At 36.8% G+C, this 72089-nt stretch overlaps 3 protein-coding genes and 1 long non-coding RNA gene across 6 annotated transcripts; 1 reads left to right on the top strand and 3 right to left on the bottom strand.

The window, feature by feature from the left end:
• Window positions 1–1984: 1984 nt before the first annotated feature.
• Window positions 1985–15010, bottom strand: UBP8 (ubiquitin-specific protease 8). Of its 3 annotated transcripts, none has more exons than XM_086240553.1 (13): window positions 14500–15003; window positions 14019–14273; window positions 12243–12384; window positions 11340–11399; window positions 11175–11267; window positions 8910–9251; window positions 8637–8777; window positions 8367–8537; window positions 7689–7946; window positions 7405–7553; window positions 4963–5508; window positions 3969–4242; window positions 1985–2824 (listed from the first exon to the last, which is right to left on the bottom strand). In XM_086240553.1, the coding sequence occupies exons 1-13, from the start codon at window positions 14589–14591 to the stop codon at window positions 2708–2710; spliced, it is 2640 nt and encodes an 879-aa protein (XP_086096679.1). In that variant the 5' UTR covers window positions 14592–15003; the 3' UTR covers window positions 1985–2707. The 3 variants fall into 3 exon arrangements, with proteins under 3 accessions (XP_086096679.1, XP_086096694.1, XP_086096686.1); XM_086240568.1 differs by lacking the exon at window positions 14500–15003 and adding an exon at window positions 12694–12790 and having other exon boundaries at window positions 2045–2824; window positions 14019–14156; XM_086240560.1 differs by lacking the exon at window positions 1985–2824 and having other exon boundaries at window positions 4017–4242; window positions 4955–5508; window positions 14500–15010.
• Window positions 15011–20053: 5043 nt separating this feature from the next.
• Window positions 20054–30024, bottom strand: LOC147299195 (ubiquitin carboxyl-terminal hydrolase). Its single transcript, XM_086227971.1, has 4 exons — window positions 29868–30024; window positions 29398–29682; window positions 25568–25815; window positions 20054–20534 (listed from the first exon to the last, which is right to left on the bottom strand). Exons 2-4 carry the CDS (start codon window positions 29642–29644, stop codon window positions 20178–20180), a joined length of 852 nt encoding a protein of 283 aa, XP_086084097.1. The 5' UTR covers window positions 29645–29682; window positions 29868–30024; the 3' UTR covers window positions 20054–20177.
• Window positions 30025–55028: 25004 nt separating this feature from the next.
• LOC147299194 (uncharacterized) lies at window positions 55029–60927 on the bottom strand. The gene is made up of 4 exons (XM_086254145.1): window positions 60669–60927; window positions 60131–60232; window positions 56677–56837; window positions 55029–55352 (listed from the first exon to the last, which is right to left on the bottom strand). Exons 1-4 carry the CDS (start codon window positions 60766–60768, stop codon window positions 55245–55247), a joined length of 471 nt encoding a protein of 156 aa, XP_086110271.1. The 5' UTR covers window positions 60769–60927; the 3' UTR covers window positions 55029–55244.
• Window positions 60928–66964: 6037 nt separating this feature from the next.
• LOC147299193 (uncharacterized) lies at window positions 66965–68789 on the top strand. The gene is made up of 4 exons (XR_015120055.1): window positions 66965–67084; window positions 67172–67217; window positions 67666–67749; window positions 68343–68789. It is a non-coding gene; the product is annotated as an uncharacterized LOC147299193 (long non-coding RNA).
• Window positions 68790–72089: the final 3300 nt, after the last annotated feature.

The raw sequence follows: 72089 nt of genomic DNA, 5'->3' as shown, positions 1-72089 counted from the left end.
TTTATAAGTACTAGTGTCTGGCCACACAAATTATATTCAATCTCATATCACATTAAACCCACTATGTAATGAAACTTCATTTTTTTCTTCTTCAAAGTAGTAGATAATTGATCGATTAAATAAACATCTTTTAAAGTTTCATTTAAAATTTTCTTATTTTTCTCACAATTTTTATCGTTTTTATCTAATTTTTACTGATAATATGATTGCAAGACTTCCGACCTTCTGTAACTTGATAATTAATTCCCTTTCCCTAAACTATCAGAGTGTCGAGCGTAGTTAGAGTGCTCATCCAAAATTAGGTGTAGTTGTACTACAATTACGTCCCACTACAGTTGCAGTTCTGCACTACAATTACACATACATAGCCCAACCTTCTTTCATAAACTCATTAATCTTCTAAGTCATATTACAATTACACCATACTCTCACACCACCCAATTAACTACTAATAATTCAAAAACATACCATTGTAATCCACTTTTTAGCCACTACAACTGCATTAATTGTAGTTAAAAAAAAAAAAAGAATAGTCTAACACTCTCAAGAGCGTTGAACGCTCAATGGAAATATGTTGAACAGTACTCAATGAAAGTGTGTTGAATGCTGAATGCAAACTTGAAAAAATGGTGTCATTTTGTCCTTAAAAGTTTAGTTTACTTTTTAACCCAATTTACTTTAAGAGGGTTTATCTTTTTCTTTTCGGGAGAAATTATTTTACTAAACTATATAATAAATAAGATAACATTTTTCGACATAAAAATATAATGAAAAAAAAAAAAAAAACTTCCACATGGTTGAAAGCATTAGTTATATGATGTGTACCGACATTAAGTGAAGCAATGAAGTTAAATTATGTGGAAATATATATGGATGGCTACTTATATTTCACGTGAAGATCGAATTGAGAACCACAAAGTTTAGATTGGAATGCGAACCCAGTCATCACAGTGGTCCTGGCCTGAACTGGAATGCAGCAACATGGTACTAGAGCAATCAACAGGTGGGTCTGGTCCCATCTTACACAAATATAGTAAAGATAAGTAATGTGGTCCAACCCTTCTTTAACTATAAACACTGCGAATGGATGCATGCAACAAAATCAACGCAAGAAGATGGAAGTGTACTGAAGCTATCCACCAATTTTATTTATTGCAGTACCATCCTTTTTCACGTTTGGCCAATATTTGATACAATGTAGATTATATATTGCAACTAATTAAGCTACATAAGCATTAAATTAACCTACTTTTATCTAAAGTTCCAAACCCACTATCATACTTCACTTGGGTAAAAATCAAATGTCTCACTTTTTCTCACGTTTGGCAAGATGATCTGCATGGGAGAAGCTTCTTGAGTTTTAGTTACATAATATCGGCATTCTTACAAGTAAATTACAAATGTTATTTTTCTATTTACTCGTGACTAATTTTTCTTTGTAAGTCAACACATGGAAAATTGTGATTAGTTTGTGAGGAAGAAGTCAAGTCTACTCATAGTCTGAATGGTTTTTTCATGTAAGAAGTCAAGCATTCCTCTACTCATAGTATGAAAGGATTTTTTTTTTTTTTTTTTTTTTTTTAATACAAAAAGGCATCAAACATCAATTTCCTAGGATATCATTGAGTGAAGACCACCTAGCCTGTTGACTTGCTATTGCAAAGGAGAAACCTTAGTTCAAGTGGTGCTGTCATCCAATCCTAGAAGTAAGCATAGCATGCTTGCTTGTGTCTTGATTAGTAGGGTTACTGTTCAGGATCAAAAGTCTTGGCATCATAACATCCTCTGCCAGTTTATGGCTTTATATAATAATGTAAATCAGATAAGATGCAGCTTTCTAGTAAAAGATTAGTTTCTTTAATTAATGACTAAACAAAAACAACCAAATCTCACTACAAGAACTTCTGCTTCTTCATGGTATCAGGGTTTAGAGAGTTGTCTAAACTCTAAACCCTCTTTCATCACCTAGTACTTAAAAAGCAAATATACCTGTTTTTTTTTTCCTGTTTCGGGCAAGTTTACATGCGCACTGATGCACCCCCAAACTAGGGAAGAAGTATCTACAAGACAACTGAGAATGTGGCCAAGCTTGAAAGGAAAAAATATATTACTCAGCGTTGAAAAATGAAGGTTTCCAAATTGCTAATACAAATTAATGAATTGCCTATCAAATAATCCAATAATAGCAGTCATCAGCTATTCAAAAGCAAAAATTACACTTTCATAGAGCATATCCCTCCAGAAAGCTCTCTAATCCAGCTAGTACAATTCTCTTGGCGGATGCTTATAAACTGCATATAAAATGCTAATACAAATTAATGAATTGCCTATCAAATAATCTAATAATAGCAGTCATCAGCTATTTAAAAGCAAAATTATACTTTCATTGAGCAGATCCCTTCAGAAAGCTCTCTAATCCAGCTAATAAAATTCTCTTTGTGGATTGCTATAACTGCATATAGTATCCTCAGTACCGTCATCTTCTCTTCATTTGTTACTATGTTACAATCATCTACAGCACCTCCTCTAAGGCTTACTATCTTCTCCCAATTTCAACCATGCTGGAAACTCTCAATCCACTAAGCAATGCCAAAGACAAAAGACTTGACAGTTTTTGTGGTTATAGTCCTAGGACTGATGTGAAAAAAATATTCACCAAGATATTGGACTTCAAAAGGGCTTTCAAAGATGCATCTCTACTCTGATGTCACACTTCTACAACTCTTCTGTAGAAAAGAACATAAGCACCTGAAGACTTTATCTTGTCCTGGTTGATAGGGTTTACTTGGCTATCATCAAAGTCGTACCAGCGATCACCCCCATGCTACATCAGAACAAAGACAGTTGAAAATGCTCAGTTTGAACCAACATAAGTTAATGTATACCCAATCATAAAAAATTACAAGGCAAAATAAACCTCCAGTTCAACAGTGAATAGATTAATCAGATCGCATTCTCTTGTATGATTGCAGTTTGACTGTGACTTGCAGAACTGCCAGTTTTGAGAGAAAAAAATGAAGCCCACGAGGAAACTTTGTAACAAAATGCATAGCTACGCAACAGGCTAGTAGGCATGGGAAAAAAAAAATGAAAAAAGTAACCAAGTAATCAAAATTTATTAAAATCGTTCATGGACCCAGTCAAAACCCGATGCTGATTAAATCCTTGGCAATGCCTTCAGATTAAGTGGCCAAATTATATGAATCTTAGCCTCAACTCTAATACCAAGTTACCGAGTGATATAGCAGGGGTAAAAAAAACTACCAGCATGCTTTCAAATGGTTTATATAGCATGATGACATTCCAACACAATAACATTCGAGAATAGGGAGATGAGAGAACGGATTACGAAGGTTTGAATCCAAAGTGTAACAACCATCACTCCAAGCGGCACCTAGAGACCTTGTAAACCCAAACTCCTAAGACTTGAGGAAACGGGCACACATCCTTTATTAAGATTTATTTTGCTGGTAATTGAAATTCAACAACAGGTGGAGGAGAGTGCAGGTTACAAAGGATCTTCACAGATAATAATATGACTATAAATTCACTTTGACCCTAAACAAACAGCAGCACCACATTCAGATGATGTCATAAGCTGAACGGGCGCATATAGCGCAAGTCAAAAAAAGAACTTTTCTGATAGTGAAAAGAATGCAGATGCTCAGAGGACTGAAAGGACTTTGAGTCGTATAATTTGTGCCTAAATAAGTGCAATTAGATCACCCTAAGGTTACCCCTCATATAAGAGAGGTTTGAAATATCCTTGATAATCAGAAATGAGTCACAACTGCAAGAATTACATATCCATGGGTGCATTACCATACCAGTTCACAAAGCAGCAAGGTAAACTCATGAAGCATTTGAAACAAAATTTGTTTTATTGTTGGAAAGTTCATTGAAATAAATACTGGGAAAAAAAGGCAAAAAGTAACTGAAAGAAACATGGAGCAAGAAACACCACTTACATGGACAAATGCAGTATAATGACCACCTCCCATGCTTCCATAGTGATTACTAACTGCATAGAGCATGTAACGATTACATAACTGGCCATTCTTGTGGGCAATGTATGTTGACAAATCAAGATTATCAACAGGGAAGTCAACATATGTCTCTAGCTTGTTCTTAAAAAATCGGCTATAAGAGAACCGCTTCAAATGAATGACCAAGATCTCCGGCAGTCTCCAAAGATCCAACTTTTTACTGGCCTGACAATGCTTTTTGCATCCAGGACAATACCTAAAATAGCAATAACAGAACCTGACATTAGATACACCATGACAACAAGTTCGCACAAGGTAACAAAAGGTTGAGAGGGTGTATAAAACTCTAAACACACTACCCTAAATTATACCACAAGAACATATCATTATCACTGTATGTGTGTGTTAGTCCAAAGTGTTCGGAAAACTAAGCAATAAAAACAAGTAATGCTTGATAGACCAATATTTTGAGCATTATAAGATCATTTACCAATAGTGGATGTGGATGTAGTTTAGATGACAGTGTTGTGATAAATTAGTTATACAGTGAAGATGTAAATTGACATAAGAAATTAAGAAAAAAATGATTTAACAAATATAAGGAAGAAATTATCTATCATCTAATTTGTTAATGCAAAAGTGAAGCAGCACAAGTGAAGAGATTGAGGCTAATGACAATGGCCTACTAAAAAAAAAAAGCTGCAATTATGTATTTTCAAAAGCAAAGACTCAAATCAAATAGGAGAGGTTTTATGTCCTAATCCAAAGAGAGAAAGATGTCAAAAGTACTGCAATGAGTAAATGAAAAAACACTTCCACAGGACATACCTGAATGCCCTTGATTCTACAGAAAGCACGTTAATATACCATTACATTCATTTTACAAGATATTTTAGCTCTTCCAACTCCTAAGTATATATACAACACATAATACTTTTACGAATAAAGTTAAAAGGCTCAAGATGTACCGACTGACCACATGTCTTCTGGTCCAAGAGGCTCCTCCTTCAAGAATGCTTCAAGGCACTTATACAGAGAAGCAGACTCTTGAGGTTTCTTCCCAAAAAGGCCAGGCTTGAAAACCTCTGGCAATGAGCTAAGAAGGCGAGTATCATACTGTTCAATGTATTTTTCTGGCCAACATACAAGCACATTTAACGGCTTGGACACTTCCTTCTCTACTATCTCGTCCATTCCTATCTTTTTTTCCTTGGAAAATCCCTTTTCATCTGTCATGTAAAACTGAAACTCCAAATCCAAGGGTGATTCAGCCCCATTTTCAGAACAGGGGTTCACACTCCCACCTAAAACAGGAGGTGGGGTATCCTCTGTTCCAGTGACTTCTTCAAGAATGGTACCCTCTGAACCATCAAAACGTGCTTGGGAATCTTTTGCAGGTGTTTGAAATGGCTTCAGTAATTTTAAGTATAGATTGCAGATATCAGATCCACTAGCAGAATTGCAAAGTCTTGATACAAGAGGAATTCCAAAGCTTGAAGTCAGTTTCCCATGCATGTACTGCCTGACAATATAGAATAAATAAGAGTCGGGGTTGAGGGTGGGCATGGTTACAAACAAAATTAATATTCTTATTAAAACATGAAATAAAAAAAAAATTAGCAGCCAAAAAACTGAAAGAAAAAGATCATATCTTTGTTTGTGGGATTAGGAGTGAGAAGGTGCTGGTATAGAATTAACAACTACAATCAAAGAGATCATGAATGATCTGAGGAAAGAACAAATATTTTTCAGAATCAGCAATTGTACACAGGACCGCCAGCATGTCAATGAAAAACTAAACTTATCAGAGAACATATTTCTTTTCCTTAAAACTTACAACTTATAGGAGGTCAAATTGCTGGGTGTGTAACTAAGAGATGAACCTACCATATTGCTTAAAAGTTAAAATTAAACTTGTTTCAATCACTTCCTTCAGATAAAAATTATAATCAACCAGTCACTTCATTCAGATAAGTCTCTTGTCTGTTATTTTCTTTTTCATCGGATAATGACTGTTATTTTCAACTATAAAAAGCCTGCTGATTACCAACCAAAACAGGAACAGAAAAAAGAAAAAAGCTAGGCCAGCTCTAATCTCTCCAGTAGCCTCTTTCAGAGATCATCTCCTTAAACCTATCTGCCACCTCATTTCTCTTGCATTGCCACTTTCAACAACCAAAGCAACATCACCCACCCTCATGGCATGGCCTCGCATCCCCCTCTAGATTTTTAACCTCCGTTTTACTTCCTCTTTCATCAGCCCTAATCCCCCAACTCAAAAACAGCCTTTCTGATAAGTCACCACCCTACAGATCTCAGAATAGGTGGGCTTGGTTTTCATGTGTGCAAGGTTGGCATCGGGTCACAGTCCTCCGTAACCTGAAGAGATTGGTCCAGGTTGAGTTCTATCCAAATAAAACAAACTGATTCAGCCCATGAACAGCCCTACTGGTTACATGCAAACAAGGCCCAGATTTGACTCTCCTAAGGAGCTTGGATTTCAGATTGTATCTGCACAGCTCCCCAAGTCAATAAGAAAATCAGGTCACAACAAAACATCTGAGGCCTCAAGATGTCATAGCACATCAATGGATGTCAATAACATTGCATATGCCAAGAACACTCTGTTGTTTTTATAACATTATCTAAAAGAAAAAAATATTAAACCTTAAAAGTTAAATCACTTTATGAAAACAACAATTCTAGCCACACTTTATGTAAACTGCCATGTATATCATCTCAAGAAGAGTCTTTCATAGAATAAAAATGTTTCAAGTTAAAAAAATATCTTATAAAGAAGACAGCACCCTTTTATTTCACAATAACAATAAAGGGTACCCACTATAACAAGGACAGAGATATACAAATCACATCCATGCAATGAATGTAGCATGGCTAAAAGATACCTTGGAACTAACCAAAAATATCAAAAATTGTGATTCTACAAGAAATCAATTGTGTGCGCATGTGAGTGTGCACATGTGTTGTGTGCAATGATCGGACTGCAAATGTGTATGGCGTGGAAATCTTATGCAAAGTTTGTGATCCTACAACTTAGCATCAATTGAAACAAAAAAGGGAAAAAAATGCAGTTCCTGTCCTCATCAATGGTTTACTTAATAGACAACTAATATTCACTTCTTTTCTTTTTTTGTCTGAACTAATATTCACTTCATAAACATGTTCAGAATAAATAAAATTGGATCATATAAAACAGCTTTGTTTCTGCATTGTTAAATTTACATTTATTTATCCAGATTTTCACCTGTTCCGATTAAGCTATAGTATTATTCTATATAATTAAAAAAACTCCAGCATAGCACCCATTACTTTACACCCTAACTCTATGCAACTTGCACCCATAAAGAATGGAAATTTCCCACTATAAACAAGAATCGAAAAGGAAGATAATACTTACTCTTCCATCAGCTGATGCATGAACACAACCAAAGGGACTTGCTCAACATCTTTCATAAACCGATAAGCAACCAGCTGGTCTTGATCTCTAATTAAAGATAATGAATCAGTCGGTTCCTCGAGAAAACGTATAATGCGATTGTTGTATATCTACACAAGGCTATATAGCTTCAGTGATCAAACAAATGTGGGAAGAAAAAACACATACATGTATAAAAACACATATCATACAATACCACCGGCATGCAAGGAACTGATCTCAGATATACTAACACTGCTACATACCTCAGCCACCAAAAAAGTTTCATCAACCCTCAATGAGCATGCAACACTTAAACCCTGGATGAGATCTTGAAATTTTCCATGCTTGGGCACAGTAATGGTATATTGAGATGGCGGAGAATTTCCATCAGTATTAACAACTGTTAAAGTCATTGTCCGCATCATTGTTGAAGGTAATGGTAGTGACAGGTACATAAATGGATCAAATGTAACAGAGACCTTTTTGCAAACAGGACAAACTAATGTTGATTTGTATTGACCCTGCATTTTATTAAAATAAAAAGGGTAATGCATGCGGCCAATATAGCAGATAAAGTAATCTTTTAAAATAACCAAAAGCCAACAAATATCAACTCTCCAACAGAAAAAGAGGGTAAGTATTCCATCTGGAGCTTCCAAGGGATTGGAAAAATATCTGTCAAGCATATAAATCCATTCTAATGAGCTATTTTCTGATTGAAATTAGAGGCATTCATCATTTCCTTCAGTTAAAAGTTCTAAAAAGTATAAAATCCTCAAGCACAGGTACGATAGTTTGACAATAAAACCTTGATTAAAACTATATTCTCTGTGGTTCATCAAAATGGGCATCACAAAAAGTAATCAATAAGGTCCCTTGCAGATTTTAGGTCAGCAAGTATAGAAATTGAAGCAAAAGAAGAATCTGAGAAAGATGCTCACTTGGCACACATCAACAATGATAGAGTCATTTCGAGCTAAATGATTTCGCCAATATTCATCAGCTACCTCCTCATCTGGTCGACCATCACCATCCTTGACTTCTACATAAGGCTTGCATTTTACACGATTAAGATCTTCATGAAGTCCATCCAATAGAAAAGCCAGGAGCTCCTATGACAATAATATGGTATGACATGAAAATTCCAACCCCTGTAAACCAAAAACCCAAAACCCAAAAGAGTAATTCAGGAAACAAGAAACATCACTGACTTGGGAATCGTGTTGATTAAAGCCATTAAACTGTGGAGCAAACCGAGAAAGTTTTGACTTAAACGTCCTTGGAGCCACAGGAGTTGCCCCAGGAGCCCATAACTTCCTTAACAGTTCTCCAAATGCTAAAGCAATCTCCCCCTAACAAAGAGTGCATACGATTAATAGATTGAAAAAAGATCAAATGAGGAATATCTCACTAACACATTCTTCACTCAACATCAAGTCATGAATATTAGGAATCAAGTTTACGAAGAGTGCAACAGGGCATACATCCATGCCCAATGGGTTGTCCTGATTTATTTCTCTGCCATAATCTCCAAGAAAATAGTCAACAAGCTTTGGTGTGTGGGCTAAGCACTGGATGGCACTATTCATGAAACAAGTATTTCCAAGGTTTTGTAATCCTGTCAATCCCAAAGAACCAGCTTCGCCCGAGCTTCCCCATAATGAACGAATGAAGTTAGAATTTGTATTGCCAGCAGAGCCATTCATCATAATGGAAGCACAACAGGAATTTGCGATTGTAGAATATTGCATGGACATCTCATCTTTTTTCCCTTCCCTGCACTTAATGGAGTCTGACAACCCATAAACTTGCAACTCCAAGAGGATCTGCACAAAATCATAGAAAACTTGCAACATTTTTAAATAAAACAAAACAAAATGAAATGAAACACTGACATGCAATATCAGTTTTGTGAATGCAACATTTTCAAATAAAAGAAAACAAAATATGATTACTGTGCAGTGCCCTTCCAAAACAACAATACTAAACTGAACCCGAATGCTTCTGACTGATACAAGATAATTTCTCTAAATGCAACATTTTCAAATAAAACTTAACAAAATGGTATTGATGGGCAAGGGTCATTCCAAAAGCAACAATAAGGTTTTGTAACGTATAATAAATCATAAATTTTAACCATATATAATTAAATATACATTAATGTGATTTACTACTATAATAGAATAATAGTTAAGAGTATTTTTTTTTATAAAACAATAGCACCACCATGTGAGCTCTTGGCTAACCCTTGAGGATGGCATACATGATTAATTAAAATCCTTAAATGCCAATGATACCATAATGCATTACTGGCAGGAAAAGAAAGCTGATGATACACTTTGGAAGCTGGGCACTCTCCCATCTGGCCTTTTATCGTTTTATGGTCAGACAAAGCCACTTAATTGTTTTGCACTCTTACTCATGTATACTACCAATCACATTAATGTAAACTCATGTATACATTAATGTATACCAAACACTCTTCCTCATGTATCCTCATGTACATTACCAATCACTTTATTGTCATATGCGGGTTTCCATGAAGGAAAGAGCAGGCTCCACCATTGTACTTTTCACTTTTTTAAACTTATCATGAGAGAGAAAACCACTCACTCTTTTCCTGTGATTGCACCAGCTTCACAACAAAAAAAAAGAAGCAAATTTTGGGTGCATGTGGCACCTGGGGGATTAAAATTGAACAGCAGAAAATTTCTTGGCAGCAGACGTTTTAGTTTCTGCAAAAAGGTGGCATTCCATGTAAATGAGTAGTGTTTTAAGTGTTTCATTTTAGCTTGTTGTTTGACCTTTCAACTTGTGCCCATTTTTTAAGTGCAGAAATGTTTTTTGACCTAATTTCAAAAGTTCTTTTTGACCAGAAGAAGTTTAGCCCAACTTCTTTCAACATTATTCTCCTACTGTTACCAGCAAAGTTTGCAACTTTTCACACTCAACTAAAACCAAAGAGAGTGAAGAACAAAGAACAAAGAAATTTCCTAATTGAACCATGCAAAATCCATAAGTTTGCAACCCTTCAACATCTATAACTCCAATCAACAAGAATTTTCTCTCGTTTAAATCACATTCCACAAGAAATTTCCATAGGACAGTTCCCCCCTCCCTTTTCCAGAAGAAGACAAGAAAAATAATCATGCCATTGAAGGAGCTCGTGTTAAACAATACCCATGAAATAATTTTGCATCAAACTTTTGATTCTAAAGTGCCACCAGCAAAGCTACTTCTCCTTAACCCACTACACCTCTGTCCTTTGCGGATGATCTAAGCAACTAACATAACATCTAACTCCTAGTTCCAAGGCAAAATGTTGGACACTTACGCAAGATTCCTTCAGAACACCCCAGACAATTAACTCCAGTAGTATTGTTATCCTTTGCATATCAGAAAGATACAAAAATTGCATCCTTAAAGGGGCATACTCGGACCACACAGTACCCTTCTACCATCCCCAAACATGAAAAGGCTTGCTTATCCCCATTTAATACCACATCCAAAATATTAAAGAAACTTTACATAAACCAGGAAATAGATTAAAGAAAACAAAAACAAAATGCAACAAAGGGTATTGTGGGATACAGCAGTGGGTAGATCATGAACAAAGCTTACGTAAACTCCGATGGAAGATAGTGAGAATAGAAATCAACTCAGAAGCATGAACACATTCTGGAGTATGCAGAGTAAATGATCGTTCATTATGAATTAATCAGTATATTTCATATCAATCTATTGGTTACCTCATCCGACTGCCGTTGACAATCTCTTGGAGACTTACTTCTGTCATTAGTAAAAAATAGGTTCGTCTGCCCAGAAAAGTCCCAGATGCGTAACTGGTGCAATAGCAGAAGTTAAAAAGCCAACCACTTGATGCAATAACATTTTTAAATAAAGAACTTAATTACCATCTCAGACTCCACACTGAAGATTTTGCAGGCTCTTTTGAAGAACTCAACTGCATTATCCTAAAAGGAAAATAGAAAAATGAAAAAATAGAAGGGCATATTACAATATGGAAGATATAGAAATACCACAATAAGCAGGATTGCCAGACTTTTATTTGTATGGGATTTTGATAAGGTGTAGGCTGTTCATAGAAACAGTAAAAAGAAAAAAAAAAATGGAGCAGCACTAGCTTCCAATGAACTTGTGTAATTTACAACAAATAGTTCTTCCTTTCCAAAAAAATAAAAAAATCTAACAAATATTTACTCTTTCGTCCTTTAATTGTTCATTTGGTGCCATTTTAGGTGTTATGTATATATTACTGAAACCAGGTTCTCAAACTTCTGCTCATCCACTAACATTAGAAATAATATGTGATCAGCAAACTGTAGATGTGAAACCAAATTCCCTACCCATTGAACATCCTTCCACTAAATAAACCAAAGCCCAATCTACAAGGCAACTAAGAGGGTCTACTACCAAGGTGAATAAGAAGGGTGACAAGGGATCACCTTGCCTAAGCCCCCTCGATCCCCCAAATGTCTCCCTTGGCTTTCCATTAATCATAACAAAAAATTCAATGAGGACCAGAATATACTTTAACAGCTAGAAAACTGAAATTCCAAGTTTTCGATGTGAAATGTAGGTTTTTGACAATACATTTCATCCTATGAACTTTTGCATTCGATGGGCAACATGATGCACCATAGTTCACAAAAACCTATCATGCATTAAAAACCCATTGCTTGAAAGTTCAAATCTTAGTCTTTTAAACATTAACAATCCAAGGCCAAAAAAACACTAAAAAAAAAAAATATATATATATATAAACAGAAACACCACATTTAAATACATATACTGACCTTTTTGGTAATCCTTACTCCCAATGAATTTGTTTCTCGCGGAGTAGAAAGCCTGAGTTGTAGAGGATAGACATCAGCCATGTCATCTTCTGTGGCCAAAAAACTCTTACCATCCTTCACTGCAGCTTTAGAATCACTATGCCTACATGGATACAACAATCATACCAGTGCTGAGATACTTCACAAAGATATATGCAACAAATAAAGACAAATAACATTGCATGAGTTGATATCAGAGGCGAATGCATCATCTCTATAGTGAAAACATATGGACTTAAAAGACGTCAACTTTATTAATCAACAACTACCACAGAACTCTGAGTTTCAACAAACTATTCAATTAAGAATTATAATTACAAGCAACATTCTTAATTACTTTGACTGCCAGGACATTTTGAAGCATCAAGGGAGTTTTTTTCCCAAAATAAGCAAAAAAATCCATTATACATACCTCAGGTGGACTCAAAAGGTTTGCTCTTCTGGGTGTTAATGCAAGAACAAGCTTTAATTGTTCTCAAATTATTAACAGATGGGGCAGTATTCTCAAACTGCAGAATTTGAATGAGGATATTGTTAAAGTAATGAAATTATGGCAGTCTAGACAAAGAATTATTAATCTTTTTAAGTTTCCTTCTCTTTTAGAAGCTTAGGAATCTGCAAAGGTGTTTTCAGTATGTAGGACACAATCAAGCATCTCCAAGAAGGCTAATCTGAAATGGTTAAAGCACATCAAACAGCAGAAGTGACTTATGCATGGTAAAAATGAAACTTTGATGTTAGTTATTTACAGGCCTCAAGAAGAATTACGGTATCCCAATCTTAACATGAAAAATAAATTAGTGGCTCAGGCTCAATTTGCTCACAGGCTGCAAGTTTAATTGTTTAAAGTAGAGACATAGGAGCTTCCAAAATTCATTTTGCCTTAGTTTTTTTATAGGAGAAAGAATCGATGTGTTCTAGTTGAATATAAAAAATGGTCCTGTGTTGGAAAAAATCATAGCTCAACCAAAAGGAATATGTAGAGAGAGAAAGTTATCACGAGTAATCACACTTAGTTATTCCATATCTCGTAGTTTTTTTTAGTTATTGTGTATGTGAAAAAAATACTATGACAGGCATAAGAAGCATACAATCTGCATCACAATGTACCTAGCTTGACCAAAACAAGACCAAAGGTGTCAAAGAGGTCATAGAGAAACCCATTCAGATCATTGAGATGTATAAAGCACAAGAAAGATCAAACACACAATATCTCCAGTGCGCATTCACATCAATATACCAATTAAGTCCAAAGAAGCACAATATCTGATGCCAATCAATCAAATATTAGCAATCTAGAAACTTAAAATTCAACAATCATTTAATCAACTAATCAAGAAGTAATGTAACTGCCGAATCTAGAAATTAATGAAGCAAGGGTGAAAAATTAAACGTTAAACACGTGCAAAAGGGTTATAGTGCTAGCAATATACATGAAATATAAAAATCACTAACAATTCACTTCAATCCGCTTCCATAAAAAACAACACAACATCAATTAAATGAAAAAAATGTCAATCATGTACAAAAACAACAGAAGCACTCTAAAGCCAACTATGCAAGTAAGCAAATGACATCTACACCACAAGTGGCAGCATCAAACACAGATTATCCTTGGCACAAAATGATATAATATGCGGATATTTTCACTACCACCTTTCTCTTTTTCATTCCAATCATATTCAGAACACCCCCATCTCATAAAAATTGCCAACAATCTAATAAAAAACCACTCACCATCTGAGTGCCTGAACCCACATTTCTCCGGGGACCAATGCGTAGTCTCGGCCGGAGACATCCACTTCACCATTTTCACCACTATGAACAGCAGCATCCTCCTCTCTCCTGAGGTTAAACACAAGATCTGAGTTGAAAATGTTGTTGATAATCTTCATAGGGCCAGCATACGACGAAGCCTGCGACGCCACATACAAAATCCCTCTCTTCCCATCCGAATCGCCCAAAACTGAGTCTTGCGCATCCCTCCACCAACTGAAAAACAAATCAATCAAAAACATATAATGCAGGCACACCCAAATCTAAAATTTTATAGCTACGCATCCCAAATGCGACATTTCTCTTTTCTCAATTCTAATTCCAGAAAATTCTCAGAAATTAAAGGCATAGAGATATTCATGAAGCTTTTTTCATTTTGGATTGGTGAATGTGGGAAGTGAAAAGCATGAATAAAATTGAGAAGTGAATGAGTGAGAGCGACCTGTAGGGAACGAAGTAAACTCGCTGGTCGCTGTCCGAGTCGGGACGCTGAGTGGAATTGGAGAGATCTTCAGAGAGAGCAACGCCCTCCATTCTCTTCTATTATTGTATATATAGAAAAGGAGAAAGAGCGAGAGAAGAAAGTCTCTGGGATTGGGTTCGCAAAATGCAGATCATCAGAGAGAGAGAGAGAGAGAGAGAGAGAGAGAGAATGGCGGATTTGCAGATAAACAAATGGAGCTTTTTTCTGTGAAGAGGATTCAATAAGGAGGGAAAATATATATTTTTTAATACGAGTTTCTGATATAAATATAAAATATATGCATACACATTATTGTTTTTAAGTGGAAAATGAAATGTGGACTTTCAACAGCTTTTTTTTTTTTTTTTGGTCAGAAGACTCAGAACTCATAAGGAGTCCTTATTAGGACTTTGAGCAGCTGAGAAACATATGCGGAGAACAAAGCTAATGTAAGAAATGGAAGATGAAGACAAGATTTGTTGTGTTTTCTTTTTTTCTTCTTTCTTCCTTTCTTCATTTCTTCCGGAAATAATCGAAAATGTTAAAAACCTCATTCCCAAAAGCTTTTGAGAACTTCTATTCAAACCTCCCAAAATTTCTCTCCAAACCTCCCATTTTGAAAATTCCTAAGTAGACTGTTTTTAAGACCCATTATTAAAAATCAGATCACAATCTAATTCACTTTAATAAAATCACGTGAGAAAATGCATTTGGCACGCAGCCTATCGCGCCGAGCTCTTCTTTTTTTACGTCTAAGAGAATTGCAACTTATAGTTACTGTTGGATAGTGGCAATTTTCATTGTGTAACAATATTTAAAACAAGACAACTTTATATAAATCTTCTGTTTTTTTCTTCCATAAACCTGACAAAAAAAAGTATAAAACCAACACAAAATACAAAATTTCAAGCTTTTGGAGGAAAAAAAATCTTAATTGTGATAGTAACAAATAATTGTCATTGTCCAACAGTAATTATCGTCCTAAATAGTTATTGTTCGACAATAAAAATCAACACAACACTTCCAGATCGCGCCCTAGACAAACTTTGGCCGCCTCTATACTTCTAAATTGGAGGTCGACAAACTCCGATCTAGAGGTAGGTCACTAGCCTCCTTCTACTATGGTAAGATCCATTTTTTGTGACCCAAAACCTATTTTGGGTCACAAATAGTTTTATGACCCATTTCTCACTGCAATGGTGCTGTGACTCATTTTGGGTTACAGTGTTTTATACTTATTTAAAATATGGTTAATATTGATTAAGTGATTTTTAATTTATAATTTAAAACTCAAATAATTATAAAAATTATATCATTGGTCTTATTTTAATGAAATCTTTCAAATAAGGCCAATATTGAATATATTTAAAAGAAGGAAATTTCATAAATTAGACAACATAAGTCGTACAACATCGGGACTTCAACAACCATAAACAACAAGAACAATACGATGATTTGAAAAAACAACAACAACTACATTCGATATGATAGAAAATGAAGTGAACTTCTTATTCGGAGTCTGATGACGAAGAATTGACACCCACGTAATTATACCAATATGAGATCTTTTGTTCAATTTCATACTCGTCGCATGGTTGAACCGAAGGGTTCTTCCCGCAGGTGCATGGCATGGGTGCTTTGGGCTCTAGTAGGTGGTTCAACCATTGGTGACGAAGATTTCGGTGATTGGTCAGATCTTTGAGCTCCAATCTCATGCAAAATTCACGCAAAGGGACCAAAATATCATCTGAACACTTGCAGAACCTCCAAACTGTTTTTTTGCACACTCCATCATTAAACAATAATCGCACAATGGTGCAGCATAGTTAGGGAGGCACTTACACAAGCTTTGATCGCACTGTTGTTTGGAGCTCTCATCGGCGCCTTGCTTGGAGCTCTCATCGACGCCTTTCTTAGAGCTCTCACCGACGCCTTGATTGGAGGATGAAGTCATTTCTAAACGATAGTTATGTGGATGTACTAGCCTATTAGTTAAACCTTGGTATTTATAGGGGAAAAAAGCATGATAACTTGCCCATTGGATTCCTTGATGGATCTACAGATACTCGAATCTCACATGTGAAGCAACAATGTTGTGCATGGGATGGAGTGTAGAGTCAGTGTATGGTCTTATCATTGGTTGAGTGAATTATTTTGCAAGCATGTGATGGTTGTGTCATGTCAAGTCAGCTAAAAGAAATCAATGCATTTATTTCATTTCTCAAACTGCAACTGACAAACACAAACACTCTTAAACAGCAAACACATAAACAAGAAACAAACTTCGAAGATAAACAACAAAATTAACCTAGCATACGATAATGAGAATAACATTGATGGACTATGATTCCAATTTCAATGTGTTGGTGCAAGTGGTGGGTTCCCTTCTCGGATCCAGATGTGCTCAATCAAATTGGCTTTAGGGATTTATTGACATTTCGGGCCCTAAGCAAAGTCCGACAAACATTCATCTCAGATAATGATGATGGAGCAGCACTGGTCAGAAATGGTTCTACACCTTTCTATTCAACTTCTGACCTTCTAGTGCTCACTTCTGGGTCTATTGGGTCATCCGTACAGTCATCCCCTGAGCGCTCATCCTCCACGATCAGTACTAGGATTAATACTAGGATTAAGTGTGACATATCATTGAATAATTTGTGTGAATGTGATAATGTTTGGATACTTCAAGTAAGAGATAAGCCAATCAATATTACTATATAATTGAGATGATTAAGTGCAATTTAATGAGAAAATTACAAGTCAAAATGGAGACTATGAGGGTGTTGTTTGTCAAAAGATTCAGAAAATAAGGTTTTCTACAACAACAAAAGCCAAACCCAAACCCAAAAACACATTTTTGCCATCAAATAGTGTCCAAAATTTGGTTTGGGTATCAGCACCATTGGTGTTGCTATTTAACTTATGTATAAATTTGATTAAGTATCCATTAATTGAAAGTTTATAAACTTTTTTGAAAAATGAATATTATATCATTGTTAATATTTTAATTAGTTTTTCAAAATAATACCAATATTAATATGAATTTTCATTTCATAGATTTTTAAAAAATTTATAGATTTTTTTGAGAATTTTTTGACATTTTGTTTGGATTTTTTTTTGAATTTTGTATGATAGATATTTTTTTTAAAAGATAAGATAAAGTGATCTAGGCCGTTGATTTGCAACAGCCCAAAATTGTGAGCCGCTGGATGCATACGAACAAAACACCCATTGGCCTTTCAAAACATTTTGTATGATATTTTTTATGACATGCCCATGCGGTGAGCCCAAAAAGCATTTTGGGTTTGGGTTTCCTAGTCACCCATATATAGGTTTCTCTTTTGCATTTTGGGTATAAATGGGTTATCTTTTCCGGTCCATTGGTGTTCAAAAAACTCATAATACACCAAAACAATAATGCTAGGGATCCCAAATTCATATTCCAAATTCGGATCCCAAATACACATGTCACTGTTTTATTTGTTCTAAAATTAATAATCATTTGGGGCGACCATGTATGAATCAATAAATTATTGACACATCATTTGAGATCCAAAATTGGGATACAAATTTGGGATCCCTAGTACTGCTCTTATATATATATATATATATCAACATGTTGTTAATTTGTAGACACACTTGTAGTTGCATAAGGTGATATCTCAATGGCATACCATGCATGCGTGCATGCAAATTTTGCTATACTTTGATTGAAGAGTATGTGGATTACCACAAAGAGTCATACATGGGGTTTATAATACATCCAGTGAAGAGGTCTAAAATGTGGCCAAATGTAAACATCACACATGCATGTCCTTCCACCACTTGTGAAGACAGCCCGAGAAGCCAAAGAATAGGAGAATAAGGGATCCTCCTATAATGAAAAATATTCAAGATTTAACAAAGATAACTAAAAAGAGTGGTACTACTAGATTTACCAAATGCTGGAAAATTGGTCACAATAGAAGAAGTTGCAAGAACCAACCTCAAATTAACCCAAGAGACTGCATTTGGACAAAATAAGGGCATATTAGTATGTCGAGAGCAATTTGGTAAGTCAAAATAGGAGAGGACAAAGATAATATTTTCAAGGCCAAATTAAAGGGGACAGCAAGAGTTCGGTGGAAAATATATCAACAAACTCATTATGCAGTCATTACAGAAGTTAAAAAGCTTACAACATGGTGCCCTAATTAGCTCATACTCATTGTTTGTGTATTTGTAGGTGAAGAAAAAGGTTCATGCTAAGAAGTCGACTTCTAGAATATACTTTAACTCTGCCAATGTGAGTTTGTTTCTTTAATCAATGTCAATGTCACTTGCAATTAATATTACAGAAGTTACTTGTAGTTTTTACCACCACCACCCAACTAATGCGTAGAAGACTCCAGTTGCCTATTTAGGGGGATGAGGCCTCCAACACCGCCATCAAATACAACTGCAAATGTTGGGCCTCTAATAGTCTAATGCATGTAGTTGCATCAACTTCAAGTGGGAGTAGACCTAAGATGTGAGCTTCAACTTTTACTCCATGAAAACCACCAAGGCAGCTTATTCCAATACCAATTTGCAGAAAAAGAAAGCGTAGTTGTAGTTGATTTGGAAGGCAGCTCATTACGTATTTTTTTAAATGTCCTATAATTGCTATTAGACTTAAGCATAAGGACAAGATTGGTATTTTTTAAACCACGAGGACGAAATTTGTTTTTGGATCAAAACATTAGGAAAATAAATCTATTTACCATACTTTTTAAAGGCAAAATTAAAATATATGCAGTCCATAAAATAGACCCCCACACTGTGCCCCTTATATTAGCTATATTAAGAGATCTTTTAGTACAAACTCCCTACTTTTTGAAGATTTGAGTCAATACTCTTACAACATACACAAAACACATTACACGTCAATGAAGAAATACAGTCATAACATAATATTTCATCGAATAACAATACGACATTGGCATAATTTTGATTTGAAAACTCTAATTAAATAGTTCAATTTTAGTCAGTTTTTTTCAGACCAAAAGAAAATTTAGTCAGTTTTTGACACCCAAAAACGAAGGATGATCAAAGTAAATTGAATTTTTGAAATTTGCAAACAATCCAATCCAAGTGAGTAGAAAACCAATTGAAATTGGATTGAGTTGAATTGAATTGGTCAAACCCTACTTATTATAAGAAATTTACCAACTACCATTGAGTCATACAATTTCAAAGCATCCAATCAACCTAGTTTGAACAAATTTGAACTATCTATTACTCACCCCAAGAATTTTGTACGAAGCCACGTTTAGAACTATTGTGCTTTGAAAAAGGAAAAATCAAGATCCATGTTTTCAAGAACTTCAATCTTTACTTTCACTTGATAAATCAGTTTAATGCATCAGAAAAACGCCATGGGAGCGCAATTCAGGTGCCAGGTGCATTAGTATACACAAGAGGTGACTCCTAGAATTAGCTTCTCAATGCCGACATTCCTTATGCACTTATAACAATATGTGAGATTTTCTACTTCATTAACCAGAAGCACTACACCAACATAACACTGCATAAACTAAAACAGAAATTACAGTAACATGTTAGTATAAGTATAAGTATAAGCTGCCTAATAAACCTGGGGAAAAAATAATAAGTCATTGATGCAAGCCGCTCAATCAGTAGTAGCGTGAGCCAGTATCATAAACACGGCCTCCAGGAAATGGACCTCTAGGCTCAAATCCATGATCCCGGGAACCCCCAAGAAATCGAGCCCGCTCTCTGTCGGAATCATACTGATCAGTATTATAGCCTCGGTGTGCTTCACTAACAGTAGCTGAGGCTGTAACTCCACTGTACCCATGAAGATCAGAGGGGCCCATGCTGCTGTTAGGGTAACAATCCATCACGGACTGCTGGTATTGATGTTGTCGGGCATTTGATTCCCTCCGAAGTAATTCATCTCTACGACTAGCATGCCGGGCCCGAAGTTCTGCTAGTTGTTCTTCATACTGAGCATTGATTGTACCCATTTTCTGAAAAATACATGATGTGTGTAAGTATTAACAGTGGAAGGCATATAAACATCTTAAATTATCTACATAATTAGAAAGAAGCATGAAACAAATCCTCATCCCCAATTAAACACAGGATGTGAGAAAAAAGAACACAAAGGAAGAAACTCAGAAGTGGGATCAGGGAACTTTTTGTTTAAATTTTATGCAAACTTTAAGAAAAAGAAAAAGAAATTGACAACTATTATTCGTCAACGTAAAAGAAAGTCTCACTGCCAAAACTACATGTTATCCACAGTTTGTTGGAACCTCTGCTAAAGTCTATAAGCAATGGCATCGAGGACAGCTGTGGGCAAAATCAGCTGCCTCAACCATAAGCAGCGGTTTTAAGGGTTCAGTAGACAGCAGCTGTAGCCATATCCATGTGCCAACTTTGTTTTAGTGACATATTAACAAAACTAAAAAAAAGTTGAAATACATCTGGTAAGTAAAACATGTAAATGCTTTCATGAGGAACATACTTTGATATGTAGAATATCCTGAAAATACCTAATTTGGGGTTCAAGGGATTGCGTCCAAATTTTCCATATTTAGAAGAAAGGACAGGCAGAGAACCTAAATAGGAAAAGGTGATTAGAAAGTTTGGACTGAATCCAGCATCCTCTCCTAATATTTTCCATAGAGAATTTCTGCAAAAATCTGAGTTTGAAGGAGGTAGCAAGCACAAGGTCCAAACCCATCCAGAAAGTGTGTGTATATGGAGTAGTTTGCCTATGATGTTTCATATGGATTTGTCCATTCAAAGTGTCCAACATTCCACTGAAGATTCTGTTTCCGCTAATAAACAACCAAAAACAAAAGAAGAAAACAGAGATGTCAAAGAGTATATTAATGTAGAATGATGGAAACCAGGATGCTAAACATCCATAAATATATTTACAAGTACGAAAAAGTGTGCACTGCCTTCTCACTTTCCAAAAGGTAGCCTGAGAACATCTAATCATAAAAACTAGCTTGAAACAAATAATCCTTAAATTCAGAAGTCATCTACGCCCGAATGAATTTTTTGCTATTTTTAATGCCCCAGAAGATCATTTTAAGAATATAGAACTCTCACATTGCCAAGTATCATTTATCACTTTGCAATGCAAATCAATTTATGCTTGGTGTAAACATCTATGTGTCTGGATTCTGGAACATAAACTTAGATGCTTTTTGAATCAATTCAAAATGCATAAACTGCTCTGGCCTGTTTTAACTGGATTAAGACAAACACCTCTTAAGGTGGGAGCTATAGCGATACTTCTGTCATAACTCACCTTGCACAAAGTTGATTTTGAATAGCTCTACCCACCAGCCCCTATTGTGTCTAGGACTTGCAAAATAGATTTCTGTTCTAAAGCAGTGATAACAGCATTATCCTAGAACAAGACAGTCCTTATAGATATCATAGGCTTCCAGTCAGTAACTGATGGAGGACTGCAACTTAACCAAAGATATGATGTTCCTTAAAGTATATATATATATATAACCAAAGATATGATGTTCCTTAAAGTATTATTTATAAATATATATATGGAAATTTTCAAGTAAGGATGTTCTTTTTAAGAAAAGTAAGAACATCATCTTGGACCTACAATTCAATGATTGGAACTGTTCATATTTTAGAACATCATCCAAATATCACCCTTGCAAAAAAATCAGCCAAATCGAAAACTGTTTAGCCAGTTTATTACAGCCAACATCATTTCAATTTTATCCGACGAACTGTATTTTTCTACCTAGTTTAGATGACCAAACAATTACCGATTTGGCTGATTTTTTACAGGGATAGCCTTTGAGGAGGGACCTAAAAATAAACGGTTCCGATAATAGAACTGCACTGCTAGGTGGTACCCAGAGAGGATGTTCTTACTTTTCTTAAAGTAAGGACATCCTTACTTGATTGCTCTAACTCTCTCCCTCTTCATTGCTCTAACTCTCTCCCTCTCCAAACTTAAGCACTATGCAAAAGTTAGAGACACCACTAAAAGGTGGAGATTACTTTTCTTCGAAAAATGTTGTGCATGTGTTAACTTGGATATTATGCATTCCCTAAAGAAAATTTAATTAGTTTTGCTTCCAACTGCAACCTATTGAGTTTCTTCCATGTGATACAAATGATGCTAATGCTGCTGGTGAACAAACCAATTTTTTCTGGTTTAAGTGGGGAAGATGATGAAGTGGCTGGCACTGTACCAATGTCATTTGGGTGATCTAGTGAGAATTATAATTAATTTTTATAATTTATTTCTAAAATTGGAGTTTGTGAGGAAAACACTTAAAGGCCCAAGCTAGGAAGCACGGATACAGGTACACGACAAGATATGACACACCGATACGAAAAAATTCTATGACACGGTACGACTCCAACACGTCAATTAAAATAATATATATATCTATGCTTAAAAAACTCTAAATATCCACAATCCATAACATAAAACATGTAAAAAAAAAAAAAACTTCTTTCTTTCTTCTCCTTCTTTTCCTCTTCTTTCCCGTTTCTCCCCTTTCTCTCTCTCATTCTATTTAGATTTCAGAGTTTCTAATCTGTCGTCATAAGCCCTAGCGGCACCAACCATGTATGTACTAAGTTTTAAAAGTTAATTTTACCAATAAAATGTTCAAAATTTCGATCGTACCCCAGCTTAAAAAATTAAAAAAAACTTGCAAATAAGACCCTGCCATGTCTCCGTGTGTCCCTAGCATGTCGCTGCAGTGTCAGAAAGTCAAAGTTGACAAAAAGTCAACTTACACGCCAAATTGCATGATCAACACGTGTTGGGTCTCAGCACGTCATGTCGGTTTTGGTGTCCGACACGCAACACTCCACTCCCCAGGAGTGTCGGTGCTTCCCAGGGCCCAAGTGAGATTTTAACCCAGAGATCTGATGTCTTGTCTGCAAAGCAAGAGTATCATTTTGCTCTTAGAAAATGTGATGGCAACACAGGTTAAGGAAAAGCAAAAAAGAATAAAAATTGTGATTCTTACAACATTATCAATCCTTAAGGGTAGAGTGAAACAAAATGAAATTTGAAACATTAATTTCAAATCAATTGCAGCACAATGTTTTCACGATTTTGAAGTTGAGTTGGGATGTCAAATTCTTTCAATAAGAATCACCCACAAAGAATGCTTTTCCATGTCCTTTTATTTGCTTCTATTTCTTCAATTCCTTGCGTGTTAATGGCTGCTTGTACTCGCAGAGATCATGCCCAAACAAAATGATGGTAGCAAAAGATCTCAAAAGAAAGAAAATGACGGCACGAGGAAACTCCTTCATGTCATTTTTGAAACTCAACCCCATAATGGCATCTTTGGAATTCAGAGCACTCCATTCATGTCCACAAGCTATTCATTCTTTTTCATTCCAAAATCTGGGTTTTCTGGCTGGTTCTGATGGGGAAGAGAGAAGAGTGATGAGGGGGAGGGTGATTAAGAGAAGAGAGTTGAATGAAAGGAGAGAAAGAGGGAGATGTACAAATAGTGTAGCAAGAGAGGGACCTTTTGTTTAGAATATCCCACATCAAGAATGTGAAGCCTTACTTTCCAATATATAATGTCTTGGGCCTCTTCACCAATTGCCAATTGGTTTTGGGTTGAATGCTCTAATTTGTACACCTTGTACAATATGCTCAGGCAAACAAAATTATTTATTTATTTTTGAATGTCATGTTAGATGGTGAACTATTTAAGGGCTAAAAATGTGTGTAAAGATACGTGTTTTGATATGTGACTCGTGGACAGGGGACCCTTGGGTCTTTTCCTTAAAGTATTATTGCTTTACAGAAATAGCATAGTCTTATCCTGTATTAGTTAAATCTGTTACTTAAGAAAAGTTGTTTCTTAACCAGATAATACCACAAGCTACAGATGTGATAATCCCACAGTAAAACAGTTAATAAAGAAAGAAAACGATTGGATGTGCATGCACTTAAAGAATACATCAAGACATAAGTATGGTCAATCAAAAATATGTTAATCTCATGGCATTCTCATCCAAGCAATCAATCACCACAGATGCAGAAAACAAGAGAAAAAATGAAAATAAAACAAAAACAACAAACCTGAAAGAAGAATATTAAAAAAACAACAGTAATGAAAAAAATATCTTTCACCTAATTTCTATCTTAATTTTAACAAAAAATCGTTTAATAACTGCCTTGATAAAGCAACTCAATTTGCATTTATACCTTATCTCTCCCTACCCCATTTTGGTTCAAAGCAGATCTGGAAAGGAATAACAAGGTATATCTACAAGGCAGGTTCACCATAAAACCCCCTCCCCATGTTGTCAGCCTGATTACTTGTGGCTAACTATGAAGCACTGATGCTCCAAAAATTTTAGATATGGAGTATCAGATATGATACTCCCCCGATACTGGCTAACATGATGCCTATGTTTATATGCACAAATATGAGGCTATTTATCATATTTAGTAGTCTAAATGAACACTTATTCTGATATAAATTATTATTGGCTAGTTAATAATACAAACCGCCATGCCCATGAACACTTCATAGAGACATTAAATTAGCACTTATCCATGACAGTCCAGCTAGGAAGGTATTATTATATAGAAATATGTAAGATTAAAGTGTGAACTGTGAAAAAGTATTATTTCAGTTATTGGGTTCTACCTTGTTAAGTTTATCAAGATTCCGGTATCTTACTGGCCTTGTTTAAAATGAGTTCACAAGTCAAACATAATGACAGGGTGTGAAGAAGAAAATGCACTCTTTCTTTTTAAGAAATTGGAAATATTCTTTGTTTTCGGGGGGGAAAAAAAAAGGTGAGGCACACGGGTAGTTTATAGGACCACCAAAGTCCCAAATAATCCACTTAGCCCAAAGGCTTAAGATTGTCAAGAGATCGTAGAAAGATAATGAAGACACAAAATTGGGCATCCAAGAGAAACCAAGCATCACCTCAAAAAAAAAAAAAAAAAAAAAAAATCACAAAGAGATTAACAAGCATAAATATTTAAGAAACGCTCTTTCAAATATAAACCAACCTCTCTGTGTCTAGCATTTTCTGCATCCTCAGCATCGTTCTGTTCCTTGGCTAGTTTCTTAATGTCATCTAGGAATTTCTGCTCAAGATCTTCATAAGTCTGTGACAAAGGCTTGTCCTCATATCCAAGGTCCATATCTTCATTATGAGGTTGAGATCGGGGATCATTGTTGCTTTGTTTCTCCAGAGCAAGTTTTGCATCAGGCCTCTGACCCTGAAAATAGGATCTTGATGTATCACTCCCTTGACCTACAAAACAAGCATGTGACCCTAAGTATACATATTTCAAAATCTTTACTAGGAAACTATTTAGGAAAAATTAGAGTTTAGTCCTTCTAACATTTCTTATTTGGAAAAAAAAACTTATGGCTTTTTTTTTTTTCCAAATAAAGCCCTTATTTTTTCTAAATAAAGCCCTTTGACCATTGCCTTGTCAAAGAAATATGTCATTATTTTTTTATTTTTTGAGGGTATAGGTTATGGGTTCACCTCATAACTTCCTAGGGTATAGAATGAGGTTTGTGGAGGCTACATGTTAGGTGAGCCCAAAATCTTAGAGTTAAAACCTAATATAAATCCGACAAACCAAGGTTTGAGGAAGAAGTAAAAATGCACTGCCGAACACTCGAAAATGGGCGCCTGGTATGTGTGAAAACAAATAGAAACTAAGGAACCAAAATTATGTAACATAGAATGGTTACAATATTATTGGACTTTAGTTAGAATTTTTAAAGCCATAAGGCTTTAGTCAGTAAATTGTAAAATTAAAGGACCTAAATGGAAGTCTCCCTATTGTGTTAAACAAGATTGGGATCACAGGGGGGGGGGCAGTGTCACATTTTTTTTTTTTTTTAGGAAACGAACTTTTATTAATATGAACAGAATGGTACACTGCAGTGGATAAGTCGATAAGATATCCACTAAGCTTAAGAACTAAAACTTACAGAGTCTTTCTATTCATAGCCCCTTAATTACTCAAAATACCCCCCATCTAATTTTCTTCTCCTTATTTTACCCTTGATGAAATAAAAAATAAAAGGAAAAAATTAGAAAAAAAAAAAAAAAAAACCCACCAGCTACCCAATCCCACCTCACCCGACTGCAACCCCCCTCCCCAGTCCCCACTGGCCACGTCAACAGCAAACCCCACCCCCTGTCCTCTCCCTCTCTTCCCCCTCCTTGCAACCCTCCTCTCTCTCTCATCCTCCTCCCACATAGGACCCCAAGGAAGGCAGGAGCCTTCGCCCTTCGATCTGGGGGCCAGCAAATTCGCTGGCCTTCCTTCAGGTCCAATGTGGGAGGAAGATGAGAGAGAAAGAGAGAAAGAGAGAAAGAGAGAAATAGAGAAATGTTGTTTATTATGTCCCTAAGTGCTTTGATCTTGATTATTGATGGACTTATACTTAGATGATATGCAAATAATAAGAGAAAACAAAGACTGTAAAACACACACAAGATTTGTTATCGAGGTTCGGCTAACTTTGCCTACGTCCCCGTGTGATCTTTAGAGAATCACAACTGCACCATGAAGATTAGAAAGAGATTACAAGAACCTATTGAAAACCCTAACTAATCCCCAAAACCCAAGCTTCCCTTCTCTTTATCACTCTTGGCCCCTTCTGAAGAAATTCGAGCAAGCCTATTTATATATATATATATATATAAGCTGCTGATTACATTCCTTAACTTATTAGGATAGCCTAAACCTTCTAGAATAGGGAAAGGAACTTTCTTTCCTAAATCTAACCTTAAATCAACTAGGAATACTAAAGAGAACTATTTCTTAAAGCTACTAGGAAATACTTGTGCACACTTTTCTCTAGTTTCCTAAACTGATTAGGAATCCTTAAACCAACTAGGACTTCAACGAGCCAAACACAACAAGAAAGAGAGAAAGAAATAGGGAAAGAGAGAGGGTGGGGGCAATTGGGGTGGGATTGCTGAGCCGATGGGGGAGTTGGTGCGGTGGAAGGGGAGTTGCAGGGAGGGAGGAGAAGGATGAGAGAGAGAGAGAGAGAGAGAGAGAGAGAGAGAGAGAGAGAGTCTCTGGCAGCTGCTGTTATTTTTCACTTTAGGTTTATGAAAATTATTTTTTAAGAAAAAAAAGTAAAGGGTATAATGAGAAAATTGAGGGGTATGAATGGACTCACCTTGCAGCAGAAAAATATGCATGCTACATATCAAGTACAACAATTACACAAAGCAGCATTCATCAAAGAAAGTACATAAAATATCAGAAGCCACAATAACAAGACTCTAAAATACTACAGCCCTGTAGTCAGACATAATGACAGAAACAGAGTAATCTCTAAACTCCGAAGAGACGGAAGCCCATAGCCATAGGGATGCCCAAATCCGGACTCTACCCACAAATCATCCACCCCTTCCCCCCTTGACATCATCAAATATCCTTCTATTTCTTTCCATCCGTACTACCCAAAGAACAGCCACCACAGCACACCTTCCAAGGACCACACCCCTCTTCTTCCCTCCAAAAAATTGGTACCTCTTAGACATCAATGCTGCACAAGAAACTGGAATCTCCCAGCTTAAACCAACCCCCTTAAGCAGCCACAAACACAAAGACACAATTGGACCATGGAGAAACAGATGGTCCATCAAACTAAAATGTTTTTCCAGTGGCGACAGTGATTTATCAGCCATACAATTGGAAATACATATTTCAACCTTAAGTATGGTTTTTCCTAGAGATAGGTACTGAAATATATTAACTAAAAAAAAAAGGGAAATAGGGAAATATTATTTACCCGAACCTCCTAAACTTTGGGCCCAGTTCCCATGTATTCCTAAACTTTTAATTTCATCAATTAATACCCTAAACTATGCATCATTTATTAATAAGCATTCTATCAGATTCACGCATTAAAGGGATAGAAAGACATGTAACTATCACATGCAAACAAGCATGTGCCTTTGACATGAGAAAGCCCAGGATTAAGCCACCAATGGTCATAAGCTAACACTGCCGGTAACCCGATGACCGAAGCTTTACACTGTCGCCAATTCAAACCAATTTTTTTTTCATTTACATAAAGCTTCTCTGATATATGACACGGGAATACCAATAGGACCCAATTGCTATAGGAGGCTGATTAGGCAAAAGAGTTTGTTCAAAACCAATAAATCGGCCTTGGGACGCAAAGATCATCCAGTAAAGGTAGGTCAATAAATTTCCCTAAGCAGTTTATGAACTAAGTCCAACAAGGAAACAAGGGCTAAATATGAAGAGATTCCTTTTCCTTATCCATTAACAACTCAAGGTAGGATTCATTACAATATGGAAAGAATTATGATTCCAAGTCCTCTTAGGAGAAAGATCAGACACATATAAATAAGACATGATTTCTTTGTTACAGGTATGGTTGAATTCCTTTACTACCCTGCTAAGATGCTCCTTCTTTCCCAACTTCAGCGTTGAAGTGTCTTTTACAGGTCTTGCTCCATCAGTTTTGTGAGAAGAGTGAGAGTTCCAGCCAGAGGCATTAAATTTTGTGTTCAGGAGATAAAACGATTCTTTCACTAATTGACTAAAAATGCATACAACCAACCTCTTCTGTAGAGACCTGGAGTTCTTCAAGAATCCTGATAATTACATTGGGTGGGGCTTAAATGATTACTGAATTATAAATTGAATTTTACTTAACTCATACCCAAACCAAAATAAAAAGTTCGAAAAGAATTTCAGACTTGGAAATTCATATCACAACAAACTCAGCATGTGTGTAAGAGAGAGAGAGAGAGAGAGAGAGAGAGAGAGAGAGAGAGAGAGAGAGAGAGAGAGAGAGAGAGAGAGTTGACAGCAACACTTGCCTTCGTTGAACATATGAGAAGCCATTGGATTTGACACTTTTGATCCATCTCTTTCCCATCTCCACTGTCCCCCCTCTGATTTCGAAGTTACATAAGGGTTGTTATCCCTCTCCGGAGTGAAGGCTTCCAGTCGTCCTTCGAAATGACTAGACTTGTGCTCCATCCTCTGCCCAGGCATATGATGCATTGGAGCGGCAGCATATGCATTGACACCTGAATCAGCATACTGCCCCTGCCTTCTCATCATGAACTCAACAACCCACCTTCAAAACTTCAAAGGTAGACCTAACAAACACAGAAAAAATTCAATCTTTCCAGTATACTTCCATTATTTACACCCATTCAGACATTCTATCAAACATATAGCATGCAAGCTAACTTGTACATATCCCACAGCAATTGAATTACAATAAGGGAGAAATTGAAAATTTTTAGAAGAACATTGAGAGAAAAGAAGCGATTTTGTTTACCAAAAAGTTTGATTTCTTGATTTCTGTATGTTGTTCAATCTTCACCTGGGAGTTGAGGCGCAAAATCGAAGCTGAGAACCGTTTCGGTCTGAATGCCCAGTAGCTACTCCGGGTTTGTATCCGGTTCAGGGCTTGCTGCAGGTCGTAGACGCGCAGGTGACAGTGTATTTGCTATTAAGGTGCATTTTCCTATTGAGTATTTTTTTTCCATCCAAAAACTAGCAAAAAAAAAAAACAAGCCTACGTGAGCACCCACATAACGTGGCACATTTGTTGAGATATATATATATATTTTTTTAATGAAAAAATTTTAGCTAAAGGATTTCAATTATATCTCATGTCGCTATTCAGAATATGAATTTCACTTTGAGTCAAACTACAACTTTCATTTTGTGTTAAGTAAAAACTTTTTGTCAACGGTGTTACAAATTCTGTTAAAAATTGTCTCTTTATTTAAAAAAAATTAAACAAAATCAAACAAAGAAAACAGAAACTTCCCTACCTTCCTCCCGGCCCCACCTCTCCGACCACCGGGCGACGACCCCTTCCGGCAACCATTCACCCCACCCCACCCCATCTCATCCCATCTATGTCCCATCTATTTCACCATCTTCTCTATTTCGTTTACTATATATATATCTCTCTCTCTCTTTCTCTCGCCTCATACTTTTGAAGCTCTTAGACTCAGTCGTCGACAAAGAGTACTGGCCGGCGACAAACACAACTATTGGGCCCTCCAACTTCTTCGAAGGTGAGGTTCATCAACAAGCCCTACTCGCCGCTGCTAATATTCCAGAGGACGTTGTCATCGTTCGTCACCATCAACAACAAAGAAGAGAGTTGTAGGCCATCGTTCTCGGACTCGGAGTGGGTTCTTCTTTGCGACGTCGACGATGCAGGTGCTGGACTTTGGTTTTGATGGGCTGGACGTGGACTTTGAGAGGTGCATAGTTGCAGAAGAATAGGAGGAGGGGCATAGGTGTGGTGACGGCGCACGTGGATCGAGTGAGGAGGAAGGGGGCACATGGTGGTGGTGATGAGGTGGATTTGGTAGAGGGTTTATGATGAGTTACCCATATTTGTGGGCTTAGTTTATAGGCTTTCTTACAATAAGTTTCGTTTATAGTTTATATATTAACATTATTGGAGGGTATTCTTGTAATAGCAGTGACTTACCATTTAGCATTCTATTTATATTTCCTCTGTGGAAACAATCTGGCATATTGAATAATGAAAGTTTATATTTCTCTTTGAATTTGCTTTACTATTGGTTTGGGCATTCATCATTGATATCAAAGCCCTTGTCGATGGGGCTTGAGGGTTCTACCACCACCCATGACTTTCCTCCTTTGTCGTCTGAGCTTCAACTACACCTCAATCAGATGGCGAAGAAGATGCAGGGATTGCGAGAGGAATTACATGAAATTTCCGCTGGATTTACTTCAAAACACAACGACATTTGAAAAGAATTTGTGGAGAAGCTTCACCAGCTCTGCAGTAGCCCAAATCCAATCGTCCTTGCTAATGTAAGTGCTTAATTACCCACTTTCGGTTCTTATTCGGCATCACCTAGCCACTATGGCTTTCCATCCCAGCCTCCCTCTTCCCCTTTGTTGCATCACGATGTGATTTTGGGATTCAACACTACCCAACCCAATTCGGCTACCTTTCCTAGCTCCCCTAGTTCCCAACTTCGCCCAACCACCAACCACCTCGCTTATACCCCAAACCAGCCCTTGATTTCTACCACCCAACTTCCCATTCAAATTCCCCAACCCTTAACCCCAAATCAACACCACACCCAACTTCCCACTCAAATTCCCTAACCCTTCACCCTAAATCAAGACCACACCTGTATTCCCCACCACACCTGTATTCCCCAGCAGCCCTAATACTTTCTTCCACCCCCACACACAACCTTACCTACTTACCAATACACTAACCCTTATCAACCTACCATGCGCCACATGAAATTGGATTTGGATCGTTTTGCAGTGATGATCCTGTTGATTGGCTTACCCGTACGTGCTGAGCATTATTTTGAGCATTACCAGGTCCCTAACGATCAGAATGTGAGTATCATTATCATGCACCTCATTGGTGATGCGATGGCTTGGTGGCAGTGGATGAGTTACCCATATTTGTGGGCTTAGTTTATAGGCTTTCTTACAATAAGTTTCGTTTATAGTTTATATATTAACATTACTGGTAGGTATTCTTGTAATAGCAATGACATACCATTTAGCATTTAGCATTTCTTTTATATTTTCTTTGTGCGGACAGTCTGGCATATTGGATAATGAAAGTTTATATTTATCTCTGAATTTTCTTTAGTATTGGTTTGAGTATTCATCAGTTTAGGATTTAGGAAGAAAGTGAGAGTGAGAGAAAGATGAGAGAGAGAGAATTGGCAGAAAGAAAGCGGCCGAAGAGGGGAACCGAGGTGAAGTGATGGTGGGGAGGGTTAGGGATGGGAGGGTTTCTGCACCTTCCTTTTTTTTTTTTCAAGTTTTATTTTTTTGTTTGATTTTTAATTTTAATTTTTTACTTTTTGTAATTAAGTTTTTTTTTTTATAATTTTTTTAGTTTAATTTTATAACTCTTTTAATTTAATTTTAAAATTTTCTAAAATTATTTTTTAGGCGAAGAGACATTTTTGCCCTTGAAAATTAATCATGTGCTTAACAGATGTTATAACAGAGTTAACGGAATGTCCTTACACAAAATAAAAGTATTAGTTCTCAGTTGACACAAAGTGAAATTCATATCCTCAGTTGCGACATGGGGTATAATTTGAGTCTTTTACCTAAAATTTTTTTTTTTTTGGGTAAGAGCATTTGCATAAAGTGTCACGTGGTGTTATCAATCCACTTAAATTATAGCAAAGGTCATGTGAGTGATATAATACATAAGAAAAGAAGTGGGCCTCACAAGCATCATCATTGCATCTTATGTAGATGATGAGAAAAACAGTAATGCTACACTTATTACAATTTTATACAATCTTATATGACACTCATACATTGAACACTAAAAGTAAAACAAAAAACAAAAAAAAAACAAAAAACTCTGTCCAGTAAAGTAATAACACTTAAAGTGGGATACAAATGTGGGACAATTAGCATTATTGCGAGAAAAATTTCGATGGGGACTAAACGTGTCATCTCATCTTGCTGACTGACATAGCCACTCACTTAGGCCTTCTACAACCATGATCCCCAATACCCAAAATCAATTTTGGGTATCAAATAGTGTCTAATTTCAAATTTCGGGTATCACCAACATAATAGTGTTGATACCCAAATATGGGGATTAATACTTTTCACCTATTTAATTAATCTTAAAATTGATTAAGTGCCCATTAATTAAATATTTATAATATTTTATGATTAAGAATATTATATCATTGTTAATAATTTAATTATCTCTTCAAAATGACACCAATATTAATATTAAAAACATTAAACACAATACAATTTATTTCATTTCACAATACAAATATATAAACTAAACCACAAACACATAAACTAAACAACATTGGCCCCTCAACCAAACACTGATCATTCATGATTACAAGCTCAAGCATGTGGTGTGCCTCCCACTTGGATCCATACGTGCTAAATCAAATTTTTCCTTCAACCATGCATTTTCACGCATGTTCCTAAACAAATTGCAACGGGCATTCTCCTTAGGTAAAGATGATAGGCCCACCTTGTATGCTTGGTTCCATACCGTCATACTCTGCTTCTGCCCTCCTGACCATCTCTTGCGCGTTAAACTCCTACCAGGCTGGATCATCTTCCGGTCGCTCATCATCGACAATCATATTGTGCAATATTATGCACTCCTTCATGATATAACCCAAATCATTGGGTCTCCAATAATGAGCTGGCCGTTTGATAATCTGCCATTGGGCTTTTAAAATCCCAAAAGCCCTCTCCACATCCTTACGGAAGCTCTCTTGTCTCGTCGTAAACAACTTGTAAGGATCCGAAATCAGGTTGCGTATTGAAGAAATCAAAGTTGCCCACCTGGGGTAGATCCCGTCAGCAAGATAGTATGAGATTTTGTATTCCACATCATTGACCCTGTATTTCACCCTGTGGGTTCTTCCAGATATCTCTGTATCAAAGAGGTGTGAGCAGTCCAGCACGGTAATATTATTGTTAACACCTGAAAATCTGAAGTTTGCATGCCAAATCCACTTGTGGTATGAGACAACTGCTTTCAAAATAACGGTTGGTGTATGGTAGTGCCCACGATAGTGAGCTTGCTTAGCCATGGGGCAATTTTGCCACACCCAGTGCATGCAGTCTAAGCTTTCAATCATTCCTGGAAATCCTCTTTGGCGTCCCTTTCGCATAAGTCTTCTCATGTCCTCCAGATTAGGTATGCGAAGATACCGCTCCTCATAGACCTCAGTGATGGCTCGGCATAACTTATATAATGCATCTTTTATGGTGCCATGGCTACTGGTTAGTAGCTCCGCAACCACATCGAAGGGTTAGCCATACGACATCACTTTCAATGCCGCAGTCACCTTCTGATGGGGTGTGCAACCAAGTCTATCGATTGTATCTGGTCTGGATTGGAACCAATCATTATGGAGGCACACATTGTTCATAATCTTATTGAATAGAGGTTAATGCATACGGAAACATCTCCGAAACATCACATTGTCTTTTATCAGTACAAGGATGAAGTAATTCTACATCAGCCGCCTATGAGCGCCATCCCTATCTCGATGTGTGTAAAGCCAACGGAAAGACGTACCACCGTGACGTGGACGTGGAGCGAAGACTAATTGTCCCATGGACATAATTAAATGCCCCACCAATATTTTGTCTTCCTTTACCCTCTCGTAACTAGTGTCAGAATCGTCAGACTCGATCTCAGGAGGACTCGAAGATGAAGATAAAAATGATGAGTAGTTGAAAGGATTCATTGAAGTATTGATCGGATGTGAAGTTATCCTGAATAGATAAAAACTATGTTAAATTCAATGGATGAAGTTATCACAATTTATAGAGAATTCTACATAATATAGTACGTGAGTAGTCCTTTTTTGTATCCGGTACGTGAATAGTTATTTCATGCAGGGTACGTGAATAGTCATTTTATGCAAGGTATGTGAATAGTCACTTCATGCAGGGTTAAGGAATAGTCACTTCATGCAGGGTGACGGGAATAGTCATTTCATAATAGGGAATAGTCATTCAAATCCACTACATAATTCAAATCATAAACATAATTCAACTCTCAAACATAACCCAAACATAATTCAAATCCTAAACATAATTTAACTCTCAAATATAATAAAAACATAATCCATTAATAGTTTGGAGGGTACTCCGGGTATGACTGGTTGAGGTCGGAGATATTCGGATAATATCCGGATGAAGTGTACCCCGAGCTCGAGATAGCACGTGCACGTCTTCTTGCAATTATTTCAGCTTGTTTTGATCCCCAATACTCTTTTTGCCGTGATTCATGTTCGTCAAGTCTTTGTCCATAATCTGCCCTTCCTCTCACTCTATCGCCCTCTCAAGCCTCGCCTGTTCTTTTGCTTCCTTCGCCCTTTCTCTTGCTTGCCATGTCATGTCTCTTGCCGCTTCTCTTTCTTGCCTCACCTTTTCTTTGTCAAGTCTCATTTCCTCAGCGACACGCGACCTATTATTTTATTCGTCAATTGCCTCCAACATATGAATTTACTGGGGTTCAGCTGCCTTGGCCCGCTTTGCTTTATTTCTTCCTAGTGGCCTTGAGCGTGATGGGTCTATCGGTTGCCACGATAGTGGGTCATCATTTGTATCAAGGTCAACCTCATCTTGATCATCTGGTGTGTCATCGATTGGTGGTTCCTGATCACTGACCCGCACGGTTGAATTTGCAGCTGAGTACTTAGAGCATTCTTTTAAATCCTTCCAAACGTGGAGCAGGCTAAACTTTTTCCCATTAGACTTGCCTTTATATATTTCAAGTGCGCTCGCAAACTACAAAAATTATGACACATGAATAAATTATCAAGTATTAACAATGGCATAAACATACATCATTCAATTAAATATATACATTCATAAAATAAAACTTACTACATCGTCTAAATTCGCACCGCTTTGATGTCTTCTTTCGGCATCCAATAACGAGCCATAAAAGTTGTTACAAAATCCGGCAATGTTCTTCCACCGTGATCTAATTGCGCCCATCGTTCTACCCATTAATGTGCCCAAATTACGCTGAAAAAAAATGTAAACTTCGGCCTAGAATACGTCATTTTTTTGTTGTGCACCAAGTTCTGAATTAGGAGACTTCTCGAGCCAAGCTTGAACTAAAGCAATATCTTCATCATTGGACCAACCAAGACCCTCTAACCATATTGAATTCACTAAATTTGATGAAAATGTTGTGTAAAAGAGAGAAGGATGTGAAGAAAAAACTAAGAAGAATGAGGTATATATATAATTTTTAGGGTACTAGCCGTTATAAAATTAAGGGGAATTTTTAAAAAAAGTTTAGATTTTTTTGGCATTTTTTCATATTTTTAAAAACATTTAAATAAAAAAAAAAACTATGGAGAGCAATCACAGCCCTTGATCTTTCAATAAGCCTTGGATTTGGGCCATTCATTAAAAAAAAAAAAAAAACAGGTACATTGGTGACTGTTGGCAGCAGGTGTCATCAGAAGGTGGGGCCCATAGCATGGGAACACTTCCCCCATTCTCTCTTATCTGCTTTTTCAACAAATGTGGGCCAAACTTCCTTTTGGGTTTGGGGATCATTGATACCCAAAACTAGGGATTGGGTTTGGAGATCAAATTTTTTTGGGGTTCGGATTTCGGCTCATTGTAGATGGGTTATACCATGTTATACCCAAAAAATGGGTTTGGGGATTAGATCCCGGCGACGTTGTGGAAGGCCTTAAAACTTGTCACATGATTAGCTTTTATTTTGTATTATGGTGTAGTTAAAACTAAACACATAACAAGTTTTAAATGGATCTTTGTTCCACTCAACAAAATGAGATGGCAGAAAACTTCTCATTCAAGTTTTTCTCTGTGGGTGACGCAAAAGAAAATAAGGGGGCCTCACCAGCGTCATCAATAGTTCAATTAATATGGAGATATAACATTACAATTAATTGTTAACTTTAAGAATATCATTATATGTTGTACCACATTAAAATTTAGTGCAAATTTAATGGTGTAAAATGTCTTAATCCAATTGAAAAATACTAAAAAAATTATTGTTAGAGCTTCTTTGACAAAAAAAAGTCGAGCTTGTTAAATTATTTTTTCTTCACCTACATGGAACAAAATATTGTTAATTTTCAAACTTAAAATAAAACTAAAATGATTATTTTACCATTTTTATCAATTAAGACATCATTTTGTCGTTTTATATAATTGACACTTAAAAAAAGAGTAAAATTGGCAAGCACTTAATCTCTCCTTCTAAGAATATTATATTTTATAGATATAGTAATAAAAAATAGAATGTGTAGAACTTTCGGTTTTGCAACTATTGCGTGTATGGTGGGCAGATCGACACACCATATTTTTTGAAAGAGTCGCGATTTTCAAACTCTTATTTCGTACACTTGCACTCATTTTCCCTGATTTTTTTTTCATTTATATATATTTTATTCTTGAAAAAAATGAGATAATTTAATATTAGGATACATGTTTTTAGACTAAAAAAATACTACAATGGATTGAAGTTAAGTTAGAATGAAAAGTTGTAAAAGTCAACTTTTCAACCTTACCACCTGGACAACCCTTATATATTATCTCGATGCTTATTGACCATCATCCACATACACTTAATAGATACTGTCATGATGCTGCTCTTCTCTAAAGATGGAAGACTTTCAAACCCAGAACGACATGTGGGTGCCTCTTCGGAAGTTCAAAACTAAACCCATTTACCCAAATCTAGCTAACAATTAGGCCAATTTGGTTTAAATGAAATGTCCATTTTTATGAGTTAGTAAGGCCTTTTTGGCCTTTTGGATCTAACTAAAAATTAAAGTAGGTTGATTGTAACAACCCAACCCAAATTTCATTAAAAATTTAAATTTTTATTTGTTATGGACTTAACATGTCTAAAGAAAAGTTGAGTTGTGAGACTCTAGAGAAATTTTTCTGAATTAATTTGGAGACAATATAAATTTTGGAGATTTATTGGAAATTTATTTAAGGTTATGAGGATTCTTGGTGAATTAATTTAAATTATTAAGTATTCATTGGAATTATGTTGAATTAGAAGTGTTGTTGGAATGTCTTATAGGTGAGGTTGTTCAATCTACAAGAATTGCCCATGTAGATTGACTTCCCTATAATGATCACAACAGTAATTAAGGCAAGCGGGCCTGACACCCTATCAGTGTTGGACCCCACATGATCACCTTGGGTTCCAGGGTGGGGTCCATGGGCGGTTTTGTCAACTTGGTATTAGAGCATTATGTTTTAATTATTGTAGATTTTGCACCTAGTGTGCATCCTTCAGTATTCAAAAATGTTTTTCCTCAACTTGTATGGATATGTCTCCTCGACGTGGCCGACCTCATCCAAGTTTATGGTGAGTTTTGGGGGTATAGTTTTTTTTATTTACGTTAAGTCGATACGATTAATGGCATGCCTGTATTTTCAATTTGACTCTTGCTCTCGAGGAATTACCACGTAACCTTTGCATAAGGAAATGGAATCATAGAAAATACCTTGACGTTTGAGCTTAGATTTGTTTTTATTGCGGATTGTTAAAAGTTTCAGTATGACGACATGAACTCAATTCAAGCAATCAAGCTTGAACCCTATGGATAGCAACATCATTGGATTGTTGTAGATTCTTCCTAGTGAGACTAAATACTTTGGGAGTAACACATTCGCACTCAGTTGAAATTTGATGGAATATAAATCTTCCCTTGATTGTGAGTGGTGGTGATAGTGTTAAGATTAACATATATTATAGGATGTTAGGAATACATTAATAAGAATTTTCTTTGGTGATTAAAATGATGTACATGTTTTGGAAAAAATTAATTCAAGCAAGTGAGGAGTAAATTTGAGAGAATTATTGGAAGCTTGATGTGAATGAAAAAAAAAAAAAAAAAAAAGCCTAATTAATTAAAACCAATTAAAGTGTTAAATTTCATAAGATAAATGAAAAAAAAAAAAAGTAAACAATATTGTAAATGGATCTTAGATGGAAATGCATGAAACTTAAATCTTAGAATAAAAAATCGTAAATAAGGAATTTCAAGAATTTGTATAATGACTATTGTGAGAAGGAGAAGAATGGGGAATGAATTGAAGAGAGAACTTACATTGTGCTTCAGGAGACTTCCTTCCCTACTACATTGTCGTATTTGAATTACTCTTGTGAAAGAGAGTGTGATGTCTAGGGGAGTACAAGGGTAGGAAGAAGTAGAGTGCGTATATGAGGAAAATGGTGAAAGAGAAGCTCATATTAAGGAATGTGAAAAAGGGAGGAGAGGGAGAAAATGAGAAGATTCTAGAAAAAAGAAGGGGGGAAGATAATGAATTAGGCATGAAAAAATAATAAAGGGAGGAGACAGAGCGTAAAATAATAAATAGAAGATATAGAGCGTGTCATTTTAATGTGAAAGGAGAAATAGCGTGTTTTTTTTTAATTAACCCACAAAATTGTATTAACTAAAACCTCTGTTTCTTATAAAATAAGATAAACCAATAATAATGCAGGAGCATAGGGGCCTCCATCTAGAGGAAAGCCCAAAGAAAAACCAAGGCCCCAAGTCATATTCGAATTATTATTGTCAAAATTCGGCATATCTTTTAATTTTAATTATTATTTTCTTAATTTGGATTGCTTATAATCTTTTCCATTATTGTTTTCTTGCACTGCAAGACTTTAGGCTATTTAACTCAAGCCTTGCAACTATTATGAGAGTTTTATGTTGAATTTTAATAAATCTGAGAAAACGCGGCATGCATTTGCTGCACCAAACTGTGAGTTTGTTTGTTCCTTTTTTATGATCGATTTTGATTGTGTTGTTGAAGGCCAGTGTTCAATGTTATTCCCCACCAATATGGTATTAGAGCATTGTTGGATGTATGGTGGTGTTCAATAAATGAACTTTATGGCTTACAACGGACGTGATCGGGGAGGATTTTGAATGAAGGGTCGTGGCAACCAAAATGACATAAAGGAAATAAAAACGATGATCATGCCACTATCGGTGCTAGCCTCATTGTTATCATCCTCATCGTCGTAAAGACATAATTGAATTCTCTGTTATTGATAATGATTTGCGAGAGAGCCAATTAAGATTCAGATTCAGATTGAGGACTAGTCTCATAAGTAGTAGTATTGCAAGCATTTTCAGCAGACTTGACCTCACTCTTGTCTTTGTCACCGCCTCGCTTTTGACCACATAATAGGTTAAACTCCGAATAGTAATAGAATTCATAAGGGTTCGAGGACCACGTACCCTTATTCATCTTGGCCTAAATGCGGTAGGATCCAATGTGACATCCCAAATAGGGAGCATCATAGCGGCACCCATCATAAGAATCCTTGAAACATAGTACTCATACCTTGAATATTATACCTCCAAGCTTCTTAGAACGAGTTAAGGCATTTGTTACACATTTTTTTTCAAAATTACGAAAAACGTCCAAAGTAGCTTGTTTACCTATATTTCTATTTTCCAAAAATAGAAATTCTTTAATAATCTTCAAAATTCATGGTTTGAAACACGTGTTTCCGCTTGACTAATCCTAATTAGTTCCAAACTCGTGACGTCGAGTACGATCTCACAATGGTTCCCCTGTTAACCATACGAGTTCAACTTTTTGGAAAATTCTTGAAAACCCGATACTAGAAATTATATTTTCAAATAAAATAAATTCTAAAAAATACTAATAAATTAAAATAAATACAAGAAAAATACTATAAGCCCAAAATAAAATACGAAAAAAAATTCTAGAGTGTCACACCCAGCAGCAACGGCGCTAGCAACTACCACTGTCAGGCCTTTTTGGAAGCAACACTATTATTAGTTGCGTTGTTGCGTTATTGCTGTTATGGTTGCTGATGGTGGTGTTGTTGTAAGACCTAAAAAGTGACAAGTGATGTTGGCAAAATAAGTGGCCTTGTTTGGCTTCTTTCTTGCAATGTCAACCCTTGTCATTGTTCTTTTGATAGTACAAAAGAAGCTCGACGCTAAGGTGGTAAGATATATTTCTGATGGGGAGGGAGGCGTTACCCTTTATCATCGACTTATCTCTTATTTTGAAACTCTAAACCAAGACGGTGAAGGTTCCAACATGTAGACCAATCATTCAATAATTACTTGGCTATGTATTGTAAAGAAGAAAGTACGAATGAGTTTAATAATTCAGGTGGATTATTTTCTTCATTTGATTTATTAAACCTTGATTTGCCTTAAATATTTGATTGTTGCTTAATTAAGTAGTCTGACATCATCATTAAAGTACTGCTTCATAGAGGCTCTAATGAAAATTTTAGTGAAGAGAAATGAGAAAATAATGTTCTTGTGAATTTGATCACTTCTGTGCATAACACATTCCACAATTCTATTAAATATGATTTTTGCAAATGGTACTTGGATATCAGGATTTAGTACTGCGACAATGATGACAACAATCTCTAGAGGAAGTTCATGGAGAAAAAGGTTTGAATGCAACCAAGATTTGACTAAAGCATAAACTTCCTTGTCCAAGGGATCGAGATAGATAATGTACAAATAGAGATTCATTGCAGGCTAATGAACATGTTAGATGCATGTAAAGTTTTCTGACCAATTCTTGAGATGAGTGGAGGAAGATGAAGTTCTAATACCCTGAAAGTTTGGATGTTGCAATAACAGGTAACCTTAGAATAGTTTGAACTATAACATAGGAGATGAGAACAGTGACACCATGACATTGATGTATGTGATGTCAGGAGTCATGCTGGAGTAGATTTCTTCAACAAGGGAAAGGTTGGAGTATGACTAGGGTTTAAAGAATGCGTAAGATTGAAGATTTCTTCTTAAGATTTAATATTTGAATGCTTCACTATAATATATGAGAGGAAATTGTCTCTCAAAGCATATAACCCTTATTGACACTACTTGATCATGACGAGGATTGCATGCAATTCCGTTTGTCAGACTTTTTTTATGCTCTATGTTATGCGGAAGCCTAACAAATATAGCAATCACCAATATATTGTCAAAGACAATATCCAATAAACCAGTAGATATGAATCAAAATAACTAAGGAAAAAGATAAATAAAAAATAAAGAATACCAACCAACAAGAGACATCAAGATTTATAGTGGTTCACTTAGTCAGTGTAACTGAGCTACATCCACTTTGGGAGATTACGAAATTCCACTATAATCAATAGAGAGTTTACAAAGAGTGTTTGAATCTCACAAATTATAAATCCCAAATACAACCATTGATCTTATTCACTCACAAAGAACAAGAGAAGGATAAGAGAATAAATCTATTTGCAATAGTTGTAGATAGCACCTTCATAAGCCAATGAAATATGGTTTTTCTTTCTTTTTCTCTTAGTGCGGCTGCAACTCACAAAACCCTCCTCACTTTCTGTTTTTGCTGCTATCATAATAGAAGAACCATAAAACTTCTTTTTGGAAGCCTTGTATTCTTGGGTAAAATAAGCTCAAGGCATGCCCACTTACTCCAAAGAGTGATTTGACATATGGAAAGCCACTCATACAAATGGGCTAAAAGGATGTCGGCCAAACCAAATTAATAGGTCCAATTAGAAGCCAAAACATCAAATCTCCACGTTGGTGATAATTGTACCCGACTCTCTAAAGTAGAATTTTCATCAATCAACTGTCGTCTCCCCAAAACACCGAAGGACAACTCAATTGCAACAAATACCAATCAAGTCTAAGCAATGCTTGAACTTGTGCCTCGAGACAGGCTTGGTCAACATATCAGCAGGATTGTCAGCCATTCCAATCTTTTGAAGAAGTATTTCCCCCTCATCAATGATTTCATGAATGAAATGAAACCTCACATCAATGTGTTTTGTACGTGCATGATGAACTTGATTCTTTGCTAAATAAATCACTCTGACCATCACAATGGACATCCACATGATCTTGTGGAAATCTCAAGTCATCAAGCAAGATTTCAAGCCAAATAGCTTCCTTTATAGCCTCTGTTATAGCCATATGCTCTGCTTCAGTTGTAGACAAAGCAACTATAGACTGCAAAGTTGATCTCCAACTCACCGGTCCACCAGCAAGAATAAGCACAAACCTTGTAGTGGACCTACGCTTATCCAAATCACCTGCGTAATCAGAGTCCACATATCCAACAACACATTGACCAATAGACTTATCTTGATGAAACAAAAAACCAACATCCACAGTACCCAAAATATACCACAGTATCTATTTCACAGCATTCAAATGCCCTTTACCTGGGGTTATGCATATACCTTCTAACAATACTCACAACTTGTGAAATGTCAGGGCTAGTACACACCATTGCATACATCAAATTACCAACAACACTAGCATAAGAAACTTTTCCCATGTAATCATACTCATCATCTGTGCTTGGAGACAAAGAAGCACTAAGTTTGAAATGAGAGGCAAGAAATGTACTTACAGGTTTTGATTCATCTTTCATGCCAAAACGTTGTAGTACCTTCTTCAAATACTGCTTTTGTGAAAGCCAACTCTCGCCTTTACTTCTATCTCTTTCAATTTACATACCTAATATCTTCTTAGCTTCTCCCAAATCCTATATCTCAAATTCTCTACTCAACTGAGTCTTCAATTATTCAATCTCCACTTTGCTCTTAGAAGTTATCAATATGTCATCAACATATAAGAGCAAGTAGATGAAGGTTCCATCTCGTAGCTTGCGAAAATAAACATAATGGTCATAGTGACTTCTTGTGTACTTCTGACCTCTTATACCACTGCCTTGGAGACTGTTTCAAATCATACAATGATTTTCGCAGTTAACATATCCAATTTTCCTTCTTAGCAATTTTAAATCTCTTTGGCTGAGACATATAAATTTCTTCCTCCACATTACCATGTAAGAATGTAGTCTTGACATCAAGTTGAGGCAACTCAAGATCAAATTGCGCAACCAAGGCTAACAAAATATGAATAGAAGAATTTTTCACAACAAGAGAAAATACTTCATAGTAATCAATGCCTTCTTTATGTGCATAGCTCTTAGCTACCAATCTAGCCTTGTATCTCACATTTCCTTTTCCAAAAGATTTTACTTTCTTGACATAAACCCACTTGCACCTAATTGATTTCTTTCCCTTAGGTAATTGAACAAGCTCCCAAGTTTCATTCTTATGAAGAAATTTCATCTCCTCATCCATTGCTTTCTTCTACTTTACACTTTTTTAGTTTCTGATTGCTTCTTTAAAGGTAGAAAGAATGTCATCTTCAATAACTGGAAGTGCATATGTCACTATATCAGTAAACTGATCGAGCAGGCTTAATTTCAAATCTATGTTCTTGGTCTACTAGCTGCAATAGAATCTTGTTCATGTCGAGGCTCTTGGGTTGAAGCCTCTTCGATCTTCATCTATCATGTCCTCATCATCAAAATCAATTGTAGGACTAGTGTCTGCTTCATCAGACTCAACTAGAGTTTCTTCCAACTCCACCTACTGCGAATCACTCATGGTCATCTTCTCTTGAGTATCTCTCTGCTTGTACTGATTAATCATAACAGTCTTATCAAAAGTCACATCCATAATTGTAACAAATTTCTTTGCATCTGGACACCATAGTCTGTATCTATGCATGCTAGTACTGAAACCTAAGAATAAAGCTTTATTGGCTCTCGGATCCAACTTGCTTTCCTTAACATGAAAATAAGCAGGACAACCAAAAATATGTAAGTAACCATAATCAGTAACAGGTTTTCCAAACCATACCTCCATCGGTGTTTTTTCCTCATTCGCAGCAGTAGGTAATCTGTTGATGAGATGGCTTGCACAACTCATTGCCTCAGCCCAAAACGCTTTGCCTAACCCATAATTAGACAACATACATCGAACCTTTTCAAGTAAAGTATAATTCATGAGTTCTGCCACCCCATTCTGTTGTGGTGTCTCCCTATTTGTGAAGTGTCTCACAATGCCCTCATATTTGCATTCTTTCCAGAACGGATTATATTTGTACTCACCGCCATTATCCGATCTTAGGCATTTGATTTTTCTACCATTTTAAGTTTCAATCATTCTTCCACTTCAGAAATATAATCATACTCTTCTAGAGAAGTCATCAACAAATGAGACAAAATAATGGTTACCTCCCAAAGATGCAGTTTTGGAAGGACCCCAAACATTAGTGTGAACATAATCAAGAATACCTTTGGTGCGGTGAACTGCAGTTCCAAATTTCACTCTAGTTTGCTTGCCCTAAATACAATGTTCACACAATTCTAATTTGCAAGCCTTTTCACTTTTCAAAAAATTATTTTTCACCAACAATTACATAGCTTTCTCACCAGCATGGCCAAGACGCATATGTCATAATTTGGTAGTGTCTGCACCCATTAACTCTGTAGAGACAGCTGCTCCACCTGTCACTGTACTCCCCTACAAGAAATATAGATCATTATGTCTTGTACCTTTCATCACCACCAAAGCTCCATAAACAAATTTTAGGGCTCCACCTTTCATGGTAATCTTAGGACCCTTAGATTCCAAAGCACCCATTGAGATGAGATTTTTCTTCATATCCGAAACATACCAAACATCAACCAACTCTCTAACTGTTCCATCAAACATCTTCAAACAGATTTTACCTATACATTTTGTTATGCAAGAATTTTCATTACCCGTCAAAACAACTCTACCATCTAGCTCCTTGAAACTAGAAAACCAGTCCATATTAGGACACATATGATAAACACAACCCGAGTCTAATATCCATTCCTTAGAATGTCTATCGAACAATGAACCAGTCAAAGCAAATTCAAAGTCATCTTCATCTTCCACTTTTGCAACATTTGCTTCAGAATTTTTGTTGTCTTTATTCTTCAATTTTTTTACAATCCTTTTTCCAATGTCCCTTTTGATGACAAAAAGCACATTCATCTTTCGCAAGAACTTTTCCTCTCGACTTAGAACGAGACTTCCCCCTCTTGCCAGATTTTCTATCGTCACTTCTCCCTAGCCTCTTGCTACAAGTGTCTCTTATTGTGAATTATGAACGTTTTGATTTTTCTTTCTACATTATTACTCACCAATGCATTAGAGACATCATCAAACTTCACCTCACTTTTTCCATACAACAAAGTAGTTGCCAAATGATCATAATCATCTAGAAGAGAATTTAGCAAACACAAGGCTTTATCTTCGTTAGATATTTGCACATCCAAATTAGTTAAATTTGCCAAAATTTTATTATAATCATTGAGGTGTTCAGTTCTTCAAATACCTTGTCGATATTGAAATTGGAAGAGCTTATTCTTCAAATTTCTTCCATAACTCCTTGGCTAAGTCTTCAATTGACACAACCGAATGGTACCACAAGCCTACCAGTTAATTTTCTTCCATTCTTTTTCATCCATCATTTCAGGTTTATCCTCAAGAGAAATATCAAATTCTTATTGAAAGAAAACATTCATCACCTCACATTGCTACATACCAAAATTATTGGTACCATCAAACTTTTCAATTTCAAACTTAGCATTTGCAATGGAAGGCCTAGCCGACATCTTACCCTTTCCCTTTTCCATGCCTACTTTGTCACCCATATCAAAATATAACATCGGGATTAAACTGGATCGATCTACCAATTTGTTGTGCGGAAGTCTAACAAATATATCAACCACCAATATATTTTCAAAGACAATATTTAATAAAACCGTAAATATGAATCAAAATAACCAAGGCAAAAGATAGAGAAAGAATACCAACCAACAAAAGACACAAAGATTTATAGTGATTCACTCAGTTAGTGTAACTGAACTACATCCACTTTGGGAGATGACGAAATTCCACTATAATCAATAGAGAGTTTACAAATTAAAAGTGTTTGAACCTCACAAAACCATAAACCCCAAATACACCAAATGATCTCACTCACTCATAAAGAACAAGATAAGGATGAGAGAATAAATCTCTTTGCAATAATTGTAGATAACACTTTCACAAGCCAAGGAAATATAGTTTTTCTTTCTTTTCTCTAAGTGTGGCTGCAACTCACAAAACCCTCTTCACTCTCAGTTTATGCTGCTATCACAATAGAAAAACCATAAAGCTTCTTTTTGGAAGCCTTGTATTCTCGGGTGAAACAAGCTCAAGGCTGCCCACTTACTCTAAAGGGTGATGTGGCATAAGGAAAGCCACTTATACAAATTGGCTAAAATGGATGTGGGCCAGACCAAACTAATGAGTCCAATTAGAAGCCAAAACAACACTCTCTACTGATTCTCCTTATTTTCAAATGACTTGAAAGATAGATGATTTGTTTTCTTGATCATAAAAGTGAAGTTGAATGTTGATCCATTGAATGGTGATTGAGACAAGTGTATTAAATGAGTGAGATTCAATATGAAGATGGAGTATTTTGAGGACTAATTCAGTTGGGAGTGGACCTTTGGAGACAAGAAGCTAGGTGAGAGTTTGCAACCTCTTTTGAAGGAAAGACCTTAGACACTAGTCATTTGAAACAAGGTTTGTTGCATGGGAATCAATGCAACTTCTACCTGTTTTGACTATTGTAACGAGTAACAGTAATTGGCATTATAAACCCACATGACTTCTTGAGAAAAATGAAGGTTCACAATTGACAGAAAGATTTGATAATCGATTGAACATTCCTTAGAAAAAGACATCATTCTATCGATTGACACATCATCGATCCACAAATCAAATATATCCTCATTCAAATCATAAATTAATTAGTCATACACTCATCAAACATACACATGGTTTGTTTTTTCTCACAGAAAATTACAATATAAGAGTTCTATGGTGTGCATATGTACGTCTTTCTTATGGCGATCATGACTAGCATGAGTATTTAACATAAAACCTTATGTTTGTACATGCAAATCAAGTAATCTTACATTACAACATTCAATGAAAACAAGAATATCAGGGTCATTCACATGTGATATTCTCCCTAATATTGCTATATTTGTGAGAGATAAGAAATGTCTATTGTCCAAGAACATAAGTTAGTGAGATAATGGACATGCATCCAAGTGTACTAGATAGAACAATTCTCAAAAACTAAGATGAGTCACTACAAGACCATAGACTTCTTTCAGCTACAAAGGGAACAAAATGATTAAGAACTTTGTTTCATTTTTCCTTTATAAATATTTTATTAAAGTTACAGATTTTGAACAAAATGATTCAGATGATTTGACCCCCCCCCCCCCCCCCCGGCGGAAGATATCCAGTTTAATGTTGTTTTTAAAAAGGTCACAACTTGCTGGTTGTGTGTCAAGCATGTTAAAAGCAATGCAATTGTAATAGCAAATGTTGTCTTTCTTTGTTTTTCCTTTAAACCCTTACTTCATTTTATTATATTACGATATTTATATATATATATGCTACTTTAATTGAGCTGGTTGGTACTTTGGACAAAAATCTAATAATTACTGTTTTTTTTATATTCATCAGTGGAGTGCAAGAGGAAGAGCATGGATTTAATAATCATTAGATTTTAGATCAAGTTATAAAGTTTATTAATCTAAATGGAAATATGCAAAAATACATGCAATTGTGAAGTCCCTTAACCCTGAAATGTTTAGCTTAAGCAATCTCTTATGCTAAGATGGAAATAATTCCAAAGAGCTTGTATATTAATGTAAATGGTGCTTATTTTGCAAACAGCTTGGAAAGATGTAGTGGAAAAAGCATGTGAGAGCGGAGTTAGCGTTATTGCAGAACCTGGTGGGAGCATAAGAGATATGGATGCTATAGATTGCTATAACAAGTATGGAGTTTCTCTTCTTTTCACAAATGTGAGGCACGTAAGGCATTGATAATAATTCTGAGGGAGAAAACTTTAACACATGGTGATGAAGAAAATGATAAACATTAATTGCAAGTTATGAAATTATAATTCTCAATTACTACGGCAGAGGCATGTTGTTTGCTCTTGCCTATTACATGAAATAGCTTAGAGTGCCTTACTCTCATGAAGGTTGCTACTAAGAACAAGGCTTGTGGGATATTTGCAGTTTGGAGGGGAAGAACTACTTTGTGAGTGACTAAGTGGTATCCAAGGGCATAGGCTTTAATTGAGGGTAAAAGAAATCAGTAGGAAAGAAGTTGTACTAAGGCCCAACAATGATTGCTCTACCAATATTGTCACCAAATAGTAAAGGGTTGAAAATTATATTGAATTGATTACCCTACAAATTTCTTTGTTATATCTTTTTATTTATGAGAATGGATGATTGTTATTTAAAAATGGCTTTGGCGGTTATTAGCAGGGACCTAGTTATATATATGTCGTATATAATTTCAAATATTTGAAGGTTATATTTCTAAATTGGCTAAATATCTTTAAAAAAACTCAAATTTTGGCTAATTTTTTAATTTTTCCACCATATTTGTATCTTTGATTTCATTTTTCTTTTTCTCTTTTTTTTTCCCTAGCCACTGCTCCTCAGCATGCTAAGAAGCTTAACTTGTCGTCTGACTAAAGCCTCAGAACTACATAGAGCTCAGATGAATGATCTTCCCAAACAGATGGCAGGCATGGCTGCAAAATTTGGCAAGTTTCAGTGTCGCTTTCATTCATTTTTACATCCGGAGTTGTATCATCTTTGGTCTCCTATCAAAACCATTGGCAAGTTTCAGTGTCGCTTTCATTCATTTTTACATTCGGAGTGGCATCATCTTTGGTCTCCTATCAAAACCACTAAACTGACGATTCTGCTTTGTGGATCTACCGTTCAGAATAATTTTTCTTTCTTATTAGTAACTTCATATCTAAATTGTGAATTATTATGAGACCAGGATCAAATTTAAGTAAAGAATCATGGATAATGTCACAAATTGTCATATCTAGTATTACTTCAATTTTGTGCGAAAAAGAATACTAGCTCAATTTGAAAGCAAAGTGTTAGCGTGAGATTGTGTATAATTATACCTTCCTAATTAGTTATTCCAATTAGAAGAGGAATATTTGTAATTAGATGCTTTAGTTGACTAGAAAATATTTTCCTTTTTTTTTGTACCTTGTAATATGCTATATAAACCTCACAAATAGAAGAATAAATCATTCTGATTCATTCTAAGTTGGTATCAGAGCCTAGAGATCTAAGTTTTTTCCAAAGTATTTTTTTTCGCGCTACAGTACCTGCTACAGTGCCGCAGCTACAGTACCATAAAAAACAAAACAAAACAAAATCTCTTTACTGCAACTTAGCTTTTTTCTTCCCTAGGAGAAGTAAATTCTATTCTTGCAGCAGACTTGCTCTTGAATTTTTTGGATTGTTGCAAATACTCTTTAATCTACATTCTTGTCACAACCACCATGGGTGATGCAACGCCAAAGCATGAAACGTCCAAGCCCGAAATTGCAAAACCTATCCCCGTGACTATTCAACAAGAAGTCTCTACACCAATCAGTGTCAAGCTGGATGGTACCAACTATCGCCTCTGGTCCAAGGTCTTGGAGATGCATATTGCTGCACGTAAGAAGTTCAGATATATTTTCGGATCCAAAGCTGCACCGAACGAATCTGATCCTGGTTATGAAGAGTGGGTGGCCGAGAATGCCTTGGTGAAGTTGTGGCTTATCAATTCCATGACTATCAATCTGATGTCACACTTTATTCAGTGTGATACTGTGAAGGACGCTTGGAATTCTTTGAAGAGAACCTACCATGACGCCTCTGATTCCTCTCAAGTTTATGAACTAATGAATAAAACCTTTCAATTGCGTCAGGATGGTCGGTCTCTTACTGCACACTGCGACGAGTTGAACTCCATCTTTATGGAGTTGGATTATCGCAGACCTATTAATTTGGAGAATCCTTCTAATATTGAGAAGCAGAGGAAGCATATTTCTGAGAAACAGGTATATGTGTATCTTGCAGGACTTGATCATAATTTAGACTAAGTTAGTAGTCGAGTCTTGGCCACTGATCATCTTCCAAGTCTTGAAGAAGCATACTTTATGGTTCGTTGGGAAGCTCAGCGACAAGTTACTATAGCAGCAGAGAACAACATTGAAGCCTCGGCCATAGGTGATCAAGCCACATTCCTCTCGGCCAGTCCCTACTCCCAATCCATCTCAACCTTCCTCTTATCATCCCACCCGGTTTTGTACCCATTACAATAGTCCAAAGCATGTGAAAGAAGTTTGCTGGAAGTTGCATGGATATCCCGAGTGGTTCAAGTTAAAACAAGTTGAACGTAGGAATCGCAGGTCTTCTCACACTCAGTCAACCTCCACTGACAAGCCTTAATCATTTGTTTCTCAATTTTCTTCTCATGGAGGTAAACCTAGTATGGTTTTTATTTCTTCTATTAAACCATGGATTATTGACTCTAGGGCTACTGATCATATGAGTGCTGATTCCTTTAAATTTGGTTATCTAACTTGTCCACCTATTAGTTCTGTTCAAGTTGCAGATGAAAGTCTTATTCTGGTTACAGGGACCCGTTTTATCTGTCTTTCATTTATCTTATCTTTGTCCTCCGTTTTACATGTCCCCAGATTATCTAATAACCTTCTTTCCATTAGTCAGATTACCAAACATCTCAATTCTTCAGTAATATTTTTCTCTACCCATTGTGTGTTACAGGACAACAGTACGAAGATGACAATTGGAACTGATAAGGAGAGAAAAGATCTTTACTACTTGGAGGAGGGGAAGACCGCTACATCCTAGATCTGGCCGTGGCCTTCAAGTAGCAGGGGTATTATCAGAAAGAGAAATGATTCTCCTTTGGCATCATCATTTAGGACATTCGTCTTTTGTTTATCTAAAACGTTTGTTTCCTAAATTATTTTCAAATATTCATGTTACTAGTTTAAGATGTGAACAGTGAATCTATACAAAAAACCATCATGTTTCTTTTAAAGTTAGTTTTAATACAAGTGCCATTCATTTTTCTTGTATTCATACTGATGTGTAGGGTTTTTTTTCTTCTCATGCTGCTTCTGGTGCAAAATATTTTGTGTCTTTTATTGATGATTGTACTTGAGTAAGCTAGGTTTATTTGATGAAGTCAAAGAGTGATGTCATTTATGTTATTCCCCAATTCTATAGGATGATTGTTACACAGTTTCATGCTCATATTCAGATGTTTCATTCTGATAATGGTCGTGAATTTGTCAACAATTCTCTTGCTAAGTTTTTTGAGCAGCATAACATCGTCCACCAGACAACGTGTACTTACACCCCCACAACATAACAGTATAGCAGAGCGTAAGAATCGCCATCTTCTTAAGGTGGCACAAGCCTTATCCTTTACTATGCAGGTTCCTAAATGTTTTTGGGCCGATGCTGTCATGATTGCTGCCTTTCTCATCAACAGAATGTTTGTCCGTATCATTAACTTTCAAACCCCTTTGAGGATGTTGTCTCAATTTCATTCTATTCCTTCGTTTCTTAATATTTGTCCTAAGATCCTTAGTTGTGTCTATTATGTATATGTTCACTCTCTTCACATGGACAAATTAGATCTACGAGCAATTAAGTGCGTTTTTCTGGGCTACTCTAACTCACAAAAATGATATAAATGTTTTCATCCTCTTTCTAGAAAAATGTACGTGTTTATGGATGTTAAGTTTTGTGAACATGAGTCCTATTTTTTTTGGGGAGGTTTCTCTTTCTCCTCTTCAGAAGAAGATTAGGAGTACAAAAGAGGAGAAGTTATGGTTGGAAGAAAAAAAGTTATGGGTTACTAGTCAGGGGGAGAAGTCAGCTGACCCTAGTATTGAATATGAGAGAGAGAAGTCGGCCGAACAACTATGTGTTGAGAGTATCGCCGAAATGAATGATGGATTTAAGCTAGAGTATAAGGAGAAAAGGGATACAAAATTTTTCGAAAAGAAGTATGTAACAAAAGACAAGTCTACGACGGCTCAACCTCTAAGAAAACAATTCTACCATCCAGTCGGCTGACTCTTCTACGATTGATCTTGAGATACAACCTTCAATCCCTTTATTCCCTGATTCGTCTAATTCCTCTGACGTTCCTATTAATTCTAACCATGCAGCTTCTAAGTCTACTTCCTTGATTCCATATGATGAGAATCAAAGCAGAAGATATCCTCTTCGTATTCATGTTGCTCCCATTAAGTTGGGTTTTGAGAAACCACCTGCATCTGGCAATACTGTTTATCCTATTTCTGACTATATTTCTTATCATCGTTTGTCTAAGTCTCACTTAGCATTTGCCTAATAGTTGCCTTTTGTGTTCATTCCTAGTCATTTTCAGGATGCCCTTGGAGATCCTAACTGAAATCCGCTATGGTAGAAGAAATGAAGGCCTTTCAGAAAAAACTTTACTTGGGAGATGGTTGAGTTACCTCAAGATAAGAAGACTGTGGGGTGTAAGTGGGTGTTCACGGTGAAACATAAGCTAAATGGTTCCATTGATAGGTACAAGGCTCGACTGGTTGCAAAAGGGTACACTCAGACATATAGAGTAGATTATCGTGAGACATTTGCCCTTGTTTCCAAGATGAATACCATCAGAGTCATCTTGTCCCTTGCTACAAATTTGGATTGGCCGTTGCATCAATTTGATGTGAAGAATGCATTTCTTCATGGGAACCTGATAGAAGAAGTTTATATGGACCCTCCTCCAGGATTTATACTAAAAGAGGGTAAAGTGTGCAGGCTGAAAAAGGCATTGTATGGGCTAATTAAAACAGTCTCCTCGGGCTTGGTTTGGCAGGTTTGGTTGCTCCATGAAGAAGTATGGGTTCAAGCAGGCTCAAGTATATCACACCTTGTTCTTCAAGCGAGATGGTGATAAAATTACCATGCTCATTGTTTATGTTGATGATATGGTAGTTACAGGGAGTGATACGCATGAGAATGAAAAACTCCAGAGTTATTTGGCCAGGGAATTTGACATGATTTAAGAGCTCTGAAGTACTTCTTGGGGATAAAAGTGTCTTGGTCAAAGCAAGGAATCTTATGTCTCAACGCAAGTACACATTAGATTTTCTAACCGAGACTAGCAAGTCGGCGTGTATGCCTATAGATACTCTTATTGAGGTGAATCATGGATTGACAATATATCCTTATCAAATTCTAACAAACAAGGAAAGATACCAGAGGTTGGTTGGAAAATTAATCTATCTAGCTTATACCAGGCCAGATATATCATATGTTATTAGTGTTGTGAGTCAGTTTATGTACAACCCAAGTGTAAAGCATATGGAAGTCGTGGAGCGTATTCTTGAGTATCTGAAGTCTTCTCCGGGTAAAGGCATCATGTTCTCCAAACATGGACACTTGGATGTAATAGGGCATACTAATTATGACTTTGCTGGATCCAAGCTAGATAAGAAGTCTACTTCTTGTTACATATTATTTGTTGGAGGCAACTTAGTTACATGGAGAAGCAAGAAGCAAAATGTTGTATCATTGTCTAGTGTTGAAGCTGAGTATATGGCTCTTCGTCATGGGACTTAAGAGTTGGCGTGACTAAAGATTCTACTAGATGAACTTGAGTTTGGTCCTCAGAAACCAATGGTCCTATATTGTGATAACACAGCTGCCATTGAGATTGCTAATAACCCGATTTAGCATGACAAAACCAAACACATTGAAATTAACAAAAACTACATCAAGGATAACTTGGATTGTGGAATTATATAAGTTCCATACATCAAGAATGCCGATTAGCTCACTAATGTGATGACTCATGCAGTTCCCCATATATCTTTCTATACGTCAATGTCCAAGTTGGGCATGTGTGACATATATGCACCAACTTAACGAGGAGTGTTGGCGTGAGATTGTGTATACTTGTACCTTCCTAATTAGTTCTAATTAGAATAAGAACACGTGTAATTAGCTGTGCTTAGTTGACTAGGAAATACTCTACTTTTTTTTGTACCTTGTAATATGCTATATATACCTCACAAAGAGAAGAATAAATCATTATGATTCATTCTAAGTCAAAGGAACTTGGTTGGAAATATACATAAAACGATAATTGAAATTTCATTTGAACTTCAGTACATAAGTACATTATCATATAGGACACGGTTTCTAGGATGATCAAGCAGACAATCTCAATTTCATCTTTCTTGCCACAACAAATACTTACAAGAGGCAAAACACTCAGGCACTTGAACTAGAGTTTTCATTCTTATTTGCGTAACATACTCAAGAACAATGCACAAAGCTCGGTAGTGGGTGCTCAACTGTCAGAGACCAAAGATCCAAAGATAATTTTGAAATTGAAACTGATGCAAGACAACTTTTGGTTGTGATCATCCTCCAATGTCATCCTAAGATTGTAAGAGCCCTATAAATATGAAACATTGTCATCTATGTGAAACATCTGAATAAAATGCATAGCTGAAGAACTGGTTTAAAGTGCACAAGAAAAAAAAAGACATGGGAAAATTAAATCCAGTGAAACACATAACAGAGGAATCTATAAAGTCAAAGTAAATAAAAAATAGAGCTTAAAGATATACTAATGAATCTCAAGAGTCAAGAATTGACATAAATGTGATAAGCCAATAAATAAATTTATCACACAAGATATAATAGCTCTAGGAACATAAAAAGTAATCAATTATGAATAACTGCCACAAACTGAGAACAATCAAAATTCCTGCTACTTGAAAATGGTCTTTAATAACAATAAAACATTTAAAGTAGAAAGCAGATCAGAATGTAGGAATTTCTCAATTTCTAATTTAACATAGATTGTAGGAATTTCTCAATTTCTAATTTGACATAAAAAGTCAAGCCAAGTTCTGTGTAAGCTATATATTTATCAGGAAATATCAACACCGCAATGCTAGAGACAGATCTTAAAATGGCATGACACTGAAATAACACGACTCAAATTCTGCAACATGATTGTAAAAGGATCATAACTATCAAATGGTGGGCAAAAGGAAACGACCACAAATATCTTGTGGCAGTGCTGATGTGATACAGAGCCTCAACACACTTATGTATCATATACTTCAACACTAAACTTAGGGAGAGCCCAGAAATTGGTAGAGAAAAACATGGCACAATATTTGGAGATAAAAGATGATGTCAAGGGAAAGAAAAGAACTAGGAAGCATTGGAAAATAAAATTAGAGAGAAAAAAAAAAAACTACATGATATATTTAAAAAGGTTTCTGCCCAACACAGGAATGTACACCAAAAATCTTTTTAAAAAAAGATGGAAAAGTAATTTACTGAAGTTATTGAGGCTTTAAGAAAGTTAAGAGGGCAATGTAAATTATCTCCTATTTGTGAACCAAATGGTAGAAATCCACTCTGTTACATTCCTTCATTTTCACATTTCAGGAACCACTGGCAAATGTCTAAACTTGATAACACAGTAAAGACCAAAGGGAAAAAAATAAAAGTAAAAGACTCAAAAGATGTAGCTGATATAGTAGAAAGGACATGATATTATATAAGGCATTCTCAAATTTTTGGTACTAATAAAAGCAATCACAAAATAAAACAACCACACACCTAAGCTCACAGGTGCCCGTAAATTATAGGTTCATTATAAAATTTAATGCAGCTAGTGTGCCTCAAACATGGGGATGGAATCTTGGAATTGCAACAGTATGGAAGAGGGCAAAGTATAAATCTTATTAACTGAAACTTACAGGTGGAGTGATCCCAGGTAAAACTTGGGTATGAGAGAGCACAAATTTGCCTGCTGAAACAGGGCAGGAACTCTCCTCACAAAGGTCATGCGTTTCTGTATGAACGCGCACCCCAAAATAGTAAACCTCAATCACCACTTTCCCACCAGAGATGGCTTGACCTGTATGAAATATAGCAGGCACAATTAGCTATTTAAAGCCCAAAGATATTCCCGAGGGACGCAACCATAAACTCTAAAGTCCATGCATTAATTTGTGTATTATCTGAAGAACAAGCATTGATTAACAGAAAGGACAAATTGCTCCCAATGCAAGATTAGAATTATATTGGAATTACCAATTACATTTAAAACAATCCATATACATTAAGAACTCATCTTTGTAAATTAAAGCCAAGACAGACGGCTGCAGGAGAGGAAATTCAGTGAACCTTGGTCAAAATCAGCTGTCAAGCAGGAAGCCCGCCTATTGTTTATGCAATTTGAAAATAACAGAAACCTTTGTTTCCTCAAAAATAAAGATGCCAGAAAACCATAAATCCCTAGAACTCACCCAGAGTAGGAAAAAGTCTACATGCAGAGAAGAAAGATTGGGAGATCCATTTGAATAAGCAAAATGTAAGCAAAAGAAGTTCTCTGATTGTAATTTTCCTATTTCCAAATTTATAAGACTTCTGTAAATGTGAAATCATAACCAATATCTATGTGCTGTACTTTAGACACCATCTTGTTTAGCATTCGTTTCCCTTAATTTCAGAAGCTATCCCTTTTAGCACATTACACATTACACATTACAATGACACATCTAACTTTCATACGTATTTTTTAATTTGAGTAAATCATACCACAAATAGTGTACATTTAAGACGTCATTGAATTGAATGGTAAATTCTAGGGGCGTCACACAGTAAGCAACTGTTTGAAATGGATTTTGGAATTATAAAAATTCTCCAAAAAAGGTACTGTTAATAGTCCCGCAGTTATTGAAAACATTACTCTCCACATTGGTGTTTGTAGAGGGGGAGAATGCGGACCAAACTTTTCTGCAATGCAGGTTCACAAGTCAGATTTGGAGTAGGCTGCTGACTGTGTTTGAGGTGTTGTGGGTATGCCCTAGAAACTGTTATGGGCTGCTGCCTGGGTACCTTTTGGGCGTAGGGGCCAAAAAGAATGTGATTACTCTCTGGAGATGTGCTGTTTTGACTCTCTTGTGGTGCATTTGGTTGGAGCGGAATAAGCACCTTTTTGAAGATGAAGATGTGGAGTTAACTTGTGATAGGATTAGATTCTTAGCCTTGACACGGGCAACTCTCCAAGCCTTTAGAGACACCCCTCTCAGAGCATTCCTCCTTGATTGGGGTCGAGTGATGTATTCAGTGAATTTTTGTGAAATTAGTGCTCCTGTTTTGATTGCTATTTTGCTGGTTTCTGCTTGATTATGGTTTTCTTATGTTTGTAGGTTGTATTTCATTACTTGTCAGCTTTTGTTTCCTGTTTTTGTAGGTTGAGTAGTTTCTTTTATGGGCTGCTGGTCCACTATTGATTATACTCTTATTAATATGTTTCTCGTTTCCTATAAATAAAAACTACAAACCATTATAAGAACACCTAATAAATTAATAGGCACTGTACGAAGTATTTGAAAGCAGAAGCCTATGGGGTCGCTTTTGTAACTGGATAACCAGCACTCAAAACCGTCTTTACATTGGATGGTTTAGTGTTTTGATGATCCTTACTTTAATAATAGTTAACTTTTTTATTCCAAAGAAGAAAACCATCTCCTCAATATCATCTTGATTTTTTATTTTTCATTTCTCAAAACGTCATCCAATCTAAACCCTAGACCCAATAATCTCAGTACAGATTTTGTAACCGAAATAACCTTAGCATTCCACATAACTAAAATGCCCCCAAACCTGCCCTCACAATGATCAAAACACAGTCCTCAAATTTGGATCCCTATATTAGTAAAAATAATATATACCTGTTTCATTTCTCCTTAATGAAGAAGTTACAACCAGACCACCAGCAAAGAAAATTCCTAATTTACGGCATATGAGGTGCTTTCTGATGTTGTTGCTAACAAGAAGGTAGTTTATGTGCTGATTAGGAAAGAACAGGTGCTTACTGGTAAGATTCTTGATGAGGTCAAAACCGTCAAATCCTTAAAGAGTACCAAGACGTTTTCCCGATGAGCTGCCAGACAGGTGACTACATGTAGCACCAAATTTGATTTGTTTCTGGGGTTTATTACCTAATATACCTCATTACCGCATGAGTCCAAAGGGGTACGAGGAACTATGTCGAGGATGAGAAACTTTTGGCAAAGGGATTTATCATAGAAAGAGTTGTAGCCCATGTGCCCTACTCATTCCCAAAAAGAAGTGTTCATGGACGATGTATGTTGACAGTATGGTGGTCAACAAGATATTTTCTTGAAGAACAAGATCATCGAAGCTATGGTTTGTAGTTACTTTGTAGGAAAATCAATAGGTTCCAAAAAACATTGTACATTGTTCAATCTTTTCTACTGCATCTTCCATACATCAAGACTAGGACCAGTAACCAAAAATACAGAAAATCGAATAAATTCCAGTTTAACAATGCATGAAGGCATTTATAGAAGAAAAGAAAAAGGCAGGAAAACATTTCTATGGTTCCTAGTTTCAAATAAAATCACACTTGTGTTCAAATATTACTCATTCCATATTGTTAGTGGTAAGAACTCTCTTTTTTTCTTTTTTTATTGTCCAGTTGCTAAGTTATGTAAAACTTGGAAGAAAGATTCAAGTTCATATTAAAAGGTGCATTAAATGCACATATAAAAAAATTTGACCAAAAAATTGTAAAAAGAAACTAATAGATGGTATAGGTGTGTAACATGCACACGCAAAGCAGAAGCGACCCCAATTTGAAGCTTTGCAACAAAAGGGAAGTCTGAGTGGTGTAAAGTCAAGATTGGGGGAAGTAGAGCAAAATTTCCTTCTGGGGTATTTCAAAGGTATTGAGTTCGTCCAGCCTGCAGCCCCTCATCACAGCATGAGGGAAAGGGCTAAAGCTTACTATAAACCAAACAGTACAGTTGCAAAATGAAATCTGGAACATGTCAAGAACATATTTAAGCTTTAATGTGCTTTCTCATGCCTTCCTGTCTAGAGCATTGCTTAAAACATGAATTGCAATATAAAGTACAAAAATTATCATCTCCAAGTTAAATTGTACTTGCAAAACTGAAGGCAAGTATTCTCTTAAAGAAAACACATATGCAAATGCACATGCACGCCCACAAAGTTATGCTGATGAAATTGTTGATAGAAGTAATTTGATGAGAGAAATGATGGCCTTTAATGCACTTGGTTTCTACATGAGCCATCATACTATACTACATTGAGCAGATTCAGCATACAGGTCTCAGAAAATATGACGGGCAAACAATGAAAGCCAAAAAGTCATACCTGAAGAGGCCGAGATGTTAAAGGTAGCTGGCTTGCCTCTCACCACTGGGTTAGGCAATATCTCGACTCCCTGGACCTCCACGGCATAGTCATCTTTGTTCCCTGAAATTTGATAGAAATAAAATTGATATTACTGCCAATGCGACCTACAAAGAACTAAATTAGCATCAAAGTAAAGAAAATTATTTAAGCAAATTAATGCAGAAAATCATCCCCCTCCCCCCAAGTTCCTTTCTCTGAGAATTTCATTGCAATAGTCACTAAAATCCACATTTTTAATTGATTGAAATCATATAGGAAAATATATAGCGCTCAAGTTTGACAATTTAAAGATTCAAAAGCAGAGACATACATGAAGGTGAAATGGGAAACTTTTACTGTTAATCATCTTCTTGTAGCCTAAAAACCAAATTATACAAATGGGATACAGTATCTGGATTTCTTCCACTTTCCCACAATTTCTAAGCAACCAACCAATCCCGGATATGGAGAAGAAAAAAAAAACTTAGAAACCCATTAAAGTGAAACAGAAACTGACCACAATATTTGACGGGCGTAGACTGAATCTTTGGTAGGAGCAGGCACAAGGTGAAGCAAAACACAATGAAGGTTAGCTTCAAGTGAACCAGCACCGCCATGATTGTGCCTCTTGGGTTTCTTCTCCTTTTCCTTCCTTTTTTTCAGACGAAAAGAAAGAAAGAAAGAAAGAAAAAAATGTCGTGGAAACGAAGGATGTGAGTCTGAAATTTCAAGGAGAAGAAGAGAATAGTACAGGAGTTGGGAATTGGGATGAGTTGTCGAGTGGGCGAAGAGTGAGAGGGGGGGTTGCGTGCAATTATTCAGATAGGCATTCATTTGCAACAGACAAAAATTGGAATAAATTAGGTGGTCCCCACTCGTCCTAGGGGATTTATATTGTACAGTGCATAAAACCCTGTATTAATGCTGGGGTAATTATGAGCCATCGATCGAGTCAGTTTTCATCCAACGACAAGGACTACCTGTCTTACAGTAATCCAACGAGAAAAAGACCCACTCTTTTATCGGCCTCTCTCTTTCTGGAGAGAAACTCTCTGGCAGGTCAGATTGCTAACCTGTATCACAAATTCAGAATTCAATAAGTTTGTGCTTTTTCTTTTCTTTTTAGGTATATTAATTATGAACTTAACTCATTATCTCACCACTTTACCACTTAAACTAACTCTACTAAAACCTACTAATAAACTTGTAATGTATGAAAGGGGGATTCATTTTCTCTAATTTACCTTTTTCATCGACTTTTTCTTTTATTAATCTCATTCAGCAGTATTTCTATAATCGAAATCGTTCATTTTTTAAAATCATTCTATGAAGATCATCTCTACAAAAAATCAACCAAATTAAAAATTTGTAACTATAATAAAATAACCAGACGATTATAGTAACAGTTTGATTTATGTTTGTTTATTTGATAACAATTATATAACCAAATAATTTTTGATTTAATTTATTTTTTGCATATGTTTAAAAAAACCTCACTAGCTAGTAGAAGAAAAAGAAAATATTTTATTAGACAACTTATGGAGTCTTAGCACTTCTCGAGAAGTCAAATAAAATCAGCCCAAGAGAAACTAGATAGTTAGGGTCCTTGAACAATACTTGATAAAACTTCTTAATAAACAAATTGCAAAGCCAGCTTTCAACTACAGCAAACTAACTTTTTTGGATTAGACAGTAGTCACAAAGAACTTCTAAGATTAAGGGTGGAATCGGTTCAGTAACCGAACCGATTCACCATGAATGGGCAGATTAGCCACCGCCACCTCCACTGACAAGGTCGACTACCGACTATTTCGATGTTGGTCGATAGCATTCGGTATCGAAGAGAAAGAAAGAAAGAGGCAGAGGAGGTCAGAGCTGCGTGCATGCGTGAGAGGAAAGCTCGACGGTGGCAGCGGAGTTGGTGGTAGGGAAGAATCGGCGAAAGCAAGGACAGTTGGTGGACTTCGAGCTCGCGAAGCTGGTGGACGTCGAGGCCGGTGATGCACGCGAGCTGACAGTTGCGTTTGGCGGCTACGATGTAGGCAGTGAGCTCTGGTAAACGTCGAGGTCGGGCTTGGCTGCTAGTGAGGTGAGCTCAGGTGGCGACGCCGGCGTTGCCTGCACTTCGGGGTGGCGCAACCTACGCGGGAGAAGCCTTTGAGCTTCGCTGGATGTAGGGAAGCTTGACAGCGAGACAGAAAGAGGGAGAGGCTGAAAGAGAGGTACTGACCGGGTAATCTGCAAAACCAGCTAGCTTGAGTTGCTAGTCTCAGGGAAGCTGGTGAGAGAAAGGTGATGTCGGTGTAGTTTTCGATTTCAGCATTCTGACGGTTTGTGATATCTCATGCCGTTTCCGACTCCAAGTGTAGCGTTGCGGTTCCGTAAGCCTACCTATACCGAAAAATCACAAATCACTCTGGTGTCGGTCGATTGGTCAATATTTCGGTTTTGTCGGGCAAAAAACGCACCCCTGTCTAAGATAGTTCTATATACTAAAATTCAAAAAATCAAAAATTTCTTAACTAGAAGAACAACAGCTATTGAGCCACTAATTTCTATTAATGAACTTATTAAAGGCAGTATAGTGCATTCTCAAGATGTTATTAAGCCCACGTAACTAGTTAATCTTCTTAGTTTTGAAGAACTTAGTATTGAAAAGGCTAATGAGCCATCAAATCTTTCCAATGCTTCCATAAACTAATATCTAAGTTGAAAAATTGGCTTATTTTAGATGCAACGTGGTTAATTGCTAGCGTGGCCAATCATGATACAATATGTTTAATGACATACCATTAGTGCTCAAATCCAAGTAGTAACTGTGAGACCCGGAAATTTTCAAATTTATTTTATGATTTTTCCTTATTTTCAAAAAAAATTTTTTTAGAATTTATTTGTCGAAAAATCTAATTTTTCCACCTTGAGCTTTAATTGTTTGACCAACTTTGACTAGAGTTTTAACCCAAGTTAGACCTTTAAAAGGTAGTACTTTTACTCACAAACCCAACGGTGCAAGTCTCGTATTATTCCGAGTCCGGGAGATTATTTTATGAATTTCCTAAATTTTCTTAGTTGTGGAGCTTGAAATTTTCGAAATTTTTTTAAAGGGCAAATTGGTAATTTGACCTCATAGTTAATTAGTACTAGTCGATACGAGTCCGTAGTATTTTTCGGGGTATTTTTCTGAGTCCCGAGCTATTTTTAATTAATTTTTGAAGTTGGAGAATATAGGAAAAAGAAAATAAAATAGGAAATAGCAGATCGCGCCACGTGGCACGATCTGGGCCGTTGGATCTCGCATGGCCCATCTGATCCGACGGCTGCATGTGCAACCAGCTGCATGGCCCGCGACACGTGGCAGCCTCTCCACTTGACACGTGGCGACGGTTCGTGGTGAGTCCACCCACTGAGTCAACGAATTGACCGAGTTGACTCAGTCAAGCCTTCCTATAAATAGCAGCGCACCCCCCAGCTGATCCCTCACATTTCAGCCGCACGCTTCCCAAGAGAGAGCTTCTCTCTCCTCTCTCTCCTCCTTTCTCTCTCTTGTTTTGAGTTTATCTTGAGTTCTGGAGCTCCGATCGACGATCCGATTTCGCCTACGCGATCGTGGCGACGAGCTCTTCAATTCTAGTAGTGTGAAGGCTATGTTTTGGTGAAGTTTTAAAATAATCATTTCTGAGCTCCATAGGTAATTTCTTGATCCCTGTCGAATTTCTGCTAAAATTTTGTTAAATTAACCTCTTGTTAATTAGGCTATTTTAATCTTATTACTTAGCAAGTCTAATAGTACCGAGACTCTGCCCATGGAAAGTCTTCAACAGGTATACCCTCAACCCAGCTTATTTAATCTGCAGTTATTTAAGTTGTGGTTATAAACGGAACGCTGTTTAACTGTTGTTATCAAATGAACTTAATAAATATTGAGACCATATCAGTGGTAACCAAATAACGTGATGACTAAGGTCAGTTCATGAGCATACAGGCGTTGGGTACTGAGCCAGAGCTCCCTCAGTTTCCCCATGCACTGACCTGGTCACGTTGTAGGTTCATATCTGATCAACCTTCTCGACAATAAATTAAAAATAGATATAGAAACCACACGGTCTGACATGACTGTTTGCCTCGGGGTGCAAGGTCATATCGGATTAAGAATTCAGAGAAGCTTAGCAGTTACGCTAGTGCCAAACCTCTGAATTATACATGGTCTTAACAGACAAGGTCATCGATTTACCTGAAGACCGTTTTTAACACCAGTTGTTGTCAAACTAGGAACTCCAGTTACCTAAAAGAGATCGTTGCGACGTGGCAAATTGTGATTTGTACTCGAAAACAGGCAAAAGCTTTGGACGCTAGGTAGGGGGACAATACACTCTGACTAGTGGATTTCCTGCATGTACTATATAATAAATACTGTGTGATAAAGATGCATGTTTTTGATTGGCATATCTGCTTGGTTTTATGATGATGAGAATGATGACTGTTATGCATATTCTCGTGAGATTGTTATTGTGTTTGACTTGAGAGTGAAAGGTCCCTTACGGTAGACCCTGGGTTTCGATCCCCAAAACCTCATGAGGGGTTGTACGGACGGACTGGTCGATTGTCCTTCTTGGGAGGCCAGTCTAGGCGGTACAACCATGAAATGGCCACTTTCGCTACCCTGTCCCGGTCAAATGACTGCAGGACTTTGTTATGCTTTTGTGAGAGGGTAGTTAGCCCTAACAGCTGGTCAACAGGTATGATTCTGAACTTGGGCCCGGAAAACTGTATTTTGAAAATTGTATGAGCATGCTACTCGTTTTACAAAGCTTGACAACTGGTTTGTGTTGTGCATTTGATTTTAAATTACCTCAAACTATTTTTCAAACCTAGCAGGGAGTTCCCTGAGGGGGAGCAATGAACGTATGTGATGCTCACCCCTACATTGTTGTTTTTCTCCCTCTCAGGTGCTGCGCGTGTGGACTTTGACGGCCTCGATTGAGGGGTGGTGGTGCGGTCTCGAGCTTGTCAACTCCTGTGTTCCTGTTTAGTCAGTATATTTTCCTTGGGCAGGTCCTTGGTGTCCTTTTACTATCTTTATATACCCTTGGTCATATCTTGTATATACACTGAGTCCTTGGGTTGTTTACTTTTGAATTATCGAGTCTATATAAACAGTTTCTTTGAAGTTACTCTAAACAATAGTAGCTCCGAGGGTTGGTTTAATTATGAATTAATTATTTCTGAATAAACTTTCCGCTGCAAACTCAAGCACTCTGATCCAACCCATTTTTACTAAACCAAAAGGCTTAACCTATTTTGTGGATATTTGGGATTATAACACTGAGGGATTGGTTGTTGTAGTCTCAAGTATTCTCAAGATAGGTGCCTCTGTTACGTACCTGGATTTCGGGGCGTGACAGTTAAAATGGTATCAGAGCTGTTTTCCTGAAAATGTTTTCAAAATAGAGTCTTCTGAAATTCTTTCTTCTTCCAAGAGTCTTGTTCGAAATTCTCTTGTTTATCATCCTTTTCTTCTATTCTTGAAAGTCATTGTTAAAGTCTGCCCATTTTTTTTTTTTAGTCTGTCAGTTCTGTTGACAAGATGCCGCCCCGACGTCAAAACCGCGCTCAGCCACCAAACCAAATGAACGCACAGCAAAAGGTCAACGGCTAACATTGGGCGAACGACTGTTGTGAGGATAAATTATCTCTAGTATCACTTATAGTCGAGATCAATGGAGGTCTCCGTTTTCGCTTTAGTTTACGGGTTTGGTTATCAGGAGGATCCTCGACATTACGGTATCGTCAGATCAACGGAAGTGTCTTTGGGGACTGATATCAACCGTAGCTTGTTTTTATCTTTTCAAAAATGAGTCTCCAGTATTTCGACTTGATCAATAGAGGTATTTTCTCGAGAGTTGTTGTTATACATGCTTTATCACTCAAGTAAAGTTGGATTATGATTGATTGAGAACGTAAAGGAGACAACGTTGTACAGGAACTAGAGTCCACGTACCCACTTTTGGTTCGAGCACCCTTGGTAATCTCGAGGACGAGATTTTTTCTAAGTAGGGGAGGATGTGAGACCCGGAAATTTTCAAATTTATTTTGTGATTTTTCCTTATTTTCAAAAAAATTTTTTTTAGAATTTATTTGTCGAAAAATCTAATTTTTCCACCTTGAGTTTTAATTGTTTGACCAACTTTGACTAGGGTTTTAACCCAAGTTACACCTTTAAAAGCTAGTACTTTTACTCACAAACCCAACGGTGCAAGTCTCGTATTATTCCGAGTCTGGGAGATTATTTTATGAATTTCCTAAATTTTCTTAGTTGTGGAGCTTGAAATTTTCGAAATTTTTTCTAAAGAGCAAATTGGTAATTTGACCTCATAGTTAATTAGTACTAGTCGATACGAGTCCGTAGTATTTTTCGGGGTATTTTTCTGAGTCCCGAGCTATTTTTAATTAATTTTTGAAGTTGGGGAATATAGGAAAAAGAAAATAAAATAGGAAATACCAGATCGCGCCACGTGGCACGATCTGGGCCGTTGGATCTCGCATGGCCCATCTGATCCGACGGCTGCATGTGCAACCAGCTGCATGGCCCGCGACACGTGGCAGCCTCTCCACTTGACACGTGGCGACGGTTCGTGGTGAGTCCACCCACTGAGTCAACGAGTTGACCGAGTTGACTCAGTCAAGCCTTCCTATAAATAGCAGCGCACCCCCCAGCTGATCCCTCACATTTCAGCCGCACGCTTCCCAAGAGAGAGCTTCTCTCTCCTCTCTCTCCTCCTTTCTCTCTCTTGTTTTGAGTTTATCTTGAGTTCTGGAGCTCCGATCGACGATCCGATTTCGCCTACGCGATCGTGGCGACGAGCTCTTCAATTCTAGTAGTGTGAAGGCTATGTTTTGGTGAAGTTTTAAAAAAATCATTTCTGAGCTCCATAGGTAATTTCTTGATCCCTGTCGAATTTCTGCTAAAATTTTGTTAAATTAACCTCTTGTTAATTAGGCTATTTTAATCTTATTACTTAGCAAGTCTAGTAGTACCGAGACTCTGCCCGTGGAAAGTCTTCAACAGGTATACCCTCAACCCAGCTTATTTAATCTGCAGTTATTTAAGTTGTGGTTATAGACGGAACGTTGTTTAACTGTTGTTATCAAATGAACTTAATAAATATTGAGGCCATATCAGTGGTAACCAAATAACGTGATGACTAAGGTCAGTTCATGAGCATACAGGCGTTGGGTACTGAGCCAGAGCTCCCTCAGTTTCCCCATGCACTGACCTGGTCACGTTGTAGGTTCATATCTGATCAACCTTCTCGACAATAAATTAAAAATAGATATAGAAACCACACGGTCTGACATGACTGTTTGCCTCGGGGTGCAAGGTCATATCGGATTAAGAATTCAGAGAAGCTTAGCAGTTACGCTAGTGCCAAACCTCTGAATTATACCTGGTCTTAACAGACAAGGTCATCGATTTACGTGAAGACCGTTTTTAACACCAGTTGTTGTCAAACTAGGAACTCCAGTTACCTAAAAGAGATCGTTGCGACGTGGCAAATTGTGATTTGTACTCGAAAACAGGCAAAAGCTTTGGACGCTAGGTAGGGGGACAACACACTCAGACTAGTGGATTTCCTGCATGTACTATATAATAAATACTGTGTGATAAAGATGCATGTTTTTGATTGGCATATCTGCTTGGTTTTATGATGATGAGAATGATGACTGTTATGCATATTCTCGTGAGATTGTTATTGTGTTTGACTTGAGAGTGAAAGGTCCCTTACGGTAGACCCTGGGTTTCGATCCCCAAAACCTCATGAGGGGTTGTACGGACGGACTGGTCGATTGTCCTTCTTGGGAGGCCAGTCTAGGCGGTACAACCATGAAATGGCCACTTTCGCTACCCTGTCCCGGTCAAATGACTACAGGACTTTGTTATGCTTTTGTGAGAGGGTAATTAGCCCTAACGGCTGGTCAACAGGTATGATTCTGAACTTGGGCCCGGAAAACTGTATTTTGAAAATTGTATGAGCATGCTACTCGTTTTACAAAGCTTGACAACTGGTTTGTGTTGTGCATTTGATTTTAAATTACCTCAAACTATTTTTCAAACCTAGCAGGGAGTTCCCTGAGGGGAAGCAATGAACGTATGTGATGCTCACCCCTACATTGTTGTTTTTCTCCCTCTCAGGTGCTGCGCGTGTGGACTTTGACGGCCTCGATTGAGGGGTGGTGGTGCGGTCTCGAGCTTGTCAACTCCTGTGTTCCTGTTTAGTCAGTATATTTTCCTTGGGCAGGTCCTTGGTGTCCACTATCTTTATATACCCTTGGTCATATCTTGTATATACACTGAGTCCTTGGGTTGTCTACTTTTGAATTATCGAGTCTATATAAACAGTTTCTTTGAAGTTACTCTAAACAATAGTAGCTCCGAGGGTTGGTTTAATTATGAATTAATTATTTCTGAATAAACTTTCCGCTGCAAACTCAAGCACTCTGATCCAACCCATTTTTACTAAACCAAAAGGCTTAACCTATTTTGTGGATATTTGGGATTATAACACCGGGGGATTGGTTGTTGTAGTCTCAGGTATTCTCAAGATAGGTGCCTCTGTTACGTACCTGGGTTTCGGGGCGTGACAGTAACTATCTTCCTAAATATTTACTGCTCAATAGTAACAATCGCCTAATGTTTTCGGATCATGCCCATGACACTTGTAGATCGAGCCAGTACTTCCAGATTAGAGGTCGCCAACCTCCTTTAAGGCTCCGTCGATGAGATATGGTGAGAAAGATCAAAGAGAGAGAGAGAGAACATAAAGAGCAGACGATGAGAGATAGTATAAAGAGTGAGATCGAGGGGAGAGAGATCAGAAAGGAGATTGGCCGAAGAGAGGTAGGAAAAGATCGGGGACCATGAGAGAGAGAAAGAGAGCAAAGGCAAAGATTGGAGAAGAGATCAGAGAGAGAAAGAGAGATGGTTGTGGTCTCGTCGACCTTACTCGCCGAACGACAATGGTTCGATCGGAGAAGAAGATGGAGAGAGAGAGAGAGAGCATCAGAGCTTGGCTTAGTTGTACCATAAGATATACATTAATAATTTTTTTTTTTTGGGTGTGTGTGTATATTATATCATGTTGGGTGACCTGATTTTATTGAATTACATGATAATTAATGATTTTTTGTTTGATGGTAGTGTTACATATAAACTTGAAAACAAACTTTCCTTCAATTTTGTTTCTGTTTTTTTAACATGTTTCGGTCTGTCAAGTTAACCCATAATAGTGAAGTGGCCAAAAAAAAAAAAAAGTTAACCGATAATAGTGAAATTATTGGATTTTGGACAAAAAGCCCTCACAGTGTACTTAATTATCTATTTTGTTTTTTTAATTAAAAAAAGACCTTATTCACAGACCCACACTGTCACACTAACCATATATAATATATGACTCTACTGCCAACCCAAAACTGGCACTCTTTAAACACAAAGATGGAGATGTTGATTAATTGAATGATTATGAAAAGCAATAATATTTTATGACTTTGATTTTGTACGTATTTACATACAATATGATCGAATATATAAAAGTATACAGATAAGGATTCTTTGCCAGGCTCTCTCTACCATGTTTGTACCAGACTTTTGATCTTGGCCATTGAAAGGATCCAATGGTCATCACAACACCATATTTTCAAGGCCCACTTACCATAATTTTTCAGACCCATCTTTATTTATCTTTTCACATCAATACAGATGAAATACAAAAATTTTGTTGACGTTTTGGCTCCCCGCGTTTGGCTTCTCACTTTTTCCTCTGTACAAACCAGTGCCATCAAAGCCTCAAGTGCTTCTCTACTAAGTCTTCAACTAGTGCATATTTCCTTTTTCTCTTCAACTCTAAATTTATTTATTTTTATTGGATCTTTTTGAGGTATGTCTCTGTTCTATTTCTTCTACATGAGTTGCAGTCATAAATCAATGAATTCTTTTTGGATGCTAGGAATATCTTTTTTTTTTTTTTTTCCTTATTGTAACTTTCAAATTCTTAGATCTGGGAGATGAGATGAAGGGAACATAAGTTGAGATTAGAGAGTGAGACAAAGAAGCGGTGGAAGGGGGAAAATGGTGATCGACCAAGGAAGCCAAACATATGAAACATGTTGTACTGTATTTTATATTTTGTATTGTACGTTGTTTGATGTGAAAAGATAAATAAATGTGGGCTTTAACAATATGGTTGGTGGGCCTTGAAAATATGGTGCTGTGATAACCATTAGATCCTTTCAATGGCCAAGATCAAAAGTCTGGTGCAAATCTGGTAGAGAGAGCCTGACAGAGGATCCTTATCCTATATTGTCCAATTGTATAGGTTTTAATGTAAATAATTATAAACCCCCTACTTAGAGAAAAAATCTTTCATAACCTCCACCCAAAATCTACCTCTCCCATAACACCCAATCTTACACTTAATATTTTCCTAAACCCCCTAGTCAACTAATATCCAGCTAAGTTTGACTCCCTATCTTTTAATTTTCCAGTTTTACCCCTTTTATTTACTTTTAATTTTTATAAAATTTTAATTATGTTTTTTTGGTACCCGCTTCCTTCCCTTGCCCTTCACTTTCCACGAAACCCAACAACAGCAATAGCTTCCTCTGTCGGCGATCCAAGCTCCTCTGTCGGCGATCTCCATTTTCCGGTAGCGTCGCGGTCTAACTCTGGCACCAATAGCATCCTCTCCTCGCGACGAACACGGTGGTGCCCACCGATCATCCAACCGACGCTCGACGGTGATGGAACGACGCCAAACAGCAGCGAAGCCTCCGCCGGCGATCTCCATTTTCCGGTAGCGTCGCGGTCTAACTCTGGCACCAATAGCTTCCTCTCCTCGCGACGAACACGGTGGTGCCCACCGATCATCCAACCGACCCTCGACGGCGATGGAACGACGCCAAACAGCAGCGAAGCCTCCGCCGGCGATCTCCATTTTCCGGTAGCGTCGCGGTCTAACTCTGGCACCAATAGCTTCCTCTCCTCGCGACGAACACGGTGGTGCCCACCGATCATCCAACCGACCCTAAAAGCTCAATTCGAGGTCCGAGAATATTTTTGGGTGAGTTCTGTAATTTTCTGTGTGTTGATTGGGGCTGGGCAGCCACCGTGTGTGGTGGTCACCGCCCGACTCGGCCGTTGAACGATCAATTTTATGAACCCTGTTTGATTTGTTGAACTGTCTGGTCTTAAACAGGTACCTCGGCGATTAAAAAGTGCAACTGAATTCAACAAATTCAGTTTCAGTTTCTAGCTTAATTAGTGTAACTGTGTAAATTCAGTTTCAGTTCTAGAAAATTTAGTTTCACTTTCTGAAAATTCAGTTTCACCCCAAATTCAGTTCTAGCTTAATTATGTTAATCGGATAGAAATGTGAGTTTTTTAATTGATTTATAAGTATATAAAAATTTACTTAATTTATTGATTAAACAGTTTCAGTTCGTGAAACAGTTTCAGTTCTTGAAACAGTTTCAGTTCGTGAAACATGAGTTTTAAATGAAGTTTGAATGAAATTATGGTTCTGAAATATGATGAATCAAATTTGCAGGTAGAAACAGATCGAGGCAATGGCGACTGTCGTGTACTCGTCGCGTGTGAGGTGATCGGACGACGTTGTATTGTTGGCTACTCCTCTCATCTCAATGACTTGTTGTATTGTTGGTTTTTTTTTTTGATAAGGTTGCTGTGTTCTTTTTAGTGAAACGGAATTCAGTAAAGGTGTAACTGTTTTAGTGAAGTGTAATTGTTTTAGTAAAGGTGTAATTGTTTTTTAATTAAGGTGTAATTGCATTTTAGTCGAGGTGTAATTGTTTTATCACTTAATTCAGTTTCAGTAAGTGAATTCATAACTGAATTCTTCAATTTAGTGTATCTGAAATTCAGTTT

Source organism: Dryas octopetala, chromosome 1, assembly GCF_963921425.1.
Source record: "Dryas octopetala chromosome 1, drDryOcto1.1, whole genome shotgun sequence".
NCBI lineage: Eukaryota > Viridiplantae > Streptophyta > Magnoliopsida > Rosales > Rosaceae > Dryas > Dryas octopetala.
Note: the sequence above shows the minus strand (reverse complement) of the source record. Positions and strands in the feature narration are given on the sequence as shown.

Excerpts from the sequence above, each read along its gene's own strand:
- UBP8 (XM_086240553.1), bottom strand. The coding sequence starts at position 14,591 with ATGGAGGGCGTTGCTCTCTCTGAAGATCTCTCCAATTCCACTCAGCGT. Across the intron at positions 14,274-14,499 it reads GTTTACTTCGTTCCCTACAG|TTGGTGGAGGGATGCGCAAG; the intron begins GTCGCTCTCACT and ends TTTGTTTTTCAG. Across the intron at positions 9,252-11,174 it reads GTCAACGGCAGTCGGATGAG|ATCCTCTTGGAGTTGCAAGT; the intron begins GTAACCAATAGA and ends GATTTTGTGCAG.
- LOC147299195 (XM_086227971.1), bottom strand. The coding sequence starts at position 29,644 with ATGATGAGAAGGCAGGGGCAGTATGCTGATTCAGGTGTCAATGCATAT. Across the intron at positions 25,816-29,397 it reads TTCTCATATGTTCAACGAAG|GTCAAGGGAGTGATACATCA; the intron begins GCAAGTGTTGCT and ends CTTGTTTTGTAG. Across the intron at positions 20,535-25,567 it reads AAAATGCTAGACACAGAGAG|AAAATGGGTACAATCAATGC; the intron begins GTTGGTTTATAT and ends TGTATTTTTCAG.
- LOC147299194 (XM_086254145.1), bottom strand. The coding sequence starts at position 60,768 with ATGGCGGTGCTGGTTCACTTGAAGCTAACCTTCATTGTGTTTTGCTTC. Across the intron at positions 60,233-60,668 it reads TACGCCCGTCAAATATTGTG|GGAACAAAGATGACTATGCC; the intron begins GTCAGTTTCTGT and ends ATCAAATTTCAG. Across the intron at positions 55,353-56,676 it reads TACCTGGGATCACTCCACCT|GGCTCTTACAATCTTAGGAT; the intron begins GTAAGTTTCAGT and ends TCATATTTATAG.